The 72,089-nt window shown below is 38.0% G+C and overlaps 3 protein-coding genes and 1 long non-coding RNA gene across 6 annotated transcripts; 2 read left to right on the top strand and 2 right to left on the bottom strand.

Moving 5' to 3' along the window:
• Positions 1 to 13,100: 13,100 nt before the first annotated feature.
• LOC107769836 (actin-related protein 2/3 complex subunit 2B-like) lies at positions 13,101 to 21,143 on the top strand. 2 transcript variants are annotated; one of them, XM_016589096.2, is made up of 10 exons: positions 13,101 to 13,327; positions 15,199 to 15,265; positions 15,514 to 15,721; positions 16,728 to 16,894; positions 17,751 to 17,828; positions 17,926 to 18,058; positions 18,447 to 18,490; positions 18,608 to 18,664; positions 18,817 to 18,868; positions 19,170 to 21,143. In XM_016589096.2, exons 1-10 carry the CDS (start codon positions 13,269 to 13,271, stop codon positions 19,379 to 19,381), a joined length of 1,077 nt encoding a protein of 358 aa, XP_016444582.1. In that variant the 5' UTR covers positions 13,101 to 13,268; the 3' UTR covers positions 19,382 to 21,143. The 2 variants fall into 2 exon arrangements, with proteins under 2 accessions (XP_016444582.1, XP_016444581.1); XM_016589095.2 differs by having other exon boundaries at positions 13,154 to 13,327; positions 18,447 to 18,538.
• LOC107769837 (uncharacterized) lies at positions 13,334 to 16,721 on the bottom strand. 2 transcript variants are annotated; one of them, XR_012698565.1, is made up of 4 exons: positions 16,283 to 16,721; positions 15,540 to 15,766; positions 14,128 to 14,195; positions 13,334 to 13,640 (listed from the first exon to the last, which is right to left on the bottom strand). It is a non-coding gene; the product is annotated as an uncharacterized LOC107769837 (long non-coding RNA). The 2 variants fall into 2 exon arrangements; XR_012698564.1 differs by lacking the exon at positions 13,334 to 13,640 and having other exon boundaries at positions 14,020 to 14,195.
• Positions 21,144 to 30,732: 9,589 nt separating the features above from the next.
• LOC107770124 (protein PROTON GRADIENT REGULATION 5, chloroplastic) lies at positions 30,733 to 32,796 on the top strand. Its single transcript, XM_016589394.2, has 2 exons — positions 30,733 to 31,222; positions 32,431 to 32,796. Exons 1-2 carry the CDS (start codon positions 30,968 to 30,970, stop codon positions 32,533 to 32,535), a joined length of 360 nt encoding a protein of 119 aa, XP_016444880.1. The 5' UTR covers positions 30,733 to 30,967; the 3' UTR covers positions 32,536 to 32,796.
• Positions 32,797 to 35,172: 2,376 nt separating this feature from the next.
• On the bottom strand, positions 35,173 to 38,616 carry LOC107770125 (eukaryotic translation initiation factor-like). The gene is made up of 5 exons (XM_016589395.2): positions 38,363 to 38,616; positions 36,978 to 37,146; positions 36,722 to 36,847; positions 35,499 to 35,561; positions 35,173 to 35,393 (listed from the first exon to the last, which is right to left on the bottom strand). Exons 1-5 carry the CDS (start codon positions 38,542 to 38,544, stop codon positions 35,346 to 35,348), a joined length of 588 nt encoding a protein of 195 aa, XP_016444881.2. The 5' UTR covers positions 38,545 to 38,616; the 3' UTR covers positions 35,173 to 35,345.
• Between the last annotated feature and the right edge of the window lie 33,473 nt (positions 38,617 to 72,089).

Raw genomic sequence — 72,089 nt, forward strand, 5'->3', positions numbered from 1 at the left:
TGCAGGAAACTTTCAACGTACTAAAGAAGTACAATATGAAGCTCAACCCCGAAAAATGTGCATTCGGGGTTGGCTCGGGCAAGTTTCTTGGTTTCATGGTATCCAACCGAGGAATCGAGATCAACCTCGATAAAATCAAAGCTATCGAGGACATCACAATAGTAGATAATGTGAAGGCCGTACAAAGGTTAACGGGGAGGATAGACGCCTTGGGACGATTCATTTCGATATCCTCGGATAGGAGCCACCGATTTTTCTCACTACTTAAGAAGAAAAGCAACTTTGCATGGACTCCGGAATGGCAGTAGGCTTTGGAAGAACTAAAGCGGTATTTATCGAACCCGCCTCTGTTTCATACCCTGAAAGTGGATGAACAACTTTACTTGTATTTAGCTATCTCGGAGATAGCGGTAAGTGGAGTCCTGGTTCGAGAAGAACGAGGTACGCAATTCCCTATTTATTATGTCAGTCGGACCTTAGGTGAGGCCGAATCTAGATATTCACACTTAGAAAAATTAGCGCTTGCTTTAATAAGCACCTCTAGGAAATTAAAACCATATTTCCAATCTCATCTGATACATGTTGTAACAACTTATCATCTTTGAAACAATTTGTGCAAACCCGAGCTTTTGGGTCGATTGGCCAAATGGGCCATAGAAATCAGTGGATACGATATCGAGTATCGACCCCGAACCGCTATCAAATCTCAAATCTTGGCGGACTTCGTGGCTGACATTTCACCGGCCCTCGTACCCGAGATCGAAAAAGATCTACTGATAAAATCGGGTATCTCTTCGGGAGACTGGACCCTTTTCACGAACGGTGCATCGAACGCGAAGCGGTCCGTATTAGGCATTGTGCTAAAATCACCCATAGGTAATGTAATTAGACAATCTATCAGAACTACAAAATTGACTAACAATGAGGCCGAGTATGAGGCCATGATTGCAGGTCTCAAACTAGCTAGAAGCTTAGGAGCGGAGATCGTAGAGGCTAAGTGTGATTCCCTCCTCGTGGTAAACCAAGTTAAAGGGACTTTTGAAGTCCGAGAAAATCGAATGCAAAGGTACTTGGATAAATTACAAGTGACTCTACATCAATTTAAAGAATGGACTTTGCAACATGTACCCCGAGAACAGAACAGCAAGGCTGACGCTCTTGCGAACTTAGGTTCATCGGTTGAAGATGACGAACTCAACTCGGGGACTGTCGTACAACTCATAAGATCGGTGGTCGAAGAAGGTCACACCGAGATACACTCCATAAGTCTAACCTGTGATTCGAGAAATAAATATATAGAGTACTTCAAGAACGGGAAGCTTCCATCAGATCTAAAGGAATTGAGAGCTCTCCGCATAAAGGCAGCACGGTTCACCCTATCCGAAGACGAAATGTTGTATAGAAGGACATTCGATGGACCATTGGTAATATGTTTAGGACCAGGAGATACCGATTACATCCTGCGGGAAATTCACGAAGGCACTTGTGGAAACCATTCCGGTGCCGATTCGCTGGTCCACAAAGCAATTAGAGCAAGGTATTATTGGACCGATATGGGAAAAGATGTGAGGGAGTTCATTCAAAAATGCGACAAATACCAAAGACATGCGCCGATGATTCATCAACCCGGTGAGCTGCTCCACTCGGTCCTATCTCCATTTTTCTTTCATGAAATGGGGAATGGACATCGCCGCCCCCCTCCCATCGGCCCCAAGTAAAGCTCAGTTTATTTTGTTTATGACTGATTATTTCTCTAAGTGGGTTGAAGCACAGGCTTTCGAGAAAGTCAGAGAAAAAGAAGTGATAGACTTCGTTTGGGACCACATCATATGTTGATTCGGGGTGCCAGCTGAGATTTTATGTGATAATGGAAAATAATTTATCGGCAGCAAAGTAACTAAATTTCTCGAGGATCACAAGATAAAACGGATCCTATCAACACCGTATCATTCCAGCGGGAACGGACAAGCCGAATCGACCAACAAAACCATCATCCAAAATCTTAAGAAGAGATTGACTGACGCCAAAGGAAAATGGAGAGAAATACTACCCGAAGTCCTATGGGCATATCGTACAACATCGAAATCCAGTACCGGAGCAACGCCATTCTCGTTGATCTATATCGTCGAAGCTTTGATCCCGGTTGAAGTCGGAGAACCTAGCATCAGGTTTCGATATGCTACAAAGGAGTCGAATAATGAGACCATGAACACGAGCCTAGAATTATTGGATAAAAAACGAGAAGCCTCTCTCGTCCGTTTGGCCGCCCAAAAACAGCGGATCGAAAGATACTACAATCGAAGAACCAATCTTCGACATTTCAAAATCGGGGAGTTGGTACTAAGGAAAGTCACCCTCAACACCCGAAATCCAAATGAAGGGAAACTGGGTCCGAACTGGGAAGGTCCATATCAGGTTCTCGAAATCGTCGGAAAAGGATCCTACAAACTCGGAGTAATAAACGGCAAACAACTACCGAGCAATTGGAACGTGTCGTACCTAAAATGATACTACTGCTAAGGTACGACCCTCCCATATGCATTTGTATTTCGAAAACTAACCCTTGCAGATATTCGACTAGAAACATGGATGGATTATTCAACTCGAAGCCTTTTGGTCTAAAAGTACGCGTTGCACTCTTTTTTCCTTAGACCGATTTTGTCCTAAATGGGTTTTCGACAAGGTTTTTAATGAGGCAATCATTGATCTTGTTAACTTAGAACAATTCAACAGTATCCGAGGCCTCTTTACAATCATCCCCGAATACTGAGGGCATTACCCTCGAATATATCAAGTTCGATTATCAAGTTTGATGCAAGAAAGTTACTTCATGACAACAGGGTCTCAATACGAAAAATTTTGCAAGGTCCAAATGGTCAAAGCGAACCATGCCCGCATAGTTTGCTCGAACCGTGGCACAAAACAAGAACACATGTATAATGACTTATAGAAAGAAATTTCTTCTTTACTGATATCTCATATCTCAGAAAGATTCTTCTGCTTCATATTCTCGATCTATTAATTCGAGTTCGAGAAATCATTCTCACTCGACTGAAAAGCCTAAGGGCTACATTAATTCGAGTTCGAGCAAACACTCACTCGACCATAAAGCCTAAGGGCTGCACTAAATCGAGTTCGAGCAAACACTCACTCGACCATAAAGCCTAAGGACTGCACTAAATCGAGTTCGATCAAACACTCACTCGACCATAAAGCCTAAGGGCTGCACTAAATCGAGTTCGAGCAAACACTCACTCGACCATAAATCCTAAGGCTTACAGTAATTCGAGTTCGAGCAAATACTCACTCGACCATAAAACCTAAGGGCTGCACTAAATCGAGTTCGAGCAAACACTCACTCGACCATAAAACCTAAGGGCTGCACTAAATCGAGTTCGAACAAACACTCACTCGACCATAAAGCCTAAGGGCTGTACTAAATCGAGTTCGAGCAAACACTCACTCGACCATAAAGCCTAAGGGCTGCACTAAATCAAGTTCGAGCAAACACTCACTACCATAAAACATAAGGGCTATATTAATTCGAGTTCGAGCAAACACTCACTCGACCATAAAACCTAAGGGCTACATTAATTCGAGTGCGAGCAAACACTCACTCGACCATAAAGCCTAAGGGATACATTAATTTGAGTTTGAGCAAACACTCACTCGACCATAAAGCCTAAGGGCTGCATTAATTCGAGTTCGAGCAAACACTCACTCGACCATAAAGCCTAAGGGCTGCATTAATTCGAGTTCGAGCAAATACTCACTCAACCATAAAGCCTAAGGGCTACCTTAATTCGAGTTCGAGCAAACATTCACTCGACCATAAAGCCTAAGGGCTGCATTGAATCGAGTTTGAACAAACACTCACTCGACCATAAAGCCTAAGGGCTATATTAAATAAAGTTCAAGCAAACACTCATTCGACCATAAAGCCTAAGGGCTACCTTAATTCGAGTTCGAGAAAACACTCTCACTCAACCGTAGAGCCTAAAGGGCTACCTTAGTTCAAGTTCGAGAAATCACTCTCACTCGACCGAAAAGCCTAAAGGCTACCCTAGCTCGAATTCGAGCAAATTATTTCGCTTGAACTCTATTCGTCAAAGTTTAGAAGTTGTCTCAGTTCGAGTTCGAACATTCACTTGGGAACTACCTATAAGAAAAGGTCAGTTCGAACATTCACTCGGACCTTCAAGTAATTATCCCGTGCTAAGGCACTTTTTGGCCTTTGCATAAATTAACAAGAAAAGCAAAAGATTCAGAAGCCATAAAAGGAAGAAAGTTTTATATATACCAGAAATAATTTATAATGGCACCATGGCCCAATCAAGCTTTTCTACAAAAGACCAAAACGGTCTTAAAAGAAAGAAGAAAAATACTAAAAGGACTTAGTCCTCTCTGGGAGCAGCATCTTCACCTTTGAGGCCTCCTTCACTCTCAGAACCACTCATACTCCCGGTATTATCATCATCGGGAAAGGCCAACACCCTGGCTTCGGCTTCGGCTTCGAGCTCTTTTGCATTCTCGATCTCGGCTGAAAGATCGAAGCCACGAGCGTGGATCTCCTCTAAAGTCTCCCTCCGAGATTGGCATTTAGCATGCTCGGCAACCCAATTTGCTCGAGCTTGAGCAGCCTCGGCAACCTCTTTTGCTCGAACCTGAGAGGCTTCAACATCAGACCGGTAAACAGCCACCACTGCATCAGCATTAGCCATGGCTATTTCGACCTCCGATTTGGCCGCTGCCAGTTCCGAGACCAGTCTCTCTCGATCAGAAGTCACTGAGCCCAACCGAGACTGGAACTCCTCGATATTCTTGGCTTGCACCAAGGCTCTCTCTTTCGAGCTTCGGAGTTGGGCCTCGACCGAGGCCAGTTGAGCCCGGGTAGCCTCCTTTTCAGAAGCAAGGCGATCCATGTTCTTTTTCCACTCTTCGGCCCCTGCTTTCATTGCATCCATCTCGGCGCGAAGCTGCCCAATCATATCGAGCTTTTGCTAAACCTGCGGGACCGAACTGTTAGCCTTCACGCCCAAATTAGTGTCATTAACTTCAAAGACTCTTTTAACCTGTTCGGACAAATTGGTTTGTTCTTTCCGATTTGCTTCTAGCTCAGCTCAAAGTCCTCTTGCTTCTCTTTCCCTCTGCTCACTGAGAAGCTTGAAGGTATCTCTCTCCTCAGTTAGCCCTCGAATTTCAGCTTTGAATTGGCTTAGCTCCCCTCGGGATAGGAAAAACGCCTCGTGATAGAGCACAGAAGCCTACAAAAAATAAAAGGGAGTTATACAAAAGAAGAAAAATACAAGTATGAAAGTTGACAAAGAGAAAGTGAACTTACTCGATTCAGGACCTACTGAGCTTCATTGAATATACGAGGAATCCCCGCCTTACCCGAGCTCTTCTTCGAAGACTCCAAATTTCTCAAACCGGTAGCATCTTCTACTCCCACAAAATAACCACGGAAAGGATCTTCCTCCCCATGGGCTCCCTCCCCATGATAAACCTCCACAGCTTGGGCGTCATGTATCATAGACTGTGAATATGAAGGAAAAGAAGGGGAATCGCCGATCTCTATTGCCCCGACTATGTCTTTCGAGGCGTCGGCTCCATCTCGAGGAACCCCAAACTCGGTTCCTACACCATCATCAACCGCCTCTTCAACGGATTCGTTGCCCGAGATAAAATATCCCCGGCCTCTCTTTGCTCGGGAACTCGGTTCAAAGTCTTATCCTCGACCTCGTCGAACCTGGGTGAAGCAGAATCAGTCCCCACCGATCCCAAAGCTTTACAAATATTGGTGCCAGCTCGAGCACGGGCCACCAGTCCAGAGTTATCTTCTTCTTCTTCATCCCTTAGACGCAGGACCGATTCCGTAGTCAATGGGATTGTGGTTCCTTAGGCTTACGAACTGTCCTCTTCTTAGGTTTTTGACCCTCGGAATCCGAAGTCCTTTTTCTCTTACTTTCCTTCAATGACTTCGAGACAGGAGGTAAAACTTCCTCACCACCAGACGGGGGCCTCATGACCGTATATATTTCGAGACCTGCGAAGGTAGAAGATAAGTAAACTCATGTTTCGAATAAACATGTCACCTCGAACGACAAATGAATCGGTAGACCAAGATGAAAGCTTACCATGAGTACGAGCTTCCCATCGACCCTTTGACAAATCGCGCCAAGCACGCTAGGCATATGTCGACGTCGAAACTAGGCTCTTGACCCAGTTCTCGAGATGGGGAACCGCTACCGGCATCCAAGCAACGGCTGTGTCAAGAAAAACACCGATAAGTAAAGATGAAGAAGTAAAAATGACAAAAGCTAAAAACGGAATCATACTTACGATTCATATTCCATTTCTTGGGAAATGGCATACTCTCAACCGGGATTAAGTCCGAGGTCTTCACTCGGACAAACCGGCCCATCCAACCCCGATCTTTATCTTCATCAATGCTCGAGGTGAACGCCTTGGTGGCCCGGCGTTAAAGCTTTATTAGCCTACCTCGGTGAAGACGAGGGCTATATAATCTTATTAGGTGGTCGAGGGTGAAGGGAAGCCACTCAATTTTGCTCATAAAGAAACAGAGCAGTATTACAATCCTCCAGAAAGAAGGATGTATTTGACCGAGGGTTACTTGGTACTTTTTGCAGAAGTCGATGATGATCGGATCGAGGGGACCCAGCGTGAAAGGATAAGTGTAAACACTCAAGTACCCTTCCACGTGGGTAGTAATCGCTTCTTCCGGTGCCGGTATCACAACCTCTTTATTTTCCCAACCACAATTTTTCTTCACCAAATCAATAAGGCTTTGAGCTATCGAGCATATATATCTCGATACCGGCTCACATCGACCAGGAACCAACGAAGGTTTCTCGACCTTAAAGTCAGAATCGATAACACATCCCCCGGGAACGAGTTCTTCGAGGCGTGGCTCCACCACCGGTTTCTCACCGACCGGCCGAAATGAGGAAGCAGCCTCTTTCTGAGGAACGGTTTTAGATATCTTGGCTATCTAAATTCTCAAGAACAAGGAAGATAGGAAATTGAAATATTTTGGTGAAGGTAAAGGTTTAAAATAATGAAGAAGGAGGGCTATTTATAGATTTGTCAATGACTGTTCAAACTCAGCAGTGGCCGACCATCGTCTGACGCACATTTAATGCCTTGATAACTGAACCGACGGGACATTTATCACATACGTCATAACCGGGCTCGACGCAGACGTCAGTGTGTATCTAGTCAGAGGTTGAAAAAATTATATCATTTCTCGCCACATTCTTTCTGAGAAACGAGGGGATTATCTATATACGGTCAAAACCGATTTTTTCCTTCATGTATTTAGTCGATATTGGAACATGATGGACTGAGGGTCGTCATCATAATATCGAGATGAGATTTGAAGCCAGGTTATCGAGCTCAAGATTCAGGGACCGATCAATACCAAGCTCGAAGTCGATATCGAGCTCGAATCAATATCGAGCTCGAGCCAATATCGAGCTCGAGTCAATATCGAGCTCGAGATCCAAAGATCGACCAATACCAAAATCGGCCAAGATCGAGCTAAGAGACAAAGAGCCGTTGTAGCAACACCATGGGAGAGAATCTCGGCGAAAATTAAGAAAAAGCTAAATAACTAATCTATCATGGGATCCCCACTATATATTTTTAATTATATCCAATGTATGATTCCTCTACTATATGAAGAGTGGCTATCATTTCTGTAAGGGATCGGACATTCAACATTCAGACATCAATGCACTCTCACATTTCAGAAGTTATTGAGATTTACACATATATAGTAAACATTATCCTTCTTTGAGGCTTAGTACATTGGTTCATCTTGCTTGTTTATAAATCATTTTCTACTTAATTTGGTTTGTATTTCATTCCTTTATTACAGTCAATATTCGATATATTTCTACTTACTTTTTCGATTTGTACCAAGTTATACTTCGTATCCTTAGAACTACGTATAAATTCAACTCTATCCGTTTTTCGGGTAAACACGTAACATTTCTACATTAATTAGGACAACAAGCTGTTTTTTAGAGGGGCAAGAATATTTAAGGCCATTATGAAAGATTTATGGAGCAAAGGCATGCAAAATGCTGAAAATGTAAGAATATCAATTACTCTCTGGCTTCATAATATTCATAATTACAAGTCACGTACTACCTTATTATGCTTTTCTCTTCTTCTTTTTTAAATTCTGATTTCTAACTGGCTAAATCTTAAAAAACAAAAAATGCAATGTTAGGCAATTTTGAGTGGAGTTTCAGCAGGAGGGTTGGCTACAATCTTGAACTGCGACAAGTTCAAATCCCTCTTGCCAAATGATGCCAAAGTTAAGTGTGTCGCAGATGCAGGCTTTTTCATTAATGGGTGAGCTTTTCTTTCTATGCATAAATCACTTAAGAAATAAAAGTATCAAGTACGTACTATTGATTTATTAATGTCTAATTTATGTTTATGCCAACTAACTCAAGCCTTTCGTGATATATACATGCAGCAAGACAATCTCTGGTACTTCAGATATTCAAGAGATGTATCAGAGAGTTGTGACATTACATGTAAGTTCCATCATCCTTTTTGTTATAGTACGATCGTATAATATATACTTAACAAGTAAGTGCAAGTTAGATTCTTTTTCTATAATATTTTTTTTCTCTTGTTGAAGGGATCGGCTAAGAATTTGCCTCCATCTTGCACATCTGCAATGGAACCAAGTCTGGTAATTAAGAGTTTAAGTTTTTTGGAAACAAAAACCTTTTTCTTGTGCCATATAAATATTGTTGTCTAACATTAGTTTTTCTTAATAATGGTGCAGTGCTTTTTCCCTCAGAATGTTGTTCCATATGTCGAGACTCCATTGTTTATAATCAACTCACACTATGACTCTTGGCAGGTCAAGAAGACAAATATTAATTTCTCTCGTTTTAAAAATTTCGTTAGTTTTATTCTTTAGTTCCTATTAAATATAAAAGAAATTCATTCTAATGATTCAATACTCTAACTCTAACTCCAGATTGAAAATATTTTGGTTCCTAAATACCTCGATCCTCAACATGTCTGGGACGATTGCAAGAAACAAATAAGCAACTGCACATTTAGCCAACGTTTAATTATTCAAGGTTAGCACTACTTCTCTGGCGATTTACTAATTAATGCATACCTTCCTATCACATATATATGTATAAATGGCTCTTCTTCTCCTCTAATTCTTTTTAATTTGTTTCATTTTTAAATATAGTTTTTGGAGTGGAATTTTTGAAGGCATTTGAGGGACTCGACCCTTCTTTTATGAGGGGTTATTTCATCACATCTTGCCATTTTCATGGTGCAATTATGTCGACGAATTTCTGGTTGAGTCCTACCTCTCCAAGATTACTTCATAAGGTAATTTTTCTTTTGTTTTATATATATAAATAAAATCTGAATACTTTTATGTTTTGAATTTTATCATTCGCCTATCACTGTTAGTAGTTGTAATATTTATGGTTTTATCTGTGTAGACAATTGGTGAAGCTGTTGGGGATTGGTTTTTTGACAGAGCAGGGTTTCAATACATAGACCTATATCCTTGTGCTCGAGATTGCGAGCTACTATAATTAAGTTAGTGAACTGAACTTCTGTAACTAATAAGCTTGCAGATGTTGTACCTGCTGCTTATTTGGTGATACGTAGCTGTTGAGGAGTAGTTAATTAAAGTTAGCTTTATGTTTTACAATTAAATCCTATTATTCAGTAAAAGTTTCTAATTGTTCAGCTTAGCACAGACAGTACGCAACCTACTACTCTTTACGCATATTTTGTTAACATGAGTAGTTAACTCCTTGATATTAAATATATACATTAGTTCCGTCCATACATTAAAACGTTACAAATAATTAAAATATTTAAAGCTACAAATAGGTAGGCAATGTTTTATTTGTTTAAATTCTTTTTCAGCTGTATTTTTTCTTTATTACATTTGATTTTAATTTATTTAATTTCGTAAACTTGTCTTAGATTATACATTTGTGTTTTACTTTTGGCACCTTAACATATTTTTATCTTTTACATCAATTAAATTTACAAAGATTAAAAATGAGTTGACTGTCTGAAGCAAAGATAAATTAACTAGTCGGATATATAATTTACTAACAGTCGCAAGAAGGTTACATTTCTCCCCTTCTTAGCAAGAGGATGTAACTTTGACATTAATGAGTTGTGAACAAATAATCTCTCATATTAATGAGACTTCATTAATATCTATTCTGAATCCATTGGTGAAGAGAGACCAATCTGAACATATAAGCTTTTTAAGCCTTTCACTTTAATAAAATATTTGTTCACTCATAACGTACATGTCTAAATTCTACCAATTGTTTTCTCTATTTATGCCCTACAACATTGTCCTCTCAAAAAAGGTCAGCTTAAACCAAATATTCTTGTGCTATCAAAATAAAGGGTAAGCAAGATTTTTTCTCTCTTCACCTCTAATTAATTAATTTGTTGGTTTTATTTCTTATTGTTGTGTGCCTCTTTAATTTATTTCTTGATATCTGTGCTTCTATATTTTGAACAATCTCCATTGTTTAGACATAAATTTTTAGGTTGAAAATGTCTTTTAATTCGGAATGGCAGAGCTTATTTTAGTTTTTACACGATAAGACTTTTTGAAAAGCAATATAATTGCACTGAGATGTAATAGCCAAACTATTAGGTCAATTATTCACATTCGGGGTGCAAGTATAACAATTTGAGATGGTAATCTAACGAATTTTTTACTGAAAAGATCTTATATTACAAGTAAAATTAAAGTAAGCATCAATGTGATTTTTTAAATACTTGAGAGGTTTTTTTAAATGCGTAATGCTTTATTATTACGGGTAATATCTATATTGAAGTGGTAATCTATAGACACGAGTGCCCTTCTATTTTTAATACCATGATTCTAGTTTATATGATAAAAATCATGAAAAGTCGAAAACAATGCTATGAAACTTCTAACATCACTACTTAATTGCTTATTTCCATAGGAATTATAAATACAAGGATGGATTGTAAGCGGATGATGGCTTTGGAGCTTACTTGTATTTTTTTCTTTATATTATGTGCGATATCAGTAAATTGTAAAAGATATCCGCCATCAATAGAATATGGTTGTTTTTTAGAATGTCTTGACTATTTATTAGTGGAAAGAGGGTTAGATCATACTCCTCAAGCAGAATTAGAAAGCAAATGTAGAGAAGGAGTACCAGAATTTAATTGTGAGACTAAGCAATTGTATGATGAGCATCAGATTAAGGTTTGTGATGATCCCAAACGTTTCCCATGTGTTTCCCCAGTAGCAAGGTAATTTCACATATGCATTATTTGTTTATGAGAATAACTACTTTATATTATTGTAATTTCATTTCATGATATAAATATACATGGAATGCAATATATGCTTAATTAAACATTACAATTAATTCTCTTATTTATGGCTCATAATACTGTTTGGAGATTTATATTAATAGTCCTGAAAGATTCAATTTAATATCTCGAAGTGTCATGAATTTATTTATTTTTCAAATACGAGTCACGATTTAATTAAAACTTTGCGCAAAAAGCAGTTGCCGAATGGGGGACTAGGCCTTACCTTAAAAGTTTTAATTTGATTGACTTCTTTTTTGGTTGTGGTATTAGAACGCAAGGTTTCGTAAACCCTTTTATTTGAGGTAGAATACCTAAAAACCCATCCTAAATATGGCCCCCTGAGCTTATATTTTGTGTTATCTTAATTACCCCTTGAGCTTAACTATTTCTTATAATTTATCCTTGAACATTAATGTAGGAAATTAAAGAGCTTGGATACACTATTTCTTAAAAAAATTAGCATTCCAAGTGGAATAATTTTCAACCGTTAATTGCGAATTAGTCATATTATATACAATGATTTAATTGTTCCAATTATGTATTTCTTCTTGCTTCTTTTTAATATATAATGCATATTATACCCCAACTTTATATTTTGTTTTATTTATTCTTTAAATGCAATGACTATTTGTTCAACTCTATTATTTCTTTCTTCGAACCAAATCTATAAAAACTTGGTTGAACTCCAAACTTTGTGATGGGATAAAAATAGTTTTAGCCAAAATAATGGAGTTCCAATTGCATATTTCTTTTTGTTTCTTCTTCAGATGCAATGGCTATTTATTTCAATTATGTAATATTTTTGGGCAACTATGTATAAAAAGTTGGTTGCGACTCCACTATTTTCAGTCAAATAAAAAACATTGGACCAAATTATGTATTTTTTTTATTATTTCTCTTTAGATGCAATGACTATTTATTTCAACGGCAAATTTGTTAAAAGTTTAGCTGAAACTTCATTCATTTTATCCAAGTAGATTTTTTTAGCCAAAATAATGAAAATTCAACTGTGTATTTCTTTTATTCCTCTTTAGATGCAATAACTATTTATTTCATTTCTCTATTTTCCTTTTTTGGGCAAATTTTGTATTAACAGAGACGAGTGGGGTGTGGGACAGAGACGATGTTTCCAATAAAATCTCGACTAAAGAAAAGAAGCAGCGGCAAACAAATGAAAAGGCAAGTATTTAAAAAGACAACACTTCAATTGTTGGTGAGAGTGGACAGAGCACCAGAATAAGTCTAAAAATCATTGTTTTTTCGTTAAGTAGAACTAAAAGCTCATTAGCTTAAGTATATAATGAGATCTTGATTGCATTGCACACATGTAACAACCCAAGTTTCAAATTTCAATTCCAAGTGAAGTGGAGACAATAATGATCGATAATAGGTCAGTAACCAGTACATAGAATCATAACATGATTATTATCTGTTTCCTGTGCTTTGAAGACAAGCATAGGTAGATATGATTACACTAAAAAGGGCAACCCGGTGCACTAAGCTCCCGCGATGCGCGGGTTCCGGGGAAGGACCGGACTATAACTGTCTATTAACGCAGCCTTACCTTGCATTTCTGCAAGAAGTCGTTTTCACAGTTCGAACCCGTGGCCTCCTGATCACATGGCACAACTTTACCAGCCCGGTAGATATGATGATCACATTGGCCGAGACAAAAGGGAGGGCACCATTTGTCTTGGTAGGTAAATTGCTTCAAAAGTTGCTAAACATGATTACAAAATTTTAGAAACTTGCATTTTACTCAAACAAGTGCACTACTTCTACCACAACTCATCAGTAACAAATAACCTGTTTTACAAAACCTTCATGAAGTTCATTGCAGCTTCAGGATCATCAACACACATAGCATGGCGTGTTTTGAACGTGCATCGCCAGCATTGAAGGAGATCCTGCTCAGATTATACCGGTAAAAAGAACTAGTACTTATTATTCTTTCTGCTTCAAGTCATGTTCAAGATTTACTTCTCAGTAAACTAGACAAATATTCCTGTATAGGTTAACATAACAAAGCATTTTACTAGTTTAAAACCTATCTTGAATAAGTTAGAAGCATCACCTGTTCCAGAATGACAACCGTACTATCAGCCATTAACTTTGTAATCTCAAGACCTAGCAAATAATGCAACACTGTATTCACCAGGAGGGACATCGGTTATCATGGTGTCGGGTTTGTTTAATATTCGAGTTCAGTTCCGACTTCCATACTAGGTAATTCTAGTCTGTCAAAAACATGATAGTGAACATTACCTTTTCACTAAAAACTTCAACATCATATTATATAAAACCGAAATAAAATTCACAGAAGACGTTGGAGAACATCTCATAAGGTAAACAGGAGAATGCACAGAACATAAGGCATTATACAGATATAGCAGGAATCATTAGGCATAGTATAATTAAGTTTTGATAAATACAGGATTAGTGAACATTGCCGATGAATAGGAATTTACAAATAGTTATGATGTGGAAGAAGATAGACATTAAGTGTGCAGAAGAAGGGTTCTATTTGGCAGACAAGAGAAAGTGTTGTACAGGTAGAATTCCAATTCTAGGACTACATTTGCCTTTTGCACTATTTTCAAATGTTCCTTTCAACAGTCCAGGTAATGACAGCAATATTGAGCAAATATAAGGGCATGCCACATTTTCTGACCACGAGCTTGGTACACGAATTACCAAAGTGCTTGAAGGAGATGAGCCACCCACCATATTCTCTAAGTTTGTGCTAAGATGGTCCCGCTGCAGAAACACCATGCTGTTGTTTAGATCATAGTCTGCAACAAATTACTTGGAATATAAGGTTTTCTTCAATCGGCAAACAAGGGGGAAGTCTGATAGGGCTTTAAGAGATAGGGACTCCAACGGTAAAAGTCACTCAGTGAATAGGTGGATCACACATTTGGAGACAACGATAGGGGCAATTCCTCGCATATAACTAAGAGAGCCATTGAATGGTGACTAAAACACAAGAAATGGGGACTACGAACTAATGATAGAGACAAGAATACTTTCTGGCCAAGTCCTATTAATTGATCATAAACTATCCGTTTCACTTTATTAGGATCTGTACCATTACTTATATTCAAGAGATTTATATGAACCCTACAGAGAAAAGACACATCAATAATATTGAATAAATAGAGATGTCTGATTTGAAACCTCCTTTTCTGCAGTCAACAGTTTGACTACTACAGCAAATCTAGGTAAAGATATGCTGATTACAGATTGATGCAAAGTTAAAACAATTGATAATTCTTTCATTTTGGGGAAACTTGTGAATTACTTGAACCTCCCTCTAGTTTAGCGACAAAATGGACCTCCCACTAGTTAAGCAAACACGAAATAGACCTCCCGTCTAGTTTAGCAAAGCAAAATAGACCATGGCCTCAGTAATTGGCAAGCTAAGATTAGGGTTTTGTGGGTAAGTATTGCAGAATTTGAACTCATTAAATATTTTTGGCTCTAGAAAGGGCATACGCAGCAACACACTAGAAACAGTTCTCTGACATCATCCATTTCAAACAGCTGAGTTAACGGACTTCACTATCTAAGATCAAATATCAAAAAAGGGAGGGGATATGTGCTTCTTAAACTGGAGCTGAGGTCCATTTAGTTTTGTTAAGCTAGAATAAGTGTAAGTAATTTACCATAGATTTACTAACTGAATTTTAAGCAGTCCTCAAATGTTTTTCTTCCTGGAGTGAATCTTAAGTTCTTGAACAACAATGATGTAAAAACTAAAACTCTTGCAATGAACATGCTTCTTTTTTTTGACAGAGATGAACGGGTCATTGATATCGATCATCACCTTCATGAATTTGGGTCCATTGAATATTACATTCAGGTAAGAGCAACAAGCAACCGCAAGCAAACATTCCATATCTGGTTGACGTTCATGGCACAAAAGACAAGGGTTATCTTAAGGAAGATCCTTTGGACCGAAGAACAATTTAAGCAACTATTTTTATATGAAATAAGGACTCCAAGTTGAGAAATGCAATTTATTGCAAATTTTTGCTGATATTCAATAATTCCAAATATTTGCACTAAAGTTTCTTTAACTTTGTTTTTCTTCTTAAAATATTTAATCAGTCCTCAATGTCGGATCCTGATCGTACCTACTTATCAATATCAACGCCAATTCTGTCTCAAGCATTCCTGATCTCAACTCGGCTATCACGTTACACCATGGAGAAGGTAAAGGCAATTAGTGCTGAAGTTGTGGAGATTGTTGAGCCTCCAAAAGAAGGATATCAGCTGACTTTACGACTCAATTTTGCTAGAATGCCGTATGGTAAAGGTTAGAAATTCCTCACATCAACTCTGCTCCCCCTCTCTCTTTTTCCTGTTTTAGAGACATCTCAGAAGCAGAACGATAGATCATGCAATAAAAATTCAATGTGGCACCACAAGAAAAAAGGAGAATCATTATAGTGGTCAGCTACATCCACTTTGTTATGGTGATAAGATGATGTAACTGAGCCATCCGTAGTGGAACAAAATTGAACTTCTTTCTAGTCAAGTAGTTGGAGCTTTGTAAACCTATAATCACATCTTTCTTGCTGCTAGAACAGTTCCAGTTAAGATTAACTCTCTGTTGATTCAAGGAAATTGGACAGTGGAGGTTTACTGAGCTGTTTTAATCATATATTTTTCTCGTCAACAATAAGCTTCACAAAATGAAGAAACTTCAGCAGAAAAAAGAAAGCACGGAAGAAGGAGCTCTATGGAGTGTCATGTCTACAAAAGTTCAAAACAGGGATACTCATGTTTTAATAGTTAAGTAAAGAAATAAGATTAGAAATTAAGTTTAATGCAAATCGGAAAAAGAAAAATAGATATGGACCGAAGAAAATAATACCTGTCTTTAGATACAAATTTCTGTTGGCCATTACAGAAACCAAGCCCGTCCATTTCAAGATCTTCAAACTAAAATGAGCAGAGGCTGATTAAATGTACTGAAACCGGAAATTATTTATTGCAAAAGAGAACGTGCAGAAGATGCTTTTTACATCATTTTAACAACCTGGATCAAGTAAAGGTTCAAATAGTCCTAAAGAAAACCAGAAAATATATAGATACAAATCAAAACACACTCAGAAATGTTATTGTTGCTTCCAAGAGAGATCTGAATTATCTGCCATCTTCATTTTATGCTGTTAAAGCAATTTCTTTCTAGATATTCAAATTTAAATCACTAAACTGCTTCCCCCTTTCTGCAATGAATTAAAAATTACCTACGACTTTGATAATATTACACAGTGCAATGCTGCTCATAAGATTGTGTTGTATCATGTTCTTTTCAGAGTCGATAAAAACAATCACAGACATTGCTGCTGTGCAAGGCGTAATTCTGAGTTCTCAGCTGGAAGAAATGCTGATGAATGTGAATTCACAAGATGTGGCTCAAGGGATGTACAAACCAATCAAACTTGTGTATCACCCAAGAGAGCCGTTTTATGTCATAAAACAGGTACTCCGCATTATGAGATAACTTTGTTCAATCACAATCACTGAAGATACAACTTCAAATTTAAGGACAAGTAAATGAACACACTATGCAAATAAGTAGCTCTGCTCAATGTAAGAATAGCTAAGTTAACATTACCTTGGCAGTATGTTGATCCACATTGGGAGAACATCAGTAAAGGGATTAAAATAATTATGGAGCAGAAATAATGCTGCAACCCTTATTGAGAAACAATCAGTTCATTTACATGCAGGTAGAAATACAAAAGTATGATTCTACAAACAAAGGGAAAACAATGAAAGTCAGAACATCATATTTTCTGATACCAACAAATTTCAAGTCCATTTCAAACTTTAATATCTGCAGAATGATTTATTGTTCAAACATTAAAACCTAACGTCTTACAGTCTTGAATTGCAAACTCTATTTGCAACAAACTTAATTGCAAGTGTTATATTCAAACCTAATCTATTAGCACAAAATCAAAATTATACTGTACGGAAAGTACACACCTTTTGCCATGCCAATTCAGGAAGCTGCAAAGGAAGGACAAATTGCAGGCATTTCTCTTAAACGCATTGGAAGCATGTTGAAATCAAACTCTAAACTAGAACATATAGTACTTCCAAACTACAGCATATAGCTACAGGTTTATATGTTAAGTTCAAAATATGGCACATGAACAGCAACTATATGATTGACTTTAGTTTAAATTGCCATAATAAATTGCACTTGAATGAAGAGAAAAAATTCTACATAAAAAATAGGATGTAGAGATAAATTCCTTCCTAAAATATGAGATTTGTTAGAGAGAATACAGCCTCATGCTTCTTAATAAGTAACTCCACATTTGTGACAGCCCCAAAAAATCACGGCAGTATTCCCAATGCGTTTTAAGGAGAAAACAGATGTGATTATAGCGACAGCTTTCTTCCAGGTAACACAATTTTATAACATGTATTACTTTGCAATTTTATAGCACGTATGAGTTTTTTCTATTCGAGTATTCAGGATAATTGACAGTTTCCGAGCAGGAACTAATGGATGTTGCAAATTCAGAAGCATGTGCTAAGGCACCCCATTGCATCTGGTCCCCTATTCCACCTCCTGAGCTAAGAGGAGAAGCAATTGAAGACTTGAGCACAAACGGAGGCTTTGTTTCTTTTGGTATCGACTTAAGTCCTATTAGCACCTCACGTCTACACACAAATCACTTCTATACACAAATTACTGTTTCTTCAATATAAATGAAGCATTTGATAAAGGCAAAAAGAAAATGTTTACGTTACTTTTGGAGAAGAAAACAGAATTCAAGAACTTCCTAATACATGAATGATGATTTGAAACGGACATTTAAAAAGAGAAGGCCTACTTGTAAAACTTAGAAGATACTGGTGTTCTTGTAAATACTTTACAGCGCTTACTTGTTGCCGAATATCAATAAATGACATTTACCAATTAAAAAAAAAAAAAAAAGAACATATCTTAGCGTTTCCTTACCTTCTGTAAATCTTGGAATTGGAGTTGGCATGATATTTATCATGTGCATTCACAGATATTACTTCACGGCATATTGAAGGAAAAAGGCTAGACAAGACTGTATGGAACTTTCTGAACTTTTACGCATTTGTCAAAAATCATGTAAAGGTAAATATCCTTCTATAGTCATAACATTACACCTACTCACATCTTATGGCTATATTCTGCATCAAACAGAGCACTCGAGGATTTATACAAAGAAGAATGAGAACACGTCTGAAGAGCCTAGTTGAGGTAAACAATAGATCAACATTATTCACCAGAAGTAGCACAGTATTAGTTCATGAAGTATAAACAGTAGAACCTCTCTTACTCTCTGCACTCTGAGATGTCAATTTTGCAAAAATACGCACAGTGATGAACTACTATCTGATTGCAACTTGCAGGTCTTACAGAGAACAGGACTTCAAGATGACCAACAGATTAAAGAGGTGAAAGGTATGAATGTTTGATTTTGAGGTTAACATATATTTGAATGGAAAACTTAAAGAGAAACCTAACAACCAAATGACAGTATGACATGATTTATGATGTTTATGCAGATATAGTAGAAGAAAAGACTGACAAGAATTATGTGGATTTATCATATGTTTCATATGAAAGACCATAAATTATATTAGCTAAAAGCCACTTACCTTCTATATTTCTTTTTTTCCTTTCTTTTTTCACTGTTTTCTAATTCAGTACATTATTTTTCTTTTACTTTCTCCTCATTTTTTACCAAACAACATTTATGCAGGATACAAGCCCATGAAAAGATTGGTAAATTTCTCAAAATCCAAAATACTCAGATATAGAAGTGAGTTCACCAGTAAAGTTAAGAGGATTCGTTCGAGATTAAAAATCCATGGTTTTAGCCGTTTTCGTCAAAAATGGTTGACATTCCCCAGCTTCTCCTCCAAGACAAAATACAGAAAGCTGGAAAAAGATATTTCTCCTCAACATAATTAATAGAATCTGCTTATGGTCAGAATTTTCCTCAAAAGGAACAAAAATATCCTTGAATTGGGATAGGTGTTACACTCTAGCATGTAAAACACCTGTATTTGTCACTTTCTCAGATGTGGGCACTACATATAGATACCCGTGTACAAATATTAAAGCACAATAAACGGAGTTGTTTTATACTTCAATCACAGATTAAATCCAGATTTGCATATTAATCTAGCTGTTAAGTAAGAAAGTTTCTCTTCTATTTGATAATCAACAGTTTGAAGGTGAATATTTAGTGCAACTGTCCATAGACATTAAATCAAGTTGTTCCCTTCTTACCAAGGAAGGAAACTTACTCATAACTATTCCACTATCTATTGGGCATTACCTTTGATTTCCTTTAATATAAACATCAAATAATTGAGCAGACACCCTCCACATCCTACAGTCAGAGATTTAGTACGGATGAAAAAAGTACATAATATTTTTCTTCTTTTTTTTTCCTTTTTTCAAATCATACAAAAGTACATGAAGTAACTTGATATATGCTGTATATATGCAAGAATCCTGAAAAGAAAGATAAATTGCTCGGACTCTTGACACATTTGAAATATTTGAAGATGAGTTTTATGAACAAGTATTTTGATGAGCGATCACATTTAGGAACTGAGGCGCATGTCCTTTGGCATTGACATGAAAGGAAAAGCGAGAACTCTAATAGCAACAAAAAAGGAAAGGTAAAAAGGGAAAGAATTTTAACTTGATTTCACAAGAAACAGTGAAAAAGATTTCGATTTCGGATAACCTCAAGATAAATTACTCGGGAATGCAGAAAACATGGTTCGCTCATCACTGTTCCCTGTTTGCACTGTATGGACTCTTTGGAAAAAGGAACTCTAGATGCTTTGGAGGAAAATCTATTCCTTTTTATAGCACCAAGGCTTTCTGTTTAACTGTCTTAGCTCGTTGGTATAATTTTCACTTGAGATGATGTAAATAAACTTTTGTATTTCATAGGCTCCCCACATTTGTAAAAGGGATGGCCTTGCTTCTTTTGTAATTCACAGCAGCCCTTCGTGCAAAAATAAAGATACCTACTTTTAGCATGACGATACTTACTTTAAAGACAAGTCCGTAGTTTGACTCAAGAAGTTCTTTCATTGACTACCAGCATTTTGCCATTAATAACCAGAATGAATATAGAAATACAAAAAGACAACAATCATATATTGAATTATAGAAGCTCCTTTTCATTTAATAGTAGGAAGTGTTAGAAATGAAAATTTTCATGCTAGTAAGGTACATTAGAAAAGACATGAAGCTCAAGAGAAACAAAAGGCTACAATTTCCTACATAGGATTTAAAAAAACATCTGCAAATTCAAAACTTACAAATGCTGCTGTATCAAAGAACATCAGGAACTTCTCATTCTATCTCTAATTCAGGAAGCGGACGCATCAACACGCCCTCCGATCCAACCTGTGCTAGCAATGGTCCACTAGTATCACCACATCTCATCCTCTTACTCTTATTCAACAACGCAAACAACCCCAAGCTCAAGATCATCACCACGACAACGTGCACTATAAACAACAGATTCATCAATGCAATTCCCCTCAACTTATTCTCATCAAGATCACATTTAACATCATTCTTCCCCTTTGCTAATGCCGCCAGAAGATTCCCACACCCTTTTACACAAAACACATCAGTATATAACAACAACCCCACTTGCAAAACCCAAGTCCCTTTCAATACAAGCACAGAGGAAAACAAAAACTCCACGAAAAATGCACATGGATTTACTGCTAAACACAAACAACAACCAGCACAAACAAGTCCCAATTCTCCTAAATGTCCATACACATTACCACTAAGACCAACAAGTCCTTTCCCATTCATCAAGAATTCAACGGCAAAAGAAACACCAGCAAAACAGTAAACAAAACTATCAAGAATTGCATAAAGATCAAAACTTTCTTTAATTATGATGAGAATTAAGAGTACCCAAAAGAGGAAAATGACTAAAGATTGCTGCAAGAATGAGAATTTATAAGTTATGTTGGTGCCTGAAAAAGCTAGGAAGAGAAATACATGAGAAAATGAGGCAATGGGAAGGATGATTAGAAGAGAATATAAATCAAGATTTTTCCATTTGGGTTCTGAGAAATACCAAGTTCTTGATCTGTAGAGTGATGGGTTTTTAAGGTAATTGGAGATGCAGCAGATAAGACAGCGAATGCCTAGTGTAAAAAGGAAAAGGAATGCTGAGAAATGGGTAGCTAATGACATTTCAAAGAGAAATGTATATATATGTGTATGGGATTTGATGGGATAAAGGAGAAATATGAATAATTAAGATTGTTTCAAGGTCATCAATGGTGATGTTTTTAGCAAAAGTCAATACGTGAAGATCACCAACGCCGGCTGGTGGCAAGGGGCCAAAAGAGAAAAGAAACCTTAAAATTTGAAGAAGTGTTTATTATTAATTGATACCCTATGTTTGGAGTTCTGTTAATCTGCTCCCAGATTTGGTAAATTGTTACCCAAAGCTCACCCTGAGGGTGTTAAATAATTTTATAAGTTGATCGACCTGTCTTAAGTTAAAAAATCAACCAAAAATTATAAGTTTGTCACTCATAACTTATAAGCACATTTTAATTTAATCAAGTTTTTTACTATTTTATTCTTAATATATTAATAATTCTCAAAATAGAATCCTTACTTCCTTTCCATTCCATATTTGTAGTTCCTACTTTTCGCTATCTAACATCATCTAACCCAAACATGCTTCTTGTTATGTCGGAGGTTTCCTTTTTGTTCTTTTGCAGTTTTATAAGCAGAGAAGCTGTTAAGTGAAAACATTTAAGTGAAATTAAATATAGTAAATGCTTTCAATGACACAGTACTGTCAACACATTAGTGAAATGGATACAATGCTAATCTACTCTTTCATATAGTAAATTAGCAAGATCCTATTCTATTGCAAGCTAAAGATCTTTAGAAAAATGTCTCAAGACCGCCGACTGTAATTAAATGACAAATATATGTTTTATTCACCAAAAATTCGAACAAATTTTGTTTCTTTTTCTTGTTTTCTTTTGTTAGCAAAATTTAAAATGTGAACAAGATTGAATTTCTGGAAAAGTTTAAGGCATGATAGACAGTGGAGGAAGCAGAATTTTCACCAAGGAGATTCAAAAAATAAATAAAAATGTATACACGCAAAGGAACTAAGGAGATACAACACCTAATATATTTACATGCACCTAATATATTTACAATTAACCTAATTAACCTTATACACAGTGTAATTTTCGGCTAAGGAGATTTGGTTGAACCCCTTCCGCTTACCTAACTCCGCCCCGATGATAGATGCTCTAGCACTAAATCAAGAAATAATGAGAAGTATTTCTAAACGAATTTCATTTCGGGAATACAGCCGAATTGACAAGCAATTCAATTCTCGAAAGTCCTTAGAAGCTTCATATATCGAACCTACTACTATTATCAACGGCTGAAATTTCATTTCTCCCTGCTTACTATACTTTTCGCATGCATCAAATATGAAACAAAAAGACATTTATGACTTATACAAAGACGAACTCAAATTTCCCACCTTGAGTTAAACTATGTCCTCGTCTTCAAATGTTTTGCACCGTCCAATTGTCAACTAATTTGTATGCGAGCTGATGATTCCAAGTTTCTTGATTGTTTAAGACTTCGTGTACAATTTAGAACCATAAAAAAGTTCGATAACTAGTTTAACCTCATGAAAATACAGTTAAAAATTGTGTCAAATTGACTGCTGAGAGACTCTAGCAAAGCAATTGAGACAGTTTGTGATACTTAAAAATCATATAGAAGGGCGTTTAGCTATGACTTTTAGTTTTGTACGCTGCATTTTTCTAAATTTTCCGCACAATCATATTAAGTTTACCTATAATTACGGATAACTCTTCGTAACAAATCTTATAACCTGAAAATGCATTCACAATTGGCTAAGTTGGTTTAATAATTGGTTTCCTACATGGGAGATTTGTGATCGATTCCCCTTATCACCAGCCTCCTCAGTCAAAGCTCGCACCGGACTTGCTAGTGTGATTTACTTCTCATGTGTGGTTTGCGAGTGTATAGGATAATCCTAGACCAACTAGAATCTTGGTTAAAGTTATCTATTTGTTGTGGGTTTAGGTTCCCTGTAGTATACGAACTTGTATTATATTGCTCTCTGTATGTCTATAGACTTAGGAGTCTTATACATCATGGAACTCCATATATATATATTCTTGTTGTAACCACACATGATAAGGAGTGAATGAAAGAACTCTTTGCGGTATTGGAGCCTTAACTGGTTTAATCAACCCAAGGCAATTTTTTTTAAGTAACAGAGAACGAAGACATTATGGATATGGGAATGATATCAACTCTTTGTCGACCTCTACTACACCAACCATAGACGCTCAATTTCCCACATCTCCTTTTATGCCCTCACCAAATATTGCGCATCAACTACCGGTAAAACTCACGTCACCAAACTTCTTGTTGTGGAAGACACAGTTTATGCCAATGGTGTGTGGTTGTGGTCTCAACCATCATATTGATGGTAGCGAGCCAATTCCGACACAGTTTCTTGATCAGAATATGCTAAATCTGGCTTACAAAGTATGGGTACGAGAAGACCAACTTGTGCTAAGTTGGATTGTTGCATCAGTTTCTGAAAATATTCGGCCTCAATTAGTTGGAGCAGAGACTGCTCGTGCAGCTTGGGATAAACTTGTTGTTGCATATGCTTCAGGATCGAAGCCACTAATTCGTGAACTCAAGATGCAGTTGCATACCTTGCGTCATGACAATGCAAGTATTGAGGCCTATGTACAAAATGCCAAAGGAATCGCGGATAGATTAGCTGCATTACAACATCTGATTCACAATGATGATTTCGTTGAATTTGTTCTTGCTGGACTAGGCCCTGCCTATCGGCCCTTCACCAGGTCACTAGTTTCCCATCAAGAAGACATTATGTTTGATGCATTATATGGCATTCTCCTTAATGAAGAAAGACAGTTAAAAATAGATGAGACCATTAATGTTATTGCACCCACCTCTCAGTTCACTCAGAGTTCTATTTCTACCACTCGAGGGCGTGGTAGAGGATTAGGAGGGCGTGGTCACGGACGCTCCCCCATCTAAGGGTTCACACAGAATAACCAAAATCGTAACTTTCAGGCATCTAACCAATCTACTAAAGCAAATCAACAATCTTCTGACTACTCCGGACTTATCTGCCATAATTGTGAAGGAAAAGGTCATATTGCACGTGTATGTCCTTCACCACGAGCTAATAGTATCAGCGTGGTGTCTAGCCGACCCACTTCTAATCTTGCCAGTTCTCCCAATCCACCTATACAAAGCTGGTTAATGGATAATGGCATCACGCATCATCTCACAGCAGACCTTGATAATCTAGGCATTCACTCTGAGTATCAAGGCCCCGAATAAGTGACATTAGGTAATGGTTCCAAATTGCCTGTATCTCATGTTGGTAAAAGTTTTGTTCTTGTTTCCAATCAAAAGTTCAATCTTGATAATATTTTACATGTTCCTTCTGCTACTCACAATTTATTATCAATCAGCTCCTTTGCTAAATCTAATCAAGTGTCTGTTGAATTTTTTTCCTAACTATTTTTTGATTAAGGATTTGACAACGAGAAAAATCCGACACAAGAATCGAGTAGTGGCGACTTATATTCTCTTCCAGTGCTGCACTCTTCATCACCTGCTTCCTATGCAGCTTCTCTTGGCGTTTGGCATGCTCGTCTAGATCATGCATCATACCCTACAGTTCATCATGCTTTACCATCCAATGTGCTTGCATCATCATCAAATGAATATCCTAGTTTATGTTCTACATGTGATGTTAGTAAGAGTCATAAACTTCCTTTTAAAGAGTCTAGCTTCAAGGACACAGGGCCTTTAGATTTAGTTTGTTCAGATGTTTGGGGCGCAGCTCCAGTAGCTTCGAAGGATGGTTATCGCTATTATGTCATTTTGTTTTATCATTTCAGCAAATATACATGAATTTATTTTCTTCGATTTAAATCTGAAGTACTTTTAGTTTTTATTCAATTTTGTACTATTATTGAAAAAAAATTTGGTCGCCCTATTAAATGCTTTCAAGCAGACTGGGGAGGAGAGTTTTGAGCCTTAACAAATTATTTGAGAGATAATGGAATTGTGCAACGTTCTTCGTGCCCCTATACCCCTGAACAAAATGGTTGTGCCGAGAGAAAACACAGACACATTGTTGAAACTGGGCGTTCCCTTCTACATCATTGTAAGGCCCCGTAGAATGCAAAAGAAAATAATGTTTCGTGGCGCCGAATTGGTTTTACGTGTTGAGGATTATAGAAGCTCGTCGCGGCTAGGACTTTTTGGGTTGAACAATGCACCGGAAAGTTAAAAAAAAATACGGAAAAGCGTGTTTATGCGGTCCATTATGCGACCGCATAATCACTCTACGGGCCGTATAATGGCCGCAGAAGTGAGCAGGAGAGGGCCATTCTGGAATCAGCTATGCGGTTGATTATGCGACCGCATAACTGTTATGCAGTGCATTATGCGACCGCATAACAGTTATGCGGACCGCATAGTGACCCCATATACAGACAGATTTTTGATCATTTTTGTCAGCGATTATGCGACTAATATGCGGTCCACATATCCATTATACGGTCGCATATGCGACTGCAGAACCGTTCCGGAGCTTCATTTCTGGGTTTTTAAAACCCAACCCTATTTCGTTAAATACACTCTTTGGGCCATTTTTGAGCTATAATCTGATATTTTAGAGTGAGAGGGAGTGCCCTAGAGTGAGAAGGAGTTCTTCAATAATTGTTCTTCAATTCTTGCCCAAGTTTTGGAAGATTAAGAAGGGAAACTCACTAGGTCTTCATCCTAGAGGTAAGATTCTACACCCTAACCCTCACTTTCGAATTTGGTGTAGAAATGGATAATTAGCAAGATAATTTCTGGGCATGAGGGTTGTTTATTTTGCATGCATGTGTTATCAAAGGGTGTAGGAAGATTGTTGAGCTAAAAATGGTAAAGATTGGGTTGTGGGATGATGGAATCCTCCATAAAAGGGCCTTGAACCTTAATTCACACTTAGTGTTTGATAAAATGCTCAAATGAGCTAGAACCATGAGCATCTCCCTAATTTTGGTTCAATTTGTTATATTTCTACAATAGATTGAAGTTGCTAAGAATTCCGGAATATTTAGAGTGTAAGGAAGCTCAAGTGAGGTATGTTGGCTAAACTCTTCTTTAAGAATTAGAATTCCCAATATCCTTGTAAGTTCTGAGATGTTGATTATAAATGGAGTATTCCGATAAGTTTTGTGATGAAGATATATGTTCAATTCGTGTTTCAAATGCTCTTATCATATTGCATTATAAATTGAGGGCGTGTCCCAAACTATGGATTATGTATCCACATGTTATAATTTCTAGTCGTGATTTATGTGGAAGTTATTATGCCAAGTTGTGTAGAGATTGTGATTGTGATACACCTCCACCCGCATACATTGGGGTGAGGCAGCATGACCGCTTTGTGTGGGAATTATGGTATAGATATTGTGATTGTGATACACCTCCACCTGCATATATATTGGGGTGAGGCGGCATGACCGCTTTGTGTAGGGATTATGGTATTGTGGGACTGCACCTCCACCCGCTTACATTAGGGGTGAGGCAGTACGACCGCTTTGTGTATAGTTTTGGTATTGTTGTGGCACCACCACCCGCATACATTGGGGTGAGGCGGCATAGCCGCTTTGTGTTGATATTGGTATCGTTGATGCATTTCCACCTGCATACATTGGGGTGAGGCGGCATAGCCGCTTTGTATAGGTTCTTGATACTGTGGTTATACATCCACCCGCATACATTGGGGTGAGGCAGCAGGGCCACTTGATTAGAGTTGTGGTATTGTACGTACACTTCCACCTGCATACATTGGGTGAGGCGGCAGGGCCGCTTTGTGTGAAGATGGTTACATAGGATCTCATCTTAAATCCTATAAATGTTATTGATAGCTTTTAATACGCTTGCTATGGTTTAAACGGTTATCTATGTTATTCTATTGCTGCACTGGTTCATCATATTCATCTCCTATTTATGAATTCTTAAATTAGTGTTTAGTTTTCATACTAGTACTATTCGACGGTACTAACGTCCCTTTTGCCGGGGGCGCTGTATCTTTAAATGGATGCAGGTGGTTCCACAGCAGGAGATATTGATCAGTGATAGCAGTACACCTTCTTCCCAGCTGACTTGGTGAGCCCCACTTCATCCCGGGGTCATGTATCTTTTGTTCTTTGTATATTCTGTTTGAGGTATAGCCGGGGCCTTGTTACCGGCATTATCATTGTACTCATCTTTATCTATAGAGGCTCCGTAGACATAGTGTAGGTTGTGTATTGGTGTTGGGGAAGACAAAATATGTTATGTTGTGGTTGTATTACTTGTCCATTGAGACTTTAAAATGATGAAGCTATTGGAAATGAATTTGTATTGTAGACGTGAACACCATTTTGTCTAATCAATAAAAATATGTATTATCTCCATTTGTGGATGAGTTTGGGTAGAATGAAATCTAACAGGCTTGCTCGGTCGGGTTCAGTTGAGCACTGGTCGCTCCTCGATTTTGGGGCGTGACAATCATGCCAATGTTCCTTATCAATTTTGGACAAATGCATTTGAGACGACAGTCTATACTATTAACAGATTACCCACTCCCCGGTTGAACAATAAATCCCCATTTTGTGTATTGTTTAATATGAATCCTGGTTATTCTTTGTTGCGCATCTTTGGTTGCTTATGCTTTTCTTGGCTTCGCCCTTACACAAAGGACAAACTTTCACCCTAGATCTCATCCGTGTATATTTTTGGGATACAGTAAATTACATAAAGGATATAAATGCTTTGATATGGCTTCTTCCAAATTCTATGTTTCTCGTCACGTCATTTTTGATGAGTCTATTTTTTCTTTTGCTTCACAGGATGTTGTGGTGCCCAACTCCTCTACTAAAACCACTATTGATCCATTGATTATTAATCTACCTTACCAACAAACCACACCAAGCACTACCTCACCATCAGAGAATCAGAGTTATCCCAACTCCTCACCTTCGACTTCTTCCATAAGGCCAGCATCACTGCCATCAACAAGTGTGGCTCATGGACATACCGATAATGATATTTCCTCTTCTCCATCGAGCATACTGATTTGTGATGACTTATCTACAAACAATATGGTTGAAACATCATCTTTACCATCTAGATCCGGGAACTCCACTAATCAATCTACTCGCAGAATGGTCACACGAGCGCAGACGGGCTCATTGAAACCAAAAAGACCTTTCTCTTTGTTAGGAACTAGCTCAATCTCACTTGAGCCCTCTTGTTATTCATATGCTGCTAAGGATGCCAATTGGCGTTGAGCTATGACTGAAGAATATAATGCTCTTATTCAAAACGGTACTTGGCAACTAGTATCTCCTTCACCATCCCGAAATGTGATTGGTTGCAAGTGGGTTTACAAAACAAAATTAAAAGCAGATGGATCTTTGGATCGCTATAAAGCAATGCTTAAGGGATACCACCAACGTCTGGGAGTAAATATTGTTGATACATTTAGCCCAGTTATCAAACCAATGACTATTTGGTTATTGCTTTCATTAGTTGTGTCTCATCAATGGCATATCACCAAGCTAGATGTCTCAAATGCATTTCTTCATGGTCATCTCGATGAGGTAGTATATATGTCTCAGCCCTCGGGTTTTGTTGATCCCACTCGACCAGACCATGTATATCTTCTCAAACGCCTTTATGGCCTGAAACAAGTTCCCCGAATGTGGAATAAATGCCTCACTGTGCCTTACTTTCACTAGGATTTTTGGGATCCAAAACTGATAGTTCATTGTTTTTTAAGTGTGCTGGTGAAAGAAAATTTTTCTGTCTAATCTATGATGATGATATCTTAGTAATGGGCTTTGACTCTACTCTTGTACAGTCTCTCGTTACGCAACTATAGAATAAGTTTGCGGTTCGTGACTTGGGAAAACTCTCATACTTTTTGGGCATAGAGACGCATTGGACGAGTGTTGGTTGCATTTGCAACAAGGGAAATTTGTTGGTGATCTCTTGAAACGTGTTCAGATGGATTCCTGTAGCAACATTTTCACTCCAGCTTCTCCTTCAACCAAACTTTCTTCCACTGAAGGTAGTCAATTCAATGATCCCACCTTGTATCGGAGTGTTGTAGGTGCATTGCAATAGTTGACCTTTACCCGGCCTGATATAGCATACGATGTTAACAAGGTTTCTCAGTCCATGCATTGCCCTATGGATATTCACTGGACTGCTTTCAAACGTATTCTACGATACATTAAGGAAACTCCATCTCATGGCTTGTTTTTTGCTAAAGGCACATCCACCTTGTTGCATGAGTACACTGATTCAGACTGGGGAAGTGATGTAAATGATCAAAAATCTACTACTGGGTTTGCTATCTTTTTGGGATCTAATCTCATTTCATGGGCATCACGTAAGCAACGAGCAGTGTCACGCTCTAGTACTGAGGCAGAGTATAGAGCTCTTGCGACTGCCACTTCAGAAATTATTTGGATTGAGCATCTTCTTTGTGAGATTGACTGTTTTCCTTCTTATATTCCTACTCTATGGTGTGATAATTTAAGTGCTACGTATTTGACAGCTAATCCCGTCTTTCATACTCGGACAAAGTATATGAAAATTGATTTTTATTTTGTTCGCGAGCGAGTTCGAGCAAAGTCCTTATATGTTCAATATGTAAGCTCCCATGACCGGTGCGCACTCGAAGGATAGCGACTGCGTATTTCGTGAGAATTTTCACAAAAAAATTACTCTTCTACACTTAAAATAAATAATTAAAACTTTTGCTCGGCAATTCTAAACTTTAAATTAGGTGGTTCACAAAATTCATCAATAATAACATTTAAATAGAAATATAGAATAAAATAGTTCAAGCTCCAAAATTGTGACTCATAATTTGTGATCATTAAAAGACTTTAAACAATCAATGAATCACACGGCTACAATTTCACGTTATGGATGATCAAGAATGAATGGTGGTGGACCCCATATGGAAGCAAAATAACCACTAACAGAGAAGATACAGATCTCCAAACAGATGGGATGAAGAAAAAATATGGGGACCATAAAAACAAGAAAAATCTTACTCCTATTATTCAAAGTAAAATAAAATACGTGTAGTTGGGAAAAAATCAAAGTCCAATACAAAAATCAAAGCCAGCCAGTTTAATTGTGTGGTTCTCAACATTCCATTTTCCTTTTCCTTTTCCTTTCCTTCACTACCACTCAATAAAAACCAAAGGCTACCAAGTTTACAACAACCCCTTCTTCTTCATAAACCACAAAAAAATCTTTTATAACCCAACAATTTCTAAAACTCAACCACACACCAACAAAGAATTCCCCTCCATTATCACTTCAATATTGAAGATTTTAGTAGCTTGTAGTTGAAAGTTGTAAGTATTTTCAATGGCAACTACAACAACTTCAATTTCAGCTACTACTACTTTTTCTTCATCTATTGGTGGTGAAGATTATGCCTTACTTGCTAGGAAAGTGCCAATGAACGTACGTATGGGGAAGCCAGTGAGATCAAGGCCAATGATGGGGAATGTTAATGAAGGGAAAGGACTATTTGCTCCTATTGTTGTTGTCACTAGAAATATTGTTGGCAAGAAACGTTTCAACCAGCTTAGGGGCAAAGCTATTGCTTTACACTCTCAGGTAATGATCTTCTATAACAGCAGACTCCTTGTTTTCCATCCAGTCAGCTTGCACATATCTCGATTTGTCTATTTGGAATATATGTTACTCTCGCGATACTGATATCGCGCGAGTAACACTCATTTCATTGGCCGGTAGGGCACACTTTTCGATGCATTAGCCGACTGCTTTTAGTTTATACTCCTAGTCCTACCTTTTTTTTCTCCCTATTTATTTTTTAATGTTTTTATAGTTGTGGAATTTTGGTCAAACTATTTTTTTTGCATTAAGTTTTCGTAGATTTCTTATCCATACTGAATGGTCTATCAAAGTGCCCTGTTGGAGATCAAGTAAAATATCACAGCTGTTCGCTCAAAATTGATGAAATATATTTTTTATTAGTTGATGCTCAAATTGAGCACTAAGTCTACAAATTTGACCATTTGGAAAGGTGTTTGGATTTTAGATTTAGAAGCTTTAAATCCTTAAGATTATAAATGACATTTATATGAGTATAAAATATGGACTCAATAAACTACGATTTAAGTTTGTAATTCCAATTCAAATTTGATTATATATATTCAGAATGCGAATGATTCGTGCCAACTGGATTTGAAGTACGTCGGGTTTTTTACACCATAGAGGTTTTGGTTCTAAGTTCTAATTCTATTGTTCTAAGCAAAATAGAGTAATGCTTTTCAATGTTGACTTTGACTAGCTGTCCTTGTAGTTTCATTTACTTGATAAATTCATTTTTTTAAAAGTAAAACTTGAAATTGAAGATTTACATGAAAAATACTACGAAATGTTAACAAAAATCAGACATTATTTGAAAGATTTTGTCAAAGACAATTTATTGGATACTTCTTCTTAGCTGAATGTGGTGTTGAATCACCAAAAGAATAGTCTAATGGTTAAGAGGTCAGAATGCAAATGATAGTGTCATAAGTTTGAAGATATTTATACACACACCCTCAAACGATCTCTATAATAATTTCGTTTGTTCCGATATTTTTTTGGTTGCTATAGTGAAGTGTTGTTATAGAGTATATATATTATAACGGAACATAAAAATCGGTCCCGAAAGAAATTTTACTTTTATAGTGAATGAATGTTATATAGAAATATTGTTACAGAGAGGTGTGAGTGACTGACTATATAAGAGAGGTACATTTTTCTACTAAGTCTAATACTAAAAGAGAATTATGTTTATTGTATTTGTTTTTCAGGTAATCACAGAGTTCTGCAAATCAATAGGAGCAGATCAGAAGCAAAGGCAAGGATTGATCCGACTAGCAAAGAAGAATGGTGAAAGACTTGGATTTCTTGCTTGATATCAGCTTTATATATTATAATATGGTGTCCCATACCATTGACATGGGAAATGTTATTATGATCAAATAGCTTAGCTATAGCTTTTGTGTACTTGAAACAACTCAATGTTGATACAACTTAGTTATCTGTACTATTCAAACATATGCATTGTAGTCTACTAGGCATGCCTTCTTGTTTTTAACACTTGGATTGTATCCATATTCATTATATTAACCCTTTTAAGGAAATAACAAAGTACAAGAGAAATTATCGAAAAGAAAGGCAGGTCTTCAGGAAAAGTAATGGTGATAAGGGGTGTGTTTGATACGAAAGAAAATATTTTCTTGAAAAATAAGTGATTTTTCTAATTTAGTTTTCGGTGTTTGGTTAGGTAGCAGAAATATTATCGAAAAATTTATAATTTAGGCACACTATATTAGTTGAAATGGGTAAGGGGCGGGGAGGATGGTAGGTTAGGGTCTAAGGGCCGGAGTGGCGGTGGCAATGTTGGGGAAGGGTAGGTGGAGTTGGGGTGGGAGAGTGGGGGTAGGAAATGGGTGGGTAAAGTTGATAAAGAGTTTTTGAAAATATTTTACCTCCTTTTCGTATGGAAGTCATTTTCCTCAGGAGGAACATATTTTTCAAAATATTTAAGTCAACCAAACATGGGAAACGACTTGTGTTCGGGGAGACATGGAATTTCTATCTCTCCGTTTAATGTCAAGTGGAGGTTCAAAATACACGTATCAAACTACATTTAATATTCGGTGTTAATTCGAACATAAATTCTTCAAGTTTTTTAAAATGACATTTCCATATTCAAAAACCTTACATGGAATACTACTAGTCATATTTGTAAATCATTCAAGATATTAAAAAGAAATTTGAAAAAAAAGTAAAAAAAAAAAAAAAAAAATTCTTTGATCCTCCAAATAATGTGTCATAGATGATGGAACAATTGGAGCACACCATTTTGCGTCATTGATAATTCCTCTCGCACAAGGCAACTCACGCAAGGCTGGCTTTGAGGGAGAAATCCTAGTTGATGGGTGCAAACTAGTGGTGGCAAAATGAATAAAAAAATAGTTATTTATCCATATTATTCATTAAAAATGGATTGGATAATAAATTATTTTTAAAATTGGACAAATATGAATAAGATTCATATTATCCAATTAAAAAATAAATAATCTGTAATAATCAATGGATAACCAAAGAGTTTAACTTTTACATCAAATTGGGAATTTCTCAAGTTTGGGAGACTATAAATTCTTTCAAAAGTGATGATATTCAAGAAGTCATGGATAATATGAATATTTATAGTATTCGCCATTAATCAATTTTCTATCAGTATTAAATATAGATTGAATCGGATAATTTATCCATTTTTACATTATCCGTTTTCAACCTAACCCGACCGTTTGCCATCCCTAGTGCAAACTAAGAGCCAATGAATATTTGGAAGAGAGTGTATCATTAAAGACGTCAAAGTAACGAACAGATGTTGGACTAAAAAGAGTATTCTTTCTTAAATTCTCATACGGATGCAAAACGATAGGACTCTATGTGAGAGCACGAAACGTTTGAGTTGTGACTATTGCATCGTAAGAAGAAGTGCTACATATTTTGGTACTAATTTAGGGCCCGTTTGGATTGGCTTAAAAAAGTGGCTTTTAAGTTAAGTGCTTAAAAGTACTTTATAAGTGCAGGAACTTGTTTTATAAATAAGCAGTTACGTGTTTGGATAAAAGTGCTAAAACTTAAAACAAGCTGATGAAGTGTTTGGTAAACAAGTGCTAGTAAGCACTTTTTCTTGTTAAAATGACTGAAATATCCTTAAAGTTGTTAACATTATAAAGAAGATGATGACTATAATATTATATTTTTCGTTCATACCTTCAAATTCAGGATAACACGTAAATTCATTGAATGATTTGATTTTAGAATATAGTTACACCAATTAAAAAAAAGGAAGGATTTAACGATCAAAAAAATTAAATGTTATGGAACCAAAAAAAAGAAGCCAAAAGAACAATATTTACAAAATAATAGAATGTATCAAACATTATTTAAAAAATTATTGTTTGCTTCAAGTTAAGAACTTCAAAAAATTGACAAATATTGGAGAATGGAGAAAAAAAAAATATGTTGTAAGGTTTTTACTTGGGGGTAATTTCAAAATTAAAAAAAAAATAAAGGATAAGAATGTAATATCCTTGATCAAAGCAATATGGCTTTTAAACCGATTTAGAAAAAATTGGGTTTTCCAACTTATTGGTTTTGACTTTTTTTAAACAGATTTTAACTTTTTTTAAGCCCATTTTTTGATTGCCAAACACTTCCACAAGTTAAAAACTGCTTAAAAGCTGGTTTGCCCAGCAAACCAGCTTTTAAGCCCATCCAAACATGCTCTTAGCACTTTAGCTAATGATAGCCTCACTCGAGCAGTTTATTGCTACTATCATTTTCCTTAGATGATTTTCAACCTCTTAGACGGTGAGCTCTATCTAAATTTCTTCTTTTCATTACAATAAGCTACATATCAAATTAGTTATCACTCAACTAAACCTTTTTGACAGAAGAGAAGTCCCTTGGCTTTGGGGAATGAAAAATGCAGAACTCGCATCACTAAATTAAGACATGAGGCACACTTTAGACAAGTAACAAAGAAGCAAACAAAATCTTTAACACAATACATCCAAAGATACATATCAAGTACGAATAAATTTCAAGAAAATCAAAATTTGCAGCAGACAAGCGCAAACTAATGCTAATCGTACAATTTTCAGTAAACTTAGGGACCGGTGTCAATCCCACACAATAAGGGAATTCACACAGTATATCGACTCTTAACTGACCTTTCCTTTTTAGAGTCATCCTGCAACAACCAAAAGAAAGGTTGATTAAGAAAGAAAAAAATTAACAGGAGGAAAGATAAAAGACACTTGATTTTGCAATAATGGTAAGGGGCAACAGAAGTTACATGGAAACTATAGGATATTTTTTCAGCATCGATGATCTCCTTCCACTTCCTACCAATGCTCATCTGCAGCATAAAACCAACCAGTCATATATCATTGCAAAACCATGGAGCATCAAGTGTAGCAACATGCCAGAAAACAAAAGTTAAGAGTGAAGATTGTTGATATCCAGACAGGTTACATGGTCAAAAGCAGGAAATATACGCAGTCAGACAACAATAAACAAAAAAGGGAACCTAGTGGAGAAATGTAATCGAATTTAAATTGAAACCTTGTGTATTGCAATACTGTAAGATGAACATGTCTAATATAAGCTTTTAGTATAATCTGGAACAGTGCTTACAGAATGAAATACAAAAACTTATGTCAAACTCCAAGCTGCATGTTCAGAGGGGAAAAGATACATTTTCCAGCATCTTTTTTTTTGGAATACAATGGGTGATGCGGGCACAATGAAGGAGGTGTTGCATAGTTGGGCCTTCAGGAGGAGGAACAGAAGATTGAGGGCATGTGATGTCGCCCCATCAGCCATTATGTGGGTTATATGGAAAGAAAGGAACATGAGAGCATTTGAAGGGGTTGATAATGATTTAGTAAAATTGCAAAACAATCTCTTGTCTAGTTTCTTTTTGATGTACCCATGAGGTACCTATGTGTATTTCTTTCATGGAGAACCGTATTCTGTTGTAGGTTCTCCACTTTTTGGTATAGGCTTGTATACGGGGTCTCCCCATCACTAATAAAATTATTTACTTTATCAAGAAAACTGAACAAATGCCAGAGAAAAGCTATACCATTACAATAAATAAAAACGTCATAGCTGCCAATTATGGTTAGAGAATAAGTGAAAGGAAATATCAAGGATTCCCTGCCAAGAAAAATAATAATTTCAGCCACTGATTAGCTAGGGTATGTGATGGTTTTAATTGATATTTAAATTATATATTGAATAACAGATCTAGTGCTCCATCCATGGGTCACAATGGGGAAGGGCATTCTTTTCTTGTTCTCAAAATTCGGTGCTCAAATAAAGCTGCTCTCCTTTTTCAGCGTTTACAAAAAAATTGGAGATGGGACAGATCATCATTAAGAAAAAGATAATATTCTGGTATATCCTTTTTTTAATAATATTTCATATCAGATTTAGGATATAGGGGAAAAAATAACACAGTTTTTAGTTCAGAATTTCAGATACTATTTGACACCACGAGAATTCCAAACTAACCTGAGCTGCTTCATTGGAGGCAGTCCTAGTCCACAAGGAAAGTTTATCCTGACTCCGACGAACACTGGCAACCACTCCACATATCTCTTCTGATTCATCAAATTGCTCACCCACCAATGCCATCAGCTGCCCAAAAGAAATCCATCCAGCAAACAATATGTGAGCATCTTTAGCAAGAAATTAATCAACATAATGCTTTCATGACATCCTGCCTACTGAACAGAAACCAACAGAAGCAAAGGGAAGACTTTATTACAGTTTCAAGCCACATAGTCTCAAGATTAGCCTTTCTGCTGCTCGTAACAGTCCACTTGCCACCACTAGCACACTCAGGATCTTCCCATTTGGGCTCAATCCCAGCTTTGAACAAATGAAAGTCCGCATTAGCAGTCAACTTGCTGGGCTTGAATATCTGATCATATAAACTGAAAAGAGAAAGATCTAACACTTCAATTGACATTTAAAAGCAGCTTCTATCCAACTATTATACTTTACAACAACAAACCCAGTATAATCCCACATAGTGGAACTATTACACTTTCTAAACAGTAATATCTCATTAATGAATTAAAATAAAGCCACACAACATCCAAACTATGGATAAATTGCAGCAGTAAATTCATTACATAATTATATTAGTGGAGGTTGAAGAAAACACTAAATTGATATCTAAAAAGTTAGTTTTATAGAGAACATATCACAAGCTTTGGATTGTTAAATAATTCAAATTCTTGGTTTTTTTTAAATGATGCGGTATCCAGCTTCCGCCGGGTACCTGCAAATGGGAACTAGTATTCTTTTCACTGCCGCTGTAATTTGAACCCGAGACCTCAAGGTTCTTCTCCCACTTCATTCACCACTAGCTACACCCATTGGTTGCAGTTAGATTCTTGAAAATTGCAAAAGATGCATAGAACAATATTCTTAAAGAAACTTTTCCATAATAATACTCAATAATTAGTGTAATGGTGAAAAATTCCTGAAGTCCCAAAACAGAGAGTCATATAAGCAGGAAGTAGAAAGTATAATTTTCAATATGTTTTCCAGCACAAAGAAGGTCCAAGATATATGTTCTCTTTTTGTGAAGGTAACATATTCATATACTCTTACATCAACATAGAACCTTGCAGCATGAAAGCATCTTAACTAATTAAGAATGGAAGATTGTGCTTTTTGTCCCTTAAACATTGACATATTCTAGTTATAGTCCTTGTGCTATCTGCTTATGCATACTTAACCTTGAATTAATTAAAATGTGCACTTTTGATCCTTCTATTTGTGAATCTACACAACTTTAATGAATTGTTAACTTTCAATATCATTTAAGTACCCCTATGTTATGTTAAATTTGTACTAGCACTTCTTATTTTAGGGTAATATAGTTCTAAAACTAATCTAAATGTAACATATTTCCTATGTAAAGGGACCAAAAACACACATTTTAATGAATTCAAGGTTAAATAGGCTTACTTGAATGCTACAAGGAACAAAATCCGAATTTATCAATAACTGATGATCAAAAGTGCTATTATCCCAATTAATAAAACAATTGACAAAATTTCATTAAAGATCTAAATTAGGGCAAATAAATATAACCAGAAGAATCTAGAAGTGATCTCGTGTTTTGTATTTTTTGTATACCTCCAGAATTCCTCAACAGTTTCGAAAGTATAGGCTTTTCGAAGAGCACTTGCCCAAACAGCGCCTTGCTTCGGCTTATCGAACCAGAATGTCCATCTCCTCTCTAGCTTATGCGGCTGCTTCTCCACCGTATCCGGCGCCGGCAGAACCTCCGTCGCCTCTATCGGTGCTTCAGTGGCCATTGATTTTTGCCTCAAAAAATCCTCTCCCTTTTGTGTCGATTGAGGCGTAATGGAATTGTTGGGAAGAAAATCAGGTTATGGAGCTGGAATTTTATTTATACTGGCCCAGTTGATTGCTATTATTGGGCCTCATCTTGCAATGTTCAGGTCCATATATGATGACAGACTGGGCCGGTAATCCTACCTCGGGTATTTGTTGTAAGGTATTTTTTCATACCTATAATTCAATTTATTTACCAAAGTTCTCTAAAGTATCAAAATTTACACGCTATAATGTATTTTCTTTATTATTTATATACAATCTATTATTAGCACTTTAAATCAGGAGATTTAGTTATACATTTTTTCTTTTTCTCTGCTCTCCTCTCTCCATCTTCTATTGTGTCCATCCTTCTTTTGCTTTCATCTATCCTTTTTCTTCTTCTACCATCATCTCTCATCTCCTCTCTCCTTCACCTTCTAACGAAATAGCTTAGTTTTCTCCATATCCATAGCAGCAATAGCGAGACAGAGGTAATTGAGAGTATTGAAATTGGCAATGATCTTCGTAAACAGCAAATTTGATAACAACTTGCTAATTTTATATAAATTTGGTATAATTGAATTTTTGGTTAAAAAACATGTCTAATCTACATCTATATCTATCTATGTATACTATATTAAAAGCACAAACACCCTTAGCAAAATATCGGTCACCTTTTTTATCCTTTTAAAATATAGTTCACACTAGACAAAAAAGTCATTTAATTATTTTCCTAAAATTGAGTTGCTTAAAATCAACTAAAATTATGGCTATTAAATCTTTCCTTATTTGGACAATGTAGGAACTCCTAATATTTAGAAACTTAAAAGTATTGAGTAAAATTATAATTATAAAAATACTTTCCTTAGCAATAGTTTTGCGAAGTAAACTATGTTAAAAGTTGAACTTTTAAGTTAATTATTTGAAACACATAATATTAACCATGTTAGAAGTTATATTAGGTAAGAAACTCTTTGCATTATACGAGACTTCTTAGATCAACTAATATTGTTATTTGTGATCTTTTATACGTGAGTATTTTCTTTATGAAGAATTAACACAAATAGCCGCACACTTAATCTCTTCAATTAAAAATAGCCCGCATATGTATAATATATATATAATTCATATATAATAATATGTGTATAACTATATATAATAAATGTATAATTTATGTATTAGCTAGAAAAAGTAAATAATGAATTTGGGTGGCTATTTGTGTAACAATACCTTTTTTTATTATTATAAAGCCAAATAATATTTTAATCATTAGTTAGATAAGTTTAAAGTTCTCTCAACTATTTTATTGAAATATTTTATTAGATGTATCTAATATCAAATTAATTGGTATAATATTGGTTCATAATTAATAATTTTAAGCTTCTATTTTTCTAGGAGTTGTAGGACCAACCTTCACTTTCAAATTTCTAAAAGACCAAAATTATCGATTTCTTTATATTTATTATTTGACAAATCTTTGAATATTTGCAATAAAAGTATGTCACACAAAATAATTTAACTAAATATAGTTTTTCAAAAAAAAAAAAACAAGTTCAAACAAAATGCGGTAGTTTTGAATTCAGAATTAGATTACTTAAACAACAATAATTTTTATAAGATATTTCAAATAATATGATGTTCTTGTTGAAACTAAAAGGGAAGCATGATTACTTGTGAAGTTGAGCAGATAAAATTATAGAAGTGAAACTTAGTTTAAGTTGAATATAAGGAATGATGATTGAGGACTTCTATAAGGCAGAGTTTCATAATTTATTGAGTTACCTATATAGGATCAGTGGTCATCAATGTCAGAAGCTTAAATAATCTTTTTATGAGTCAATCATGGTTTTTAATCTAATACTTATTTATGAAAAAACTTATAAAATTTATTCATCGAGATAGGGTACACGCGCGACGTGCGCACTTTAGATTTAGGAGTCTCTTCTACCTATAAAATAATAATAATTTTACAGATTTATTGTCGTGTCTTTGCAGTAATACTATGCAAGTTCTAAGTCTTCTCTATTCATGGTGTCTTGATCTAGCTATATCTATATTAGACCAGGTCTCGCATTATATCCTACTACTTATAAAACTTAAGTGTGTATTTATTTTTAATAATTGTATTGATATCAACATCATATATAGAGTTATTGCTCATGAGGATTATTATAGTTTTAGAAATTTCAAGACATGTCGTACATGTGCATTTAAATAATTGAAGGAATTAAAATTTAAAGTCCACGCAAATTTCTTATTTCTCCAAATTGGTGGATTTTTTCATCAAAATAACTGCAAAGACGAAAGAAGGAAGAAACAAAAATTACAAAGAGAAAAAAGGAAAGAAAAGTCTAATTAAAAAGGGGGAGTTTCATAACGATATCAACCATTGCAAATTTACTTTCAAAGTAGAAACTAATCATGGAAGCATGGGAGAAATAAACATTTTAATATGGGAGAAATAAGTAACAAGTAGAAAGTTAAGGCATAGAAAATAATTTAAAGCATGTAACAGTTAAGACATGGAATAAAATAATTAATGAAATGCGGGAAAGCATGGTAAAAGGTATTTTGACAGCGTATATACACTCGTCACCTCGCATATACGTCGCTACACATGTAATTCACATAGCACATAGCTCAAGGGTTTCTAATTCCATTAAATCAAGGTTAAACCCAACACTTACCTCGCTCCGCAAGCAAATCAAAGCTCAGTCGGGGCCTTTCCTCTAAAATCCGCTTCCAAACCAATCGAATCTAACCAAAATCGACTCAATAACATCAAATAATGTTATGGAAATCAATTAAATTACAACACCAACAACCCAGTAGAATCCCACAAGTGGGGTCTTGGGAGGGTAGTGTGTACGCAGACCTTACCCATACCTATGAAGGTGGAGAGGTTGTTCTAAAAGACCCTCAACTGAAGAACATTAAAAAATGGAGCAATAGAGAAACAATAGTGTAACGACCCGACCAGTCGTTTTGAGTATTATAACCCCGGTTCCCCATTTACTACTCAATTTATGCTTTACAGTTGTTATGTGATTTGATGGGGAAATTGGTTCGGGTCCGGTGAGGTTTTGAAATGAATTGGAACACTTAGTTCCAAGGGTTAAAGTTTAAGTCGAAATAGTCGACCGGATGTTGACTTATGTGTAAATGTCCCCCGGAATAGAGTTTTAATGATTCCAATAGCTCCGTATGGTGATTTTGGACTTAGGAGCATGTCTGAAAAATTATTTGGAAGTCCGTAGTTAAATTAGGCTTGAATTGGCTAAAATGGAAATGCAAGTTTGGAAGTTTGACCGGGGAGTTAATTTTTTGATATCGGGGTCAGAATCCAGTTCTGAAAATTTTAATAGGTCCATTATGTCATTTATGACTTGTGTGCAAAATTTGAGGTCAATCGGATTTGATTTGTTAGGTTTCGGCATTGAATGTAGAAGTTAAAATTTTATAGTTTTATTAAGCTTGAATTGGGGTATGATTCGTGGTTTTAGCGTTGTTTGATGTGATTTGAGATTTCGACCAAGTTCGTATGATATTTTAAGACTTGTTGGTATGATTGAATGGGGTCCCGAGGGGCTCGGGTGTGTTTTGGATCATTAGTTGAGAAACTAGTTATGTTAAGGATTTGGAGTTTGACCATGGTCAATATCGGGTCAAGATGACATCTTTTTGGTGTTTTGAGTGCGCGAGAAGGTTCGTAGCATGTTTTATGATTGAAACACATATATGATTTGTGTCCGGGAGGTTCCGAATGAGTTTTGGGTGCTAAAACGAAAATTCTTTCGTTGCTGATTTTCTAGTGTAAAATAATTACGGAAATGTCATTTTTTATCCCTTAAATTTCTAGACTTCATTTAAATCTTCAAAACATCATATCTCTCTCATTTTAAGGCCAAATTGGGTGATTCAAAAGCCTAACTTGACTAAACTTTCACAAGAAATCCATTGGAGACATCAAAATAGAGTTTCAGGATTGTTTGGTACATGAAATGAGACAGAACAACTGGGCAAAAAATATCTAATATCGAGGGTTTGTTCATTTTCCATTTTTGACGAATTGAAGCTCGGGAAGAGGCGATTTTTGAGAGATTTTTAAGGAAAATAACTGGATAAGTGTTCTTAACTCAATATTGGTCAAATTACCCGAATCCATAGTTATTTTTAACATTTAATTGATGAATTAAGTTGGAAAATTTAGAAAATCCTCTTGGTTTAATTTGAGGATTTGAGGGTCGAGTTGATGTCGGAATTTAGTAAATTTGGTATGGTTGGACTCGTAGTTGAATGGACGTTTATATTTTATAATTTTTGTCGGGTTTCGAGACGTGGGCCCCATGGGCGATTTTTTAGTGTACTTTCAGATTTTATGGGAAAATTAGTATTTTGATATGGAATTAATTCATATAATTTGTGTTGACTGATTCGAATTAATTGTGACTAGATTCGAGTCGTTCGGAAGTTGATACGCGCAGAATAGAATTTCTGGAGTATTGTTTAGCTTGCTCGACATTGGATTCGACTTATTCGAGGTAAGTAACATCTCTAATCTTGGAGCTAAGGGTATGAACCCTGATTATACGTGTTATGTGAATTGTTTGGAGGTGACGCACATGCTAGGTGATAGGCGTGTGGGCGTGCACCGTAAAAATTGAGACTCGGTTGATTCCGTAGAGCTTTATAGTCAATTAACTTGTATTTCTCCCTGTAATTTTATGTGTTAGAGAAACTGAGCTGTGACTCATGTTAGAAATCATGCTTAGGCAAATGTTGGTATTATTGGGACTCACTGATATTATTTATGCTGTCGAATTATTTGTTTAAATTATAACTTCATACTTAGTCATATTCATTCATTTCATATCATCTCTCAGTCTTTGTTGCTATTTATTGATTCACATATCATCATTTTTGGGCTGATTTTTATGACATTATGAGTCCGAGAGACTGGAGAGATTGATGACTGAGTGAGGCCGAGGGCCTGATGGTGAGGATATTTATGGGATCGGGCTGCGCGCCGCAACATATTTTTATTGATTGATTGTGACGACCCGACCGGTCATTTTGAGAGTTATAGCCCTGATCCCCTGTCTACTATTTCCCCATGTCTTTTTATGCTTATGTGTCTTGCCGGGAGGTGTTGGTCGTGGTTTCGGAGTATTTTGGGACACTTAATCCCTAAACGGAAGCTTAAGCCTTAGGATTTGGACCGTAGTCAGAACTGTGTGAAGACGACTCCGGAATGGAGTTTCGTCAGTTCTGTTAGCTCCGTTAGGTGATTTTGGACGTAGGGGCATGTCCGGATTGTGTTTTGGAGGTATATAGCTCATTCAGGCTTGAAATGACGAAAGTCGAAGTTTTGGAGATTATGACCGGTAGTGGAATTTTTGATATCAGGGTCTGATTCCAATTTCGAAAGTTGGAGTAGGTCCGTAAGGTTGATTATAACTTGTGTGCAATATTTGGGGTCAATCGGACATGGTTTGATAGCTTTCGGCATCGGTTGTCGAATTTAGAAGTTTCAGGTTCTTTAAGTTTGAATCGGAGGATGATTCGTGATTTTAGCGTTGTTTGATATGGTTTGAGCACTCGACTAAGTTCGTATAGTATTTTAGGACTTGTTGGTATGTTTGGTTGAGGTCCCGGGGGCCTCAGGTTGATTTCGGATGATTAACGGACCTTTTGAACTTAAGAAAAGATAGCAGATTTCTGGTGTTTTTGTTGCTAACATTTCTTCATCGCATTCGCGAGAGAGGTCTCGTAATCGCGTAGGGCATCTGGGAGGCCAACTCAAGTTTGTTCTTCGTGTTCGCGCAAAGGAGCCCGCGTTCGCGAAGGTATGCCTAGTGGAAGCATCGCGAACGCGTTCGTGTAGAGGAAGTGAGGCAGCTGGGGACCCCAGTCATTTGGTCTACGCGTTCGCATAGTGGGTATCGCGTTTGCGAAGGACCAGGAAGTGAAAGGTACGCGTTCGCGAGAGGTCCCTCGCATTCGCGAAGGAGGAAATTTGATCAGTGGAATTTTTGTTATACGTGAACGCGAGAGAGTGGCCGCGTTCGCGAAGAAGGGAACACCTAGACAAATTTAAAAGTTCAAAATCGAGGGTTTATGTCATTTTTCACCATTTGAACTTGAGAGCTCGGAATTAGGCGATTTTTGGAGGGATTTTCACGTGGGTGTTTGGGGTAAGTGATTCTTACCTAGTTGTGGTTAATTTCCATGATTATGTCTTTAATTTTATCATTTAATGAGTGATTTGGGGTGGAAAATTGGGAAAAATTGAGAAAAGTTCTTATGCCGAGTTTTTGGATTTTGATCGAGATTTTGGCATCGGATTTGGATAATTTTGGCACGAGTGAACTCGTGAGTGAATGGGTGTTCATATTTTGTGACTTTTACCCGATTCCGAGATGTGGGCCCGGGGAGGCTTTTTAGGGCGATTTCCCAATTTCTTACTTTAGCTTTGATTTCATTAGCTAGATTAGTTCCTTGTAGTTATATTTATGTTATGTAATTGATTTTGGCTAGATTTGGGCCATTCAGAGTCGGATATTCGTAGAAAAGGCATTGTCACTGATTGATTGAGCTTGGTTCGAGGTAAGTGGCTTGCCTAACCTTGTGTGGGGGAAATCCCCTTAGGATTTGGTACTATCGTGATATGTGAGCGCCGTGTACGTGAGGTGACGAGTACGTACACAGGCTATTTGTTGAAAACCCCGATTTATTTTACTGAGTAGTAACATGTTTTTCCTTTAATTTTAGTTATACCGTTTAAATGAGTATTAGTCTATTTTCATTCTTAATTGAGCTATTCCAACATACGTAGTTATCCTGATTAGCATGATATCGCATGTCAACGTGCTTTAACTGCCTATTTGAACTTTGTGAAGCATGCCTAGTTGAGTTTTCCTGTTTTTCCTTGTTATTTATCAGTCTTAACTGTAGAATTCTTGCTGTTAACTATGGTATTTATCGGTTGAGCTGTGTGTTTACTTTTGAGACTACGAGGCGGTTCCTCGGGAGTTCTCCCTGCATATTTACTTTTGAGACTACGAGGTGGTCCCTCGGGAGTTCTCCTTGCATATTTACTTTTGAGACTACGAGGCGGTTCCTCGGGAGTTCACCCTACACATTTACTTTTGAGACTACGAGGCGGTTCCTCGGGAGTTCTCCCTGTATATTTACTTTTGAGACTACGAGGAGAAACCTCGGGAGTTCTCCCTGTATATTTATTTTGGGACTACGAGACAGTATCTTGGGAGATCCCCTACTGTTTATCCTTGTGTGTTGCATTGTTATATCGATGTGTTTTATTTTAGTTAAATTCCCGTCTCTTATTATACTGTTATATTTTCCTGCTTTATTTATTATATACCAGTGGGCCTGACCTGGCCTCGTCACTACTCTACCGAGGTTAGGTTTGGCACTTACTGGGTACCGTTGTGGTGTACTCATGCTACTCTTCTGCACATGTTTTTGTGTGCAGATCCAGGTGCTTCTTATCAACCCCGCTACTAGCTGAGAGTGCTTGTTATTGTACGGAGACTTTAAGGTACATCTATTGCGTCCGCAGACCTCGGAGTCCCCCTCTATTCTCTCCTATGTCACTTGCCTTCCGTACTTCTTTTGGTAGACTCTGGTGTATAGAGATACTAGTTTCCTTCTGTAGCTTGTGACTTATGATGTTACGGGTTTTGGGAAGACTGTGTATTATAGAGTATTGGTTATTGCACATGCCGAGCGACATTGTTATTAGTTATTTAGTTATCTACTGTTGTTAGTTGCCAAGTTTTACTTTCATTTTTGTTATATTCCTCAATTTGTTAGGCTTACTTAGTCGTAGAGACTAGGTGCCATCACGACGTTACACGGAGGGAGTTTGGATTGTGACATTGATGCCATGATTGGCTTGATATAGTTCTTGGTATGAAGGAGCCCCTCCGGAGTCTGTACACACCCCTAGTGAGCGCAGGTACCTACTGAGTGCGAGTGCCAAGTGATTGGGAGGATTGAGTGACTGGGGGGACTGAGTGAAATGATACTCTGAGAGTATGCATATGGTTTTATCACTAAGTTGCATCGCATTGACATGCACATTTGACATACGGGCATAGATTTGTATTTTTCCTCATGCTATACGATATTGCGGCATTCATGACTTCTCCTATATATTGACATGTAGGCATAAAGATGTATTTTCCTCACGCCTTTTTTTAAATGAAACATTTACCTATTTAAAGTTTTAGGAAAAATCATATTTTTCAAACTTACTCATAAATTTGGTGATTTAGGTAAAGGATTTGGGTTTTCACTGATATATTTCAAAAGCAGGACTATTTTTCTGGAATTGTGAACGAGCTGAGCATTTTATCTCTGAGCTACTTCTTTTATTACTTCTATTATGTTGTTAAGAACTGTTGTTGGCTATTGGTGTTGGACCCTAACCTTTGTTCCAGCTTGTCAGTACTTTCAACCTAAGGTTAGATTTGTTACTTATTGAGTACATGAGGTCGGTTGTACTCATACTACACTTCTGCAGCTTGCGTGCAGATATTGGATGTTGATGTTGCTGCGATCGACGGGAGCTGGATTTGAAGATGTACCTGTGATCCGGTCGTAGCTGCCTCTTGTTCATGGTAGCCTTAGATTTATAAAAATCTGTTTATGCACATTTCGAACAGATAATGTATTTATTTCATACCAGCTTTATAAATTCTTATCTTAGAAGCTCATGATTTGTACTACCAGTCCTTGGGGTGTGTATTAGAGTCAGTTAAATATTAATTGAATTGGATAGTTGTTAATTGGTTTACCTGACAGGTTAGGTTAGGTGCCATCACGGCTAGGTGGATTTTGGGTCATGATAAATAGCAACAACAATGTAATAAGACAGTATAAGCAAATAATACAACGAACAATGAGAGAGATCCAAGGATATGAAACTACAAGAATAGTGCCAATCCTACTACTAATACTAACATACCATATATAAAGAAGGGACTAGGAATAGGAAGGTACCCGACTAGTACAACTACTACTAGTAAGACAAGGCAAAACTCTAGACTGTCTATCAATCCACCACCTTAATTTTCGACCTCCACACCTTTCTATCGAGGGTCGTGTTCTCGGTAAGTTGGAGCAGAGTCATGCCCTGCCTAATCACCTCACCCCAGTTAGGGAAATCAATTACAATACATAAAGTTAAGATCTTTACACTTTTCCCAAAAAGTCAACAAACGACAACCCCGAGCTCGCTTGGTCAAAACCCGAGATTCGGACCAAAAATCAATTACCCATTCACCCCGAGCCCGATTATATGATTAGTTTCGAAATTCGACCTTAATTTGAGGTCTAAATCTCAAATTTACAAACCCCCCAATTATTCCCAAATCCCTAATTTTCTACCATGAAAGAACATAGATTAAGGTTAGAAATTAATGGGTGTTGATGGAAATGGAAGAAAATAAGTTAAAGTATACTAACCTATGAAAGGGTGATGAAATTTCTCTTCAAAATCGCCTCTAGACCGAGCTCTAATGAAAAGATAGTGAAAATGGGTGAAATCTGGTCTTTGGGATATTTAATAGACTGGGCGCCAGATGTTCATCACATTCACGAGACACCTAACGCGTTTGCGAAGATCACTGCCTAGTTGGCTTACGCGATCGCGACAAACTCTACGTGTTCGCGTAGGCATAGCCCACCTCGCCTTCGCGTTCGTGAGCCTGGGATCACGTTCGTGTAGAGTAAGAGTTCCATTCCCAGTCCCCCGCCTCCTATCACTACGCGTTCGCGAAGGGCAGACCCCTCCACTGCTTCGTGTTCGTGACCAGCTCCTCGCGTTCGTGATGAGAAAATTCCTCCCCAGCTCAGATTACTCTTTGCGATCGCTAAGAATAACACACCAGATGACAGCAAGCTTCCAAAAACCAGCAATTTCCAAGTTCAAATCATTCGTAGCCTATCTGAAACTCACCCGAGCCCCTTGGGCTCCAACCCAAACATGCACACAGATGTAATAATATCATACGAACTTACTCATGTGATCAAAACATCAAAATAATACCTAGAACCACGAATCGGACACCAAAACAAATGAGATTTTCAAAGAAACTTAAGAACTTTCAATTTTTCAACCGGACACCCGAATCATGTTAAATCAATTCCGTTTTGCACCAAAATTTTGCAGACGAGTCATAATTACTTAAATAAACCTATACCAAGTTTCGAAACTGAAATTCGAACCTAGTAGCAACTAAGTCAACTTACGGTCAAACTTAGGAATTCATTGAGCTTTTAAATTACTAATTTTCAACAAATTACGTTAGATCAAGTTAGGGACTTCCAAATTCGATTCCAGGCATACGCCCAAGTTCCAAATCACGATACGGACCCACCGGGACCATCAAAACACTAGTCTGGGTCTATTTACACAAAACATTGACCGTAGTCAACCCAAATGAGTTTTAAGGCACGATTTCACATTTTCATCACTTTCTTATATAAACTTTCTTGAAAGAGGACACGGACTGCGCACGCAAATTGAGAAAGGCTAAACGGAGCTATTCAAGGTCTCTGAACACAGAAATAAAGGGTAAAACTATAAATAACCTATCGGGTCATCACAATTGGGTTTTTCCATAGAAAAGAAATTACAAATATAAAGAAAACGCAACAAAAATTGCAAAGAGAGAAAAAAAGGGAAAGAAAATATTGGGGGGGGGGGGGGGTTCATAACTATACAAGCTTAAAAAATTATTAAAAATTTACATCAGGAAAGTTTCTAATATTTTGTATTCTTTCTAGGTTTAGAAGTCCTTTTTGTTAATAAATCTGTATTCATTGTTTGACTTCTTATAATTAGCTAATGAAATTCATCATATACTTGTATGGTTACATTGGAATAGGTAACTTTTAATTAATAAAAGTATTTCTTTTTTTCTTATATGGTGTCATAAGAAACGCATTAAACCTCCTTCTAAGGTTTTTAAAAATATATTCCAATTTTCTAAATTGGCATTCAAAATGAGACACATTCTAAAATGCACATGTCCTTGTTTTTTAAAATCTTAGTATCAATTTGTATAAGATGAATTTAATAAAAGAATATGGGTCTAGTGACACTTCCGAAATGAAAGAGCTAGAATATTAGGACAAAGGAGTACATTAACAAAAATTAAAACTACTCTTAGTGTAACGACCCGATCGGTTATTTTGAGAATTTATGCCCCTTTTAACTATTTGAAGTCTTTAATAGCTTTATATGATATATTATGACATATATGAATTGTCGGTTTTATTTTCAGGTGTTTCGGAACATGTTCGGACGAATGAATTCCATGTTGGAAGCCTTAAGTTGAAAGAGTTGACCAAATTTAACTTTTTAGTATTTGATCTTGTATCAGAGTTTTGATGATTTCGTTAGATCCGGATGGTGATTTTGGACTTGGGCGTATGCTCGTAATTTAATTTGAATATTTCTAGAATATTTCGACGTCGTTTCTTCAAGCATAAATAGTACCACATTAAGCAAATGAGCTCCAAATTCAGTTTTGATTGAAGCATTAGATCCGTATTGAAATTATGGAGCCATAGCAAAAAATTTTATTGAATTCGGACATCGTATGAGAGATTTATGCCCATTTCCGTGTCGAAAAAGTTTGGTGTTTTCCTAGGGTAGAGGCAAATCGCAAGTGTCAAATGCGACTTGCCTCGACAGATTCTAAAAATGGGGGTTTCGGCCATTTTAACACATTTGGAGCTATGGAGCTCGGATTGAAGCGATCTTTGAGGCGACTTTCACCATATGGATTGGGGTAAGTGATTCTAACTTGGTTTTGGTTAAATTACACGAATCTATTATTGTTTTTATCAACAAATTAGTGTTTTGGGTTGAGAATAGTAGAAAAATTCATAGACTTTAATTGAGGATTTGAAGGCCGAGTTGTGGTCGAATTTGAGTAATTTTGGTATAGCTGGACTCGTGGTTGAATGGTAGTTTGGATTTTATAATTTTTCTCGGATTCCGAGATGTGGGCCCCACCATTGACTTTTGGTTGTCTTTTTGAGCGGAGTTGGAAATTTTTATAAATTGTTAAATTGTAAGTACTGAAGTATATTTTGATTAATTTGCACGTTGTTTGACTAGTTTCAGATTGTTTGGCTTGGAATTGAGGAGATAGGAAGACGTTCGGAGGTTGATACGCGCGGAATGGATTTTTCGGAGTATTGTTTAGCTTGCTTGACATCGGATTCGGCTTGTTCGAGGTAAGTGACATTTCCAAACTTGGAGCTAAGGGTATAAACCCCGAAAATACATGTTATATGATTTGTTTGTGGGTGACGCACATGCTAGGTGATAAGCGTGTAGGCGTGCACCGTAGAAACTGTGATGTAATTGATTCTGTGGATTTGTGTAGTCATCATGTTTAGCCTAATGTCGCATGTCTACGTGTTTTAACTCTTACTTGCAATTTGTGCAACATGCTTAGTTGAATTACCTGTTTCCTTGATTTCGTATTCAGCCTTTAACTGTAGTATTCCTTGCTGTAAATTCGTCGTTCTATAGGTTATGAGTGGTGTATTAACTTTAGGGACTACGAGACGGTACCTCGGGAGCTCCCTTGTTGCATATTTACTTTTGGTACTACGAGGCGATACCTCGTGAGCTCCCCTGTTGCATATTTACTTTTGGGACTACGAGGCAATACCTCGGGAGCTCCCCTATTGTATATTTACTTTTGGGACTACGGGGTGGTACCTAGGGAGATCCCCTGTTGTATATTTACTGTTGGGACTACGAGGCGGTACCTCGGGAGCTCCCCTGCTGTGTATTTTCTTTTTGGGACTATGAGGCGATATCTCGGGAGCGCCCCTGTTGGTTATTATTCAAATATTGATACTATAGCACGTGAGTTGTCTGTGTGCACGAGTTGTCCGTGTGGATCGAGATATTGGTATTATGACACGTGAGTTGTCCATGCAATACATGAGTTGTCCGTGCAGCACATGAGTTGTTCGTGCGGATTATAGCGCTTGGGCTGAAGGAGCCCCTCCAGAGTCTGCACCCCACACAGTGAGCGCATTTGATTTTATATTTTTGGGATGGACTTCTCTGGGCATGGATCTTGCCTGAATCATTTATTATATTTGGGGTGGGGTTCCCTAGGTTGGATTGGCCCTGTACAGTACTGAGTGACTGAATGTCAGTTATTATGTATATATATATATGGGATGGATCTTCCCTGGGCTGGATTGGCCATATACAGTACTGAGTGACTATGTGCGAGTTGTCATTTATATTTGGGCTGGATCTGCCCTGTACAGTGCCGAGTGATTGAGTGTGCTGAATATTAAGCGTGATGAGTGAAAATGCGAGACAGTGAGATTGAGTACTCTGAGAGTGTGAGTACATGAGTTCATCACTGCACTGCATTGCATTAGACATGCATACTTGATATGTAGGCATAAAGAAATAGTTTTTTCCTCATGCCATCTGATAATGAAATTTCTTATCTGTCATTAAAACTTTTGAGAAAAATCACAGATTTCAGACTTACTCATATTTTCGGTGATTTTCGGCAAAAGATTTGAGTTTTACTATTATACTTAAGAAAAACATGTTTATTTTCCGGAATTGTATACGAGTTGAGAATTTTATTATTGAGTTATTACTTGTGCTACTTTAAATTATATTGTTATGAGATGTTATTGGTTATTGGTGTGGACTTTGACCTGGGTACAAGCTCGTCACTATTTTCAACCTAAGGTTAGGTTTGTTACTTATTGAGTAAATGGGATCGGTTGTACTCATACTACACTTCTGCACCTTGCGTGCAGATTTTAGATGTTAATGCTGTTGTACATTGTGGGAGCTAGTATTGAAGATGTACCTGCGATCCAGTCACGACTGCCTCTTGTTCTTGGTAGCTCCAGAATTATTAATCTGTTCATATATATTTCAAATAGATAATGTATTTTTATTTCACACTAGCTTTGTTAATTCTAATCTTAGAAGCTCATGATTTGTATAACCAGTCCTTGGGGAGTGTATTAGAGTCGGTTAAATATTAATTGAATCAGATATTTGTAAATTGGCTTACCTAACGGGTTGGGTTAGGTGCCATCACGGCTAGCTGAATTTTGGGTCGTGACACTTAGATTTTAAGGTACATAATTATTGTTATTATAAATTAGATGCAATTTAATTAGTGTTGTGTGACATCACTTGATGAACCTTCAACTATATCTAATACAAATGTGACATTTATTTTAGTATCAAGTGATATTTATCAATAATTTGTTCTTCTTGTATTTAATTTTTATTAATAGGCGCCAAGAACACGTGAAACGCACGTACAATATAACTAGTTTTACCAAAATTATATGAGTTTTAACAACTGACAAAAAGTCCAGTAATATGAAATTTTGTCACGACCCATTTTCTGAACAAGCCGTGATCGGCACTCGGTCGCTAAATTTGACCGAGCGAACCATCTGCGCTTATCAAAACTATTATAACCTCAAACTTTATATGCAACAAGGCAATACTTTAACCAAATACTTTTAATTAATTTGAATGTCTAAAATAAACCAACTCTAAAACTTTATTCGTAGAAACTACTGAAATACTGCAAAGTTATTATCAAAACACATGAATCTTTACCCACTGACTATGTCTATGAAGCCTCTATTGATAAACCGACGCACCGCTCAGGACATGAAAATGTCCTGGCCAGTTCTCCAAGTAAAGAAAGAAATAATTAAATAATGACGACTCAAAGGAGTACTGTACGAACAAAAGCGGAGCTCACCAATAGCACTAGAAGTGAGAGAAGTCCTAACCAGTGGCTTGCTCGCCTGCAAAACAGGTTCCTACGTTGTACAACATACCGACGCAAGTTCCCAAAAAAGAACGTCAGTATCATCCATTGTACTTAGTGAGTCTCAACGACAGGGGACGAAACTTTAATAAAATATATATTACAAGCAAAGATTCTAAATGCATCAAAAATAAAAAGCTTCTACGAACAATTCTAAAAATAATTGGATAACAACAGTGTGATAACTCGGCCGGTCGTTTTGAGAATTTAAGTCCCGTCCGGTGGCATAAGTCCCTGAGCAGTTTCGTATTATGTGTATTGACTTGCGTGCGTGGTTGAATTCAATTACCGGATGATTCAGAGTGATTTGGGACACTTAGTCCCTAAAAATGGAAGCTTGAGTCTTAGGATTTTGACTGTAGTCGGAACTATGTGGAGACGACTCTGGAATAGAGTTTCGTCAGTTCCGTTAGCTCCGTTGGGTGATTTTGGACTTAGGGGCATGTTCGGATTGTATTTTGGAGGTCTGTAGGTCATTTAGGCTTGAAATGGCGAAAGTTGAATTTCTTGGAGATTTGACCGGAAGTGGACTTTTTGATATAGGGGTCGGAATGCAATTCCAGAAGTTGGAACAACTCCGTTATGTTATTTGGGACTTGCTTGCAAAATTTGACGTTATTCCAGGTTGGTTAGATTGGTTTCGGCACGAGTTTTTGAAGTTGGAAGTTTTGGAAGTTCATAAGTTCGATTCATGGTGCGATTTGTATTTTCGGCATTGTTTGATGTGATTTGAGACCTCGATCGAGTCTGTGTTAGGTTATGGAACTTGTTAGTATGTTTGGACGGGGACCCGGGGGCCTCGGGTGTGTTTGAGATGGGCTACGGACCCTTTCCTTCTATTTTTGGACTGCTGATATCTGTCATCTGGTTTTCTCTTTCGCGTTCGCGTCTGCTCCTCCGCGTTCGCGAAGAGTAATTTTGGAGGAGGGAATATTTGTTCTTCGCGTTCGCATTCCTCATTCCGCGATCGCAGAAGCCAATCTTTTCTTTCATCGCGTTCGCATTCATCCCATGCATTCACGTAGCTATGCCATTCCACTCTTCGCGTTCACGTACTACTTCACGCGTTCATAAAGAGCAGTTGTTGGGCCATCAGACTTTTCCTCTATGCGTTCGCGAAGCACAACTGGGCAGCTTTTGTTTTTCTTCTTCGCGAACGCGATTGTTCTTCCGCGTTTGTGATGCTTAAAGAAGAAAATTTTCAAAATGTAAAAATCATGATTTGAGGGATGAATTGGTATCAAAATTTTATAATTTTAGTATGGTTGAACTAATATCAGAATGCATGTTCAGGTTTTGTGAAATTTGTTGGGTTTTGAGGTGCGGGCACGGGGGTTGACTTTTGGGAAGATTTTTAGATTTTGATAAAGATTGAGGCTTTATGATCCGAAATAGTTTCTTATGAGTTTTATTTATGCTTTGAAGTTATTTTGGTTAGATTTGAGCCGCCCCCGAAGTCATTTCACCCGAGAAATTCATTTTAGAGTATTGGTCTGTTTTTGTTGAGGTAAGTATCTTGCCTAACTTCGTGTGGGGGAACTACCCCCTAGGATTTGAGTCTTCTATGCTAATTGTAGACAGTGTACGCGAGGTGACGAGTACGTGCCCGGACTTATTTGTGGAAAATTGGCCTTTTAGGGATTCTTAGGTCCTTATATTCATTGAATATGCAGTTGTTCTCGTTATGATTACGTTTCTTAATTTCCAGTTTCACTTCTACCTGCGTTAATTGGAATTAATTGCTTCATGATCCACTCTTGTGGTTCATTTGATTCATATGTGCCTTAATTGAAATCGTTATCTCTTCTATTGCCATGTTGTCTTTTCCCTAACTGCTTATCCTTATCTGAAATTATAATTATCTCTTCTGTAATTGTTCATCCTTAATTGAGGCAAATGATTATCCTTATACTGCTTATCCTTAATTGAAGTTGTTGTATCTCTCTCTTAATTGCCCAACCTTAAAAGAAGTTAGATATCCTATATTTTAGTTGACTTGTCCTTAATTGGAATTATTCGTCTTGTGTTAGCTCCCTCGTTGTCAAACTATACATTGTGGACCGTTGTTACATAATATTTCCTTTCTTGCTGAGCTGTTATTATTATGACTAGCATTCTCTATTGTGGCTTCTCCTTGTGAAATTAGTTCCTCAGTTTCCTTGAGTTCTGGAATTTCTGAGTTGACGTATTTGTCGTATCCTTGTATTATTATCATTGTTGCTGTTGTACTTATTGTGGTGATGCACGAGGTTTCTGCTGTGCGGTTATTGTTATTGTGATGCACGAGGTTTCTGCCATGCGGTTGTTGTTATTGTGATGCACGGGGTTTCTGCCGTGTGATTATTGTTTTGGGGTTGTACGAGGTTTCTGTCGTGCTATTGTTACTATTGATATTTGCACATGCAACGTGACAAGGCGGGATATATATATGTGTGTGTGTGTTGGGGGGGTTGCGCATGTGGCGAGACAAGGTAGGAACATTGTTATGCACGTGTGGCGAGACAAGGCGGGCACTTACCTTTTTATTGCACACGTGGTGAGACAAGGTGGGCTGTGTCCGGGATTGATTTGTGATGGCCTAGGGCATTCTTGTTGTTGATATTTGTGTAGTGGTACACTTACCTGTGAGAGCTTTATCTTATGGAAGTTGTGAGAAAATATTCTACGTGCTGTCCGTTCTTTTTCCTTATGCTTATTTGCTGGTATGGACTATGTTAGGACACTTGCACAAGCATACACATAGTTAAGCACCCTTATCGGATAAGAGGTGTTCTTGATATTGTTGAGCATAGATGCTTACCCTTGTTTACTTGCCTTCTATGTGAGAATGGCTCTATTGGCACATGAGTCGTCAGTGCGGTTATGAGGTGTTATGAGGGCACATGATGCCAAGTGTTAGGGTTCAGGTATTGAGACCCGTGAGTTGTGATTGTCCAAGGTTCAGTACCTCGTGGAGTTTGATGACTAAAACCTGATGTAAAAGCGGTTGTAGTTGCTGAGTTATTACTTGTCCTTGCTGTATTTGTGATTCCAGATTTAGGTTGTGTTACATTCACTTTTCTATGTCATTTTTATGGTATTCCGCTGATACTTGTTGTTTCCTTTCTTATTGCCATTACTGTATTGTGAGCCATATTGCATAGTCTTTATGTAGATATCATATTTCTGCGGTTCATATACTTATACTTGTTCAGTTTATTAGACCAGTAGGTGTCTTGACTGTTCCTCGTCACTACTCCACCGAGGTTAGTCTTGATACTTACTAGGCACCGCTGTGGTGTGATCATTCTACACTTCTGCACATTTTTGTGCAGATCCAGGTATTTGTTCGTTAGCAGCTGTGCGGGTCGTTGCTGTGGAGACTCAAGGTAAACCTGCTGCTGCGTTCGCATGCTTTAGAGTCACCTTCAAGTTTTTGTTTTGCACTGTTATTCTTATTTCTGGACAATTATATTTATAAGTTTTCTAGCAAACACTCTGTAGAGCTTATGACTTGTACTACCGGTTTTGGGAATTGTAAATTTTTATAAAGAATTCCATTTCAAGTTGTTAGATGTTATTTATTATGGTTGTTATTCAGTAAATGTTAGGCTTACCTAGTCCCTAAGACTAGGTGCCATCACGATACCCAACAGAGGGGAAATGGGGTCGTGACAAGTTGGTATCAGATCTCTAGGTTCATAGGTTCTACGAGTCATAAGCAAAATTAGTAGAGTCTTACAGATCGGTACAGAGACGTCTGTACTTATCTTCGAGAGGCTACGGAACTATTAGGACAGTTTCACTTCCTTTATTCCTATCGTGCGAGTTCATTGATCTCGAAGTTTGAACTTTTATCATTTAATTCTCTCACAGATGGTGAGGACATGAGCTGCAGTTCCTGATGACGTTAGCCCCAGAGCAGATGTCGTTAGGGGCAGAGGCCGACGAGGAGCACGTGCCGCAGCTAGGGCACCTACCAAAGTAGCAGTTGAAGAGCCGCCAGTAGTTCCAGTTGGGGGGAGGGGAGGGGCAAGTACCGGAGGCGCCTGCTGTTACCCCCGGACTTTAGGAGACCTTAGCACAGTTCCGTATCATGTTTGGTACATTGAGTCAGGCAGGGTTGATTCCAGTTACACCAGCTATTTCACAGACCGGGGGAGGAGCTCAGAGTCTCGTCGCCCACACTCCAGAGCAACGAGTCCACGATAGTCAGGTTCCAAGTGTCATGGCGACACAGCCTGTGGTTCCAGTTTAGCCCGTTGTCAGGGCAACAACATCTGAGGAAGAGCAGCTTAGACTTGCAAGGTTCAGGAAATATGATCCTCCTACTTTCAGTGGTTTGGCTTCAGAGGGTGCACAAGTTTTTCTAGAGGACTGCCATCGCATTCTCCTCACTATGGGTATTGTTGAGACGAGTGGGGTTGCTTTTACTACGTTCCAGCTTAAGGGAGCGACTTATCAGTGGTGGCGGGCATATGAGTTGGGTAGTCCGGCCGAGTCAGCTTCACTTACATGGGTTCAATTTTCAGAGATGTTCCTGGGAGAGTTTGTACCTCAGTCCCTTTGAGATGCATGACGCGTGGAGTTTGAGTAGCTGTGCCAGGGCACTATGTCAGTGTTAGAGTATGCCGTTAGATTCGGTGATTTGGCCAGACATGCACCTGCTTTGGTCGTTACAGTTAGAGAGCGTGTCCGTAGATTCATTGAGGGGCTCAGGCATGATATTCAGTTCAGCATGGCTCGGGAGTTAAAGTTGGATATTTCATTTCAGCAGGTAGTAGGGATCGCTCGCCGAGTAGAGGGCATGTGGGATCAGGAGAGAGGATCCATGCGAGGTCAGGAGAGAGAGGACAAGGAGGCGAGGAGGCCTCGTAGACCAGAGAGATCTACTGGTCCTTATTTTGGAGGCAGGGTACGACATGGTAGAGGTTTTGTGGGTCAGCCAGTTCAGTTTGCACTTTAGGCTTCGCACAGTGTTTCAGGTGCTCATGGGTCTTAGAGTACCCGTACCGCACAGTTCCCACATCCACGTCAGCAGAGAGGTTGCTTCGAGTGTGGAGATACCAGCCACAAGGTAAGAGATTGTCCTAGACTTCGGACAGGTGTGTCACAGCAGAGTATTCAGGCGAGTAGAGGGCGCCCAATAGGGGAAGACCTGTCCCGTTGATGTGTTTCATATAGTAGACTTGAGGCCACTGCGCCAGATGATGTCATACAGGTATGCTTTTGATTTGTTACAGAGGGGCACCATTTGTATTTTGATTCGGTTCTGCTTATCGGGGCGAGTTCCCCTATTTGTTGTCCCATCTATGGGTGAGTTCATGACCTAGTATTATGTTTATGTGTTTGCCCTTATTGGGAGATTCTATGAGTGATAGCCGTGTCTATCGTTGTTTTAATTCATTATTGAAAGTTGCGAAATTAGAAGTGAATTCATGTTGTCTATTATGGCAGGTTTGATGTGATTCCTGAGTAATTTGGTTATGATTTGTGATTTGATACTCTATTGGGGTGAGAGTTCAATAAGTGTTGTGACTTTATTGGCAAAATTTAGTTAGTGGAGGATTTCAATTGGTATGATGTGTATTCGGCTTGTGATTCAGAGTTGAGGGTGAGACCCTCGCGAGTCCATGTGATTTGATATATTTGAGCCGGGTTGCGTGCCGCGGTGGAAGTTATATCAGGATGAGATCCTTGTGATTTGTTCATATACTTTAATTTTTCCTTTTAAATTGATTTGTATGATGGTACTCATACAAAGTTGTGCCTGTCGAGCATTGTTTGATATTTTTCTTATGTGTTTCTCTTTACATATTCAGTCATTTTTCATTCTGTGCTTCTTGAGTTTTAGCTTGCGGGGTGTGTGCCCGGTGGTGTTAGTTGTGACTTGTTGATCCGGGTGTATAGTTATGAGGTTTTCATGTTGCTTGTATCTTTGTCAGCATTGTGTAGGTTTGAAACGGGTTGCTAACGGATATGAGGCTAATTGCCGGTGCTGGTTTTGATTACGGGCAGCTATTGTGATCAGAAATGTTATTATGGGCCTATGTGTGGTGTGTCACATTTCTGCCGTGCGGTTGTTGTTATTGTGATGCACGAGGTTTCTGCCATGCGATTGTTGTTATGGGGTTGTACGAGGTTTCTGCCGTGCTATTGTTACTGTTGATATTTGCACATGCGGCGGGATATGTTCGGGATTGATTTGTGATGATTTGTGATGGCCTGGGGCATTCTTGTTGTTGATATTTGTGTAGTGGTACACTTACCTGTGAGAGCTTTATCTTGTGGAAGTTGTGAGAAAATATTCTACGTGGTGTCCGTTCTTTTTCCTTTTGCTTATTTGCTGGTATGGACTATGTTAGGACACTTGCACAAGCATACACGTAGTTAAGCACCCTTATCGGATAAGAGGTGTTCTTGATATTGTTGAGCGTAGATGCTCACCCTTGTTTACTTGCCTTCTATGTGAGAATGGCTCTATTGGCACGTGAGTCGTCAGTGCGGTTATGAGGTATTATGAGGGCATAGGATGCCAAGTGTTAGGGTTCAGGTATTGAGACCCGTGAGTTGTGATTGTCCGAGGTTCGGTACCTCGTGGAGTTTGATGACTAAAACCTGATGTAAAAGCGGTTGTAGTTGCTGAGTTATTACTTGTCCTTGCTGTATTTGTGATTACGGATTTAGGTTGTGTTCCATTCACTTTTCTGTGTCATTTTTATGGTATTCCGCTGATACTTGTTGTTTCCTTTCTTATTGCCATTACTGTATTGTGAGCCATATTGCATAGTCTTTATGTAGATATCATATTTCTGTTGTTCATATACTTATACTTGTTCAGTTTATTAGACCAGTGGGTGTTTTGACTGTTCCTCGTCACTACTCCACCTAGGTTAGTCTTGATACTTACTGGGCACCTCTGTGGTGTGATCATTCTATACTTCTGCATATTTTTGTGCAGATCCATGTATTTGTTCGTTAGCAGCTGTGCGGGTCGTTGCTGTGGAGACTCAAGGTAAACCTGCTGCTGCGTTCGCAGGCTTTAGAGTCACCTTCAAGTTTTTGTGTTGCATTGTTATTCTTATTTCCGGACAATTATATTTAGAAGTTTTCTAGCAAACACTCTGTAGAGCTTATGACTTGTACTATCGGTTTTGGGAATTGTAAATTTTTATAAAGAATTCCATTTCAAGTTGTTAGATGTTATTTATTATGGTTGTTATTCAATAAATATTAGGCTTACCTAGTGCCTAAGACTAGGTGCCATCACGATACCCAACGGAGGGGAAATTGGATTGTGACAAACAGTTTATGAATATTGTCACGGCCCAAAATCAGTAGGTCATGATGGCACCTAACGTCGCCGCCAAGCAAGCCAACGGTGATTTACCAATTTGATTACTCATTTTATTACTTTCGAAATCACAAATATTAATAAGAAAAGGAGATTTACGCTTCTAAATCACGGGAACGTACAACATTTGCAATTTATAAAAGAAATGAAAGGCGATAATAATATACGAAACCCTAAGCATCAACTAGTGTAACCCCAAAAATCCGGTGTCACAAGTACATGAGCATTTTCTAAGGAGTACAATATTAATACAACATCTATCCAGAATGTAAATAAGACAGGATAAAATAAATAGTACGATGGAGACTCAGTGGACTGCGATGCGTAGCATGGAATGCAGCTCACATAAAGTCTCCTCAACAGATGCGCCTACGCGCAAGATGATCACCAAATGAACATGTCGGATCCTGCACATTTAATGCAGAAGTGCAGTATGAGTACGTAAATAAAAACGTATCCAGTAAGTATCTAGTCTAACCCCGGAGAAGCAGTGAGGAGGGGTCGACATCGACACTTACTAGAGGTCCAATGAAGCAATATGATAAGTCATAAGCAGATATAAAGCATACAATAATAATGGGATAAATCTGTAAGTTACATAATCTTCCAAATATTTCTTTTAAGGTATGCATTTCTCAATCTTGTATTCTACCTTAGCAGCTCCGAAAATATCAAGTCTAATATAAAATAAATAAGGAATACCATATAAAATACCGGGCATCAACGGAAAGATTATCTCGTGAATATTCAGACTACTAGCGATATAGCGCACGATTCTGCCGAGGTGGTTCGGCCCAATCCAGAATAATGTTTACACTGCCGAGGGGCGAGCGACATGAACCATAAATACATCTATTATACTGCCGAGGTATTCGGCCCGCTCCATAAGAAAGAAAAAAAGTTACCGAATTATGAGACACGTGCTTAAAATATAGAACATGAGCAAAAAGGGAATGTAATCTTTATCATTTCTCAAATTACTAGCCAACAACTCAAGGTGATAAGTCTCGGCCTAGTATACATATATTTATTTCTAAATCAATTTTAATTGTAAATTCAATTAATTAGGCCAGCAAAAATGAGTCCAAACAATTCAAATATTACATGATAAAGTCCTAAGTCTACCCGGACATAAATATGCTTTAGCTACGTACAAACTCTCGTCACCTTGTGCGTATGTAGCACCCACAACTAGTTGCACATAACAATAATTATCACCTAAGGAGTAGTTTCCCCCTCACAAGGTTAGACAAGAGACTTGCCTCGCTCCGAAGTTCCATAACTGGCTCCAATACCACTCAAACACCTTAAACTGATGCCCGCCTCTCCAAAACTAGTCAAACAATGTGCAAACCAATACAAATGTACTCTAATACTCATAACAAATCAATTCATAACAATTCCCAAATTTGTTATAAAAGTCAATAAAATCCACCATCTGGCCCACGTGCCCGAATTCCGAAATTTTTCGAAGATAAACTATACCCATAACACTACGAACTCAAATATGTGATTTATTCTCAGTTCCATGTCCAATTTTGTGGTTAAAATCCAAAATTATCAATTCTAGGTTTCCTACCATTACACTACAATTTTTACTAGTTTTCATGTTTAAATCCTTATAGAATCCATGTATTTAACTCACAATACGTGGGAAGTACTTACCTTAATATAGATGATGAAAATAATCCCTCCAAGATGTCACGACCCAAAATCAAAACATGTCGTGATGACGCCTATCTCAATACTAGGCAAGCTGGCAACCTCAATAAACCACAATTTCCTTTAAGTTTGAAAACATAATATTTGAATTTCCATTGAAAATCTCACAAATTAATGATATAAAATAGATTCCCAAAACCCGGTATCACTTAGTATATGAGCATCTAAATGATAACAAAGCCTGACTGATAAAAACAATGTATGAAAATATAGAGCAGTACAATAACTGGAAGGGAGAGAGTCAAGGTCGGCGGAAGCCAAACAGGTACCTTGATAGTCTCCATCTGATAACACTCTGAGATCTAACAATCACCGTATCCGGAAGCACCTGGATCTGCACATGAGGTGTAGGGTGTAGTATGAGTACAACCAAGTCAGCAAGTAACAATACTAAATAAAGAACTGAAAGTAGTGACGGGCTTCACAGCTAAGTCCAATTACAGTAATTTCCAACATAAGAAAGTAGGCATGCTTGCAAGTTCAACAATTAAGGCCCAAACAGTAATTTCATATCAAGTTCGACTGGACCAGAAGATAATATCTCTCAGAAATTTCCAAAACAATGATATACGACAACTATAGTACAACAATAACGAAATCAATGCATTCTCTCAGAGCAACCGTCACTCAGTCCTTCCACTAGCTCAACACTCGTCACTCGCTCTCAATAGGTACCTGCACTCACTCGGGGTGTACAAACTCCGGAGGGGCTCCTTCAGCCCAAGCGCTATAATCCGCACAGACAACTCACGTGCTGCATGGACAACTCACGTGCTATAGTATAATATCTGGATCCACATGGACAACTCACGTGTTGCACGGACAACTCACGTGCTATAGTATAATATCTAAATACGCACGGACAACTCACGTGCTATAGTATAATATCTGGATCCGCACGGATAGCTCACATGCAATAGTATAATATCTGGATCCTGCACGGACAACTCATGTGCTGCACAGACAACTCACGTGCTATAGTATAATATCTCACAATCAGGCCCTCGGCCCCACTTAGTCATAAATCTCTCTAGTCTCTTGGACTCTCAGTAATAATGAGAATCAACCCCGACAAAAATGATATAATGTATCAACAAGGAATAATAGAGACTGAGATAAAATAAACAAGTAAACTGTGACTGACTACAAAACAATAATTTAGCAGATAATTCAGCATGTACACGACCTCTGTGGGTCCCTACAGTGCCAACACATAGTCTAAACATAATTTGTGGCTCAATTTCTCTACTACATGGGGAATGTACAGATAACAACAGATTATTCAACTACATAGTTCCATGGAATTTGACCAAGTCACAATTCCTACGGTGCACACACACACGCCCGTCACCTATCATGTGCGTCACCTCAAAACCGATCACATAACATATAATCTGAGGTTTCATACCCTCAGAACCAAATTTAGAACTGTTACTTAACTAAAACCGTGTAATTCTTTATTCTACTATGCCTTTGCCTCGCGAATCGGCCTCCAAACGCCTTGAATCTAGTCACAAATAATTTGATTCAGTCAATACAAATTATAGGAATTAATTCCATATGAAAATACTAATTTTCCAACAAAATTCGAAATTGCACTCAAAAATCGCCCGTGGGGCCCACGTCTCAGAACCCGACAAAAGTTACAAAATATGAACGCTCTTTCAACCACAAGTCCAACCATACCAAAATTACTAATTTTCGATAACAACTCGACCCTCAAATCCTCAAATTAAACCAAGAGGGTTTTCACAAATTTCCAACTTAAATCACCAATTAAATGTTAAAAACAACCATGGATTCGGGTAATTTGACCAAAATTGAGTTAAGAACACTTACCCCGTTGTTTTTCTTGAAAATCGACCGAAAATCGCCTTTCCCCGAGCTCCAAATCGTTAAAATGGAAAATAGAACGTAAACTTTCTGCCTAGATCTTTCTTCTTCACGAACGCGACAGGTTCCTCGTGTTCGCGAAGCACATTTTTGTAATGCCCCAAATTTCTTCTTCACGAATGCGAGCCTAGCCTCGCGAACATGATGGTTCACCAGGCTGCTCAATCACGAATGCGTCCTCTCCACCGCGAACGCGAAGACCAAACTCCCCCAAGTCGGCTTTCCCTTTCGCGGACGCGAGGCTACAATCGCGAACACGTAGCTTTGCCCCTCGAACCTTCGCGAACGCATCCTCCTCTTTGCGAACGTGAAGAAAAAATCCTCGCCTGCCTCTATTTGCCCTTCGCGAATGCGGGAACCCCATCGCGAACGCGAAGAAGGAAACCAGATAGTGCATCAGAAAAATTCTAGCAAAGTTCAAAGTCCAAAATTCAATCCGTTAACCATCCAAAACTCACCCGAGGCCCCAGGACCTCAACCAAATACACCAACAAGTCATAAAACATCATACAAGCTTAGTCGAACCTCTAAATCACATCAAACAATGCTAAAATCATGAATCATAACCTAATTCAAGCTTAATGAAACAAAAAAATTCCAACTTCTACATTCGATGCTCAAACCTACCAAATCAAGTCCGATTGACCTCAAATTTTGCACATAAGTCATAAATGACATAACAGACCTATGAAAATTTTCAGAATTGGATTCCGACCCCGATATCAAAAAGTCAACTCCCCGGTTAAACTTTCAAACTTAAATTTCTATTTTAGCCATTTCAAGCCTAATTCATTTATGGACTTCCAAATAATTTTCCGGACACACTCCTAAGTATAAAATCACCATACAGAGCTATTGGAATCATCAAAACTCTATTCCTGGGTCGTTTACACATAAGTCGACATCCGACAACTATTTCAACTTAAGCTCTAAATCTTGGAACTAAGTGTTCCAATTCATTCCAAAACCTCTCCGGACCCGAACCAATTACCCCGGCAAGTCACATAACAATTGTAAAGAATAAATTGAGTAGTAAATGGGGGAACAGGGATGTAATACTCAAAACGACCGACCGGGTCATTACACAAGAGCTCCAAAAATTGCCCAACGAAATGAAAATGTGAGAGAAATGGGCTAAGTCTTGGATTAAAAACATCTCACTGCCCAGCGACCTTAGCACCTGCGGTCCATTAGCCGCTTCTGCGGCTCCGCACCTACGGAACTTCCATCGCAGGTGCGGCTCCAGCTCAACCCAACAGTCCTCACTTCTGCGTCCTAAGTAGCGCATCTGCGCTTCCGCTTCTGCAGGCCTCAAATGCTTCTGCGCTCACGCACCTGCGCGTCCATGTGTGCTTCTGCGGCCCAGGCCTTTTGGCAAACCTCTACTTCTGCGCTTCTTCTCCGCATCTGTGGATTCACAAGTGCGAACACATCATCGCACTTGTGCTCTTATTATTCCCCCACGATAATCGAACCTGCGATTGAATCTTTGCACCTGCGTGATCGCACTTGAGGCCGCTCCTTCCGTACGGGCGATGGCACCAGATTTCAGCAGCATTAGCAGGTCCTCAACTTCCAAGTTCAATCCGTTTCAAACCCGAGGCCCCCTAGGGCCCCAACCAAATGCACCAACCCGTCCCAACACATAACACAAACCTACTTGGGGTCTCAAATCACACCAAATAACATCAAAATTGTGAATCGGCGATCGAAACCTTCCTTTAAACTTTCAAACTTTTAAACTTCGTTGAACGCGTCCGAATTACCCTTACACTTTCCGGAATGACGCCAAACTTTGCGCACAAGTCATAAATCACAATACGAACCTAATCCAAGGCTCAAAATTCCACATGGGCTTCGATAACACCAAAATCTACTTCAATTCAAACTTAAGCGCCTAAATGCTCCCGGGTGGTCCGATACTCAACCCAAACATACACCCAAGTCCGAAATCATCATACAAACCTATTGGAACCTTCAAATCCTGATTTCGAGGTCTTTTGCTCAAATGTTAAACCTTAGTCGATTCTTCTAACTTAAAGCTTTCGAAATTAGAATTTCTTTCCAAATCAACTCTGAACTTCCCAAAATTCAATTCCGACCACGCGTACAACTCATAATATATGAAGTGAAGCTACCCGCAGTCTCCAACCGCCGGACAATATACTAGAGCTCAAAACGACCGGTCGGGTCGTTACATTCTCTCCCACTTAAACATACGTTCGTCCTCGAACGTGCTAAGAACTGCTCCGGAGTTGCCCCAAAATCACTGTTCAACACCTTGTGCACCTACCCGTGCCACCACAACCCAGTTGAGCCCATTAGTTTGAGCCAGACTGAAGATCCTCCCTTTTATTTCATCAAAGCCTTAGAACCAAATTTTAACCTCCGTATTTCTTTACGAAACCTGATTCTAACATGTGAACATCATATCAATCACTACACATTGTACCAAAACATGATCATACACCTTTGCTGAATTCACACCATGCACCGCATAATTCATATGCCCATAATACATCTTCCGACCACAACATCTGAAATTTCCCGAATTTGATGCCCGCAATAAGCCTCATAACACATGTGATCCCTGTTCCAAATTCTCGCGATACTGCCACGACAAAAGAGAGGTGTAGAAACTCATAACCACTCGCTGAATCAATAAATCATGAAGTCTCCCCTCCTGACAAGAACCATTACCTCGTTCTGAACTGAATAACGATATTTACTCTTTAATATACCCTACATAACTCTGATCGCACTAATCCCAGGTCCAATAACCTCATCTCACCCAGTACAAGCTGCTCTGGAAAAAGCCATCCCAAACACTGCCAAAAATCTCATATGACGCCCACAATGCGCCGACAAGCTACAAACTCGAATGTGATACATAAGGGGTAAAAACAAACTCTAGAAAAGGATTGCCCAACCCGCGTAACGAATAAAATGTCCAAATAGATGCTATGAACCTACCCCAGGGATGAAAAACAAGGCACACAAAAATAAGTGTAAGGAGCTATGCTCAACAGCTCACTGTTGCGGCATGCAACCCGATCCAATATGACACTTTTGCGGCGTGCAACACGATCCACACAACATTCCCGTAGCGACGTGCCTCCCGATCCAAAAAATATACCCATGGAAACGTGCCACCCGATCCACACATAACAATCAAGAAGAAAACACACATATCAACCTGTTATTAATTTCTAATTTTATACCCGTCAAACAATCGATTCTACAACAACTAGTGCATTTTAATTAATTTTAAAGTTTCACATTTAAACATGGAATTTACTGTTGATATAGAGAAAGAAAGGAATTAACTATTCAATTCTTACCTACTATTACCGTAGGATAATTGACAATAGGGAATTTATATACCTGAGTTCAAGAATTAGTGATTTGTAAAAAAACCTAGAACTTCCCATTGCCTGCGTGAGTATTGAGCAACAAAGCTCTATTTCGTAGCGTTCTGTTTCTCTTTTTCGTATAAGGCTTGCGCGAATGAACAGAAGTTTAAGCCTTCTGTTTTATTAGTATATGGCTTTTCATCCTTCAGGCATTTTGATTCTGTTTTGTTTAAGGCTTTAAGCCTTTTACCCTCCCACTTTATGGGCTTTAGGCTTGTCCCTCTTTTTTTTTTTTTTTAAATTTAACTAATAATTAATGATACTCATTATTAATAATTAGTAATATTAAAATTAATAATATTCCCTTGCTTGTATATCACATTATTTATAAATAGAGAAGTCACTCAAAAATCAATCATAAGGGTTTAAATCCGTAATAGAAGTAAAACTTTTATGCACTCAAGGCAAGATAAAAATTAAATTCTATATTTAGCGTCTTGAAACTATATAGATTTAAGGAGTGTTACAATCTTTCCTCCTTAAAAATATTCGTGCTCGAATGTTGCTAGGGCCTTATTCTTAAGCTAACAATTATTCCTTAAGTCCTTGAACTTCTTATGTTTTCTTAGAAGCCCTTAAACTTCTTAAGTTTTCTTTGCTAGGACAGGTATTATATGCGACTCATCATGAATGTACTTTCTAAGCATAGACACATGAAAGACAGGATGAACAGAGGACAATTCAATGGGCAACGCTAGTTCATAAGCCACTTTTCCCTTCTTTTCTATTATCTCATAAGGTCCGAAACCTAGGACTAAGTTTCCCTTTCTTACCGAACCTCATAACTCCTTTCATTGGTGAAACTTTCAAAAACACCTTGTCACCAACCATGAACACTAAGTCACGATGCCTCTTCTCATAATAGGACTTTTGATGACTCTGAGCCACCTTCAGTCTTTCTCTAATTAGCTGAACTTTCTCTAAGGGCTCACAAACAAGCTCTGGATCGATCAACGACACCTCTGCTATTTCAAACCAACCCACTGGAGACCTACACATTCGCCCGTACAAATCTTCTTAAGGAGCCATACCTATACTCACATGATAGCTGTTATTTTTAAGCAAATTCTATAAGTGGCAAGTGATCATCCCAATTACATTCAAAGTCTATAACACATGATCGCAACATATCTTCGAGAGTCTGAATGGTCCTTTAGGCCTGGCTATCGGTCTGTGGATGGAAAGTGGTGCTCAAATTGACCTTGGTACCTAATATTTTCTGAAATGCATGTCAAAACTGTGCCTAGAACTGAGGGCCTCTGTCAGATATGATTGAAACTGGAGTACCATACAATCAGACTATTTCTTTGATGTACAATTGCACATACTGCTTTGCGGAATATGTCGTCTTTACTGGTAGGAAATGTGCGGACTTTGTCACCCGATCTACAATAACCCAAATTGAATCATGCTTACGGTATGTGCGAGGTAGACCTACTACGAAATCCATATTAATGATCTCTCATTTCCACTGTGGTATCTCTATATCTTTAGCTAGGCCACCAGGCCTCTGATGCTTGGCTTTGACTTGCTGGCAATTCAAACATTTGGCCACATGATTTGCTATTTGCTTCTTCATGCCTTTCCACCAATATAACTCTTTCAAGTACAGATATATTTTGGTAGCACTTGGGTGGATAGAGTACCTCGAGCTGTGAGTTTCTTCCATTATGGACTTTCTAAGACCATCTACATCAGGCACACATAACCGATCATTCAACTTCAAAACTCCATCACTTCCTAGAGTGAAAGCAGTGATTTTTTTGTTTCTGACTCCTTCTTTTAGCTTTACTAAATACGGATCTTCGTCTTGCTTAGCCTTAACATGCACAACAAGAGAGGATTGCGCTAAGGCATAAGCAGTTATACCTCCTTCTTTGGTATCATCCAATCTAATTCCATCATTTGCTAGTTTTTGAATTTCTCGACCCAAAGTTCGCCTTTGTACAACAAGATGGGCCAGGACACCCATTGACTTCCTACTAAGTGCATCTGCTACCACATTATCTTTGTACGGGTGATAAAGGATATTGATGTCATAATCCTTCAATAGCTCGAGCCACCTTCTATGTCTCAAATTTAACTCTTTATGCTTGAAAATGTACTTGAGGCTTTTATGATCTGTAAATACTTCACAATTCTAGCCATATAGGTAGTGTCGCCATATCTTTAATGCAAACACCACTGCTACAAGCTCCAAGTTGTGTGTGGGGTAGTTCTTCTCATGATTATTTAACTTCCTGGAAGCATAAGCAATAGCTTTTCCATCTTGCATAAGAACACACCCAAGACCAACTCTAGAGGCATCCCAATACACTATGAACCCACCCGAGCATGTCGGTAATGTTAACACAGGTGCAGTAGTTAATCTCTTCTTTAACTCTTGAAAACTCTGCTCACAAGCGTCTGACCACTGGAACTTAACCGTTTTCTGAGTCAACTTAGTTAATGGAGCTGCTAGTGAGGAAAATCGCTTTACAAACCTTCTATAGTAGCCAACTAACCCCAAAAAGCTCCTGATTTCGGTTGGCATTATCGGCCTTGGCCAGTTCTTGACTGCTTCTGTCTTCTGAGGGTCTACTTTTATGCCTTTACTAGATACCACGTGGCCTAGGAATGCCACTGACTGCGACCAGAACTCACATTTTGAAAACTTGGCATAAAGCTCATTCTCCTTCAAGGTCTGCAAGGTTATCTTGAAGTGTTCTGCATGCTCATCCTTTCTCTTAGAGTATACCAAAATATCATCTATAAACACGATAATAAAGGTATCAAGGAATGGCTTGAAAACTCTATTCATGAGGTCTATGAATGCAGCTGGAGCTTTTGTCAACCCGAAGGACATTACTAGAAATTCATAGTGCCCGTAGCGAGTTCTAAAGGCTGCTTTAGATACATCCTCTTCTCTGATTCTCAACTGATGGTACCCCGACCTCAAGTCTATCTTTGAAAAGTACTTTGCACCCTGAAGTTGATCAAATAAATCATCAATTCTTGGCAATGGGTACTTGTTCTTAATGGTAACTTTATTCAACTGCAGATAGTCAACGCACATTCTGAGAGACCCATCTTTCTTCTTGACAAACAGGACCGGGGCACCCCACGGTGAAACACTCATCCTGATGAAGCCTTTGTCAAGAAGGTCTTTCAACTGTTCTCTTAACTCATTAAGTTCTGCTGGAGCCATCATATAAGGAGGTATAGATATGGGCTAGCACCGGCATGATATCGATGCCAAAGTCTATGATACTTTTAGGAGGAAGTTCAGGAAGGTCATCTGGGAAAACTTCTATAGATTCTCTAACAACTTGCATAAACTAAAGAGCTGGTGGTTTTGATTCTGGATTAATGATGTGAGCCAAATAGGCGAGACACCCCTTATTGATCATTCGTTATGCCTTAAGAAAAGAAATAAACTTACCTACAAGCGATGCTGAACTACCCTTACACTCTAAGACTTCTTCATTTGGAAATTGGAACCTGACTATCTTGGCACGACAATCTAACATGGCATAGCAGGAAGACAACCAATCCATACCCATGATCACATTGAAATCTACCATTTCTAACTCTATGCGATCGGCCTCGGTGCTGCGACATTGGACTAAAACTATACAACCTCTATAGACTCTTGTTGCTTTCACCAACTCGCCAACTAGAGTAGATACTAGGAATGACTCACTAAGCTTTTTCAGGTTCTAGCTCGAGGTTAATTACAAAGTATGGAGTCACGTACGAAAATGTTGAACCTGGATCAATTATGGCATAAGCATTATGTGAGCAGACTAGAAGTATACCTGTAATAACTTCTGCAGATGCCTCTACACTCTGACGATCAAGTGTAGCAAACAAACGGGGTTGTCCCCATCCCTGAGTAACTCGATCTTCCCCTCTGCATGCCCCATGCTCGGTCTGATTATGAGACCCACGAGCCTGAGGTGGTGCAACTGCAGTAGCTGAGGAACTAGAAGGACGAGTTGATCCCCCACTGAAATTATGTCTCAACTTTGGGCAGTTGGCCTTTATATGACCAATGTCTCCGCAATGATAGCAACCATGAAACCTGAGCTTGCACTGACCTGAATGTTGCCGCTTACATGTTCCACAAAGACCTTGTTGTTGTGAATGTTGCTCAGCATGACTCTGGCTATATGAGGATGATGTCCTAAAATTCTGATTCTGGCGAGACTGGTTTCCATAACTCTGAGTACGTCTGAAAGATGCCCCACCACCTAACTGATGACTAGACTGAGCTGGTGCTGATGACTCCT

This window comes from Nicotiana tabacum, chromosome 14, assembly GCF_000715075.1.
Source record: "Nicotiana tabacum cultivar K326 chromosome 14, ASM71507v2, whole genome shotgun sequence".
NCBI classification, from domain to species: Eukaryota; Viridiplantae; Streptophyta; class Magnoliopsida; order Solanales; family Solanaceae; genus Nicotiana; species Nicotiana tabacum.

What these genes read in the sequence shown, in the direction of transcription:
- LOC107769836 (XM_016589095.2), top strand. Translation starts at nt 13,269, where the DNA reads ATGGCGTGTTTTGAACGTGCATCGCCAGCATTGAAGGAGATCCTGCTC. An exon ending in TAGCGACAGCTTTCTTCCAG is followed by an intron (nt 17,829 to 17,925) that starts GTAACACAATTT and finishes GTTTCCGAGCAG; the next exon opens with GAACTAATGGATGTTGCAAA. An exon ending in TTGTCAAAAATCATGTAAAG is followed by an intron (nt 18,539 to 18,607) that starts GTAAATATCCTT and finishes TGCATCAAACAG; the next exon opens with AGCACTCGAGGATTTATACA.
- LOC107770124 (XM_016589394.2), top strand. Translation starts at nt 30,968, where the DNA reads ATGGCAACTACAACAACTTCAATTTCAGCTACTACTACTTTTTCTTCA. An exon ending in CTATTGCTTTACACTCTCAG is followed by an intron (nt 31,223 to 32,430) that starts GTAATGATCTTC and finishes TTTGTTTTTCAG; the next exon opens with GTAATCACAGAGTTCTGCAA.
- LOC107770125 (XM_016589395.2), bottom strand. Translation starts at nt 38,544, where the DNA reads ATGGCCACTGAAGCACCGATAGAGGCGACGGAGGTTCTGCCGGCGCCG. An exon ending in ACTGTTGAGGAATTCTGGAG is followed by an intron (nt 37,147 to 38,362) that starts GTATACAAAAAA and finishes TTCTCTTTTCAG; the next exon opens with TTTATATGATCAGATATTCA. An exon ending in AGACTATGTGGCTTGAAACT is followed by an intron (nt 36,848 to 36,977) that starts GTAATAAAGTCT and finishes TCTTTTGGGCAG; the next exon opens with CTGATGGCATTGGTGGGTGA.